The 72,089-nt window shown below is 40.3% G+C and overlaps 1 protein-coding gene across 1 annotated transcript; it reads right to left on the reverse strand.

The window, feature by feature from the left end:
* Window positions 1-19,654: 19,654 nt before the first annotated feature.
* On the reverse strand, window positions 19,655-26,142 carry STMP1 (short transmembrane mitochondrial protein 1). Its single transcript, XM_080628492.1, has 3 exons — window positions 25,988-26,142; window positions 22,453-22,506; window positions 19,655-20,113 (listed from the first exon to the last, which is right to left on the reverse strand). Exons 1-3 carry the CDS (start codon window positions 26,000-26,002, stop codon window positions 20,033-20,035), a joined length of 150 nt encoding a protein of 49 aa, XP_080484618.1. The 5' UTR covers window positions 26,003-26,142; the 3' UTR covers window positions 19,655-20,032.
* Between the last annotated feature and the right edge of the window lie 45,947 nt (window positions 26,143-72,089).

The raw sequence follows: 72,089 nt of genomic DNA on the forward strand, positions 1-72,089 counted from the left end.
ACCTGACCCAAACTAACCAAAGAGGAATTCCATACCACAGCACGTCATGCCCGGGGATGTAACTGGGAGTTACCTGGAAGGGCTGGTTCACTGCTCGGTCGGACTGGGTTTTGTATACAATACAGGTGGTATTGTACTCTCTTCCTCTGTTATTTCCCTTATTATTATTATTGGTGGTAGCAGTAGTGATTTGTGTTATACCTGAGTTACTGGACTGCTTTTATCTTAGCCTGTGGGAGTTACATTCTTTTGATTCTTCTCCCTGTCCCTCTGGGAGTGGGGGTGGGGTTGGGGGGGGACAGGGAAGAAAGGGTGGGGGGGGTAGACTGTGTGGTTCTGATTTACGGCCTGGGCTTAAACCACAACAAGGTTATATACATATTTTTTCCACTGTGATATAAAACCTAAACAATTTAACTGAAGTAAACAAAGGTTGTTTATACAAGCAATTCTTCATTCTGTAGCTGGTAGAATGATGTTTTATTCTCAGAGAAAAAGAGCATGGCACGGTAGCTATACTTAACACTGGTACATAGGTTGCTCAATTCTCTCTGGTTTGCAGAAAATGTGAATATCAGAATTTAAAACAGGCCCTTAGATTTTTTTTCATACACTGATTAGTATCTTACTACTTGGCTTGCACCTTTGAACTCAAAGATGCAGTTGGCAGAGATGGGCTCTGATCAGTGTGATGAAAGGTTGCAGAATCCCTGTTTCTACACAGAAAACCAAGTTACATTCCACTCCAGCATTTGGACTCATAGGGTAGGAAAATTACTAGTGTAATTATGCTTTCAGTCAGTGATTTACAGGAATTGGTTATTTAGGTATCTTCCAGATGGATTAAAGACTAAAGCCAGAATCATCTCTATCAGGAACATCTATTCTGAAGGCAACTTATGAATTTTTTTTATTTTTCAAGAAAATAATTTTGAATGTCTGCGATTAATGTATGATTCAGGTGAAAAAGCAAATAACCTCCATAGCCATTTTATCTCAGTACAAATTCAATAAAAATTAGTTTGGCTTGGGTCTTTCTAAAGTGAATGCTAGCATGTACCTCAGAAAAGTGTAACTAATAGAACTAAGTATCTCTTTCTTGTTCATTTGAGACAAAAATAAAAAGAGCTGTACAGGGAATTTCTCTATGGTGTTTGCCAGTAATGTATGCACTCCAATATCCACCATAAGCTCCTAATATTAAAAATTATTCTGCATCAGATACAGCAAATACTGGTTTTTACATATGAATGCCAATTTCTGCAAACACAGATATAATCTTAGGTTTATGAAATCAACTCCTTATTAATTCTGAAAATTCCCATTTATTTCTTTGCAACATTTCAATTTCACCAGCAATCTAAATGTCACTTGTAATTTGGGCAGCCAGTAGTCTGGGCCCTTCAAAGCACGTTTCCGGATGCTCAGCAAGTGTAACAAATCTCTTCAAGAAAGTACAGATAAAGAAGTCATAGCAGCTGTTGGTGCACACAGCTGCCAGCACCACAGGACAAAGCAGAACCACAAAGAAGAATCATAGTGGAAAACTTCTGCCTTCACGAAGGCAATAAATGTTTTGAGTGATAGCACAACTCCCCACGGCATCACCACTGAGAAATGTCCTGTGCTGCCAGATCAGCTACATCTTAGAAATCATTGTGAACAGTGATACTCTACATTAACTGGAGCATGCATCTTTACCTGAAGTAATAATAAAAGTTTCTGATGTAGATGATGCTACCTAATGTAAAAATATCAATCACTGGGTTCATTAAACTCTTCCCTGTCCTTCAGTAATTCCTCTTAAGTATAACCCATTTATAAAGAAGGTGGCTGGAGGTATCTGTGACAGGTATATCAGCCCTGACAAAAGCCCTGACAAAGAATTGGCCAAAGTCATCACAAAGACCTGACAAAGACAAAACAAAGACCAGACAAAACAAAGCCCTGGCAAAGGCCCTGCCAAAATCGCTGCCAAAAGAAATGAGAAAAGCCTTTGCAAAAACCCTGGAAAAATCCCTTACAAAAGCGTTGAAAAAGCCCTTTCAAAAGCCCTGACAAAACCCTTTGAAAAAGCCATGCCAAAGGCCCAGCAAAAATTCATGACAAAATCTCTGCCAAAATCCCTTGCAAAAGCCTTGGCAAAATCCCTGGCAAAATTCCTGGCAAAATCCTTGGGAAAAAAAAGCCTGGAAAAAGCCTGGGCAAAGGCCCTGTCAAAGGACCTGGGAAAAGACTTGGCAAAAGCCCTGTCATAATCTCTACCAATGACCTTGGCAAAATCCATGACAAAAGCCTTGGTAAAGGCCTGGCAAAAGCCTTGGAAAAGCCTTGACAAAGGCCCTTTCAAAAGCCTTGGCAAAATCCATGACAAAAACCCTTGAAAAAGACTTGGCAAAATCCTTGGCAAAAACAATAGCAAAAACCATGGCAAATGCCCTGAGAAAAGCCTTGGCAAAAACCCTGTCAAAAGCCTTGGCAAAAGCCTTGGCAAAAACCCTGTCAAAAGCCTTGGCAAAAGCCCTGGCAAAATTCATGACAAAAGCCTTGGAAATGCCCTGGCAAAGGCCCTGGAAAATCCATGACAAAAGCGTTGGTAAAAGCCATTGCAAAATCCCTGGTAAAAGCCGGTGAAAAAGAAAGCCGTGTCAATGTCCCTGGCAACATTCATGGCAAAATCCCTGGAAAAATTCCTGGCAAAAGCCTTGGCAAAAGCCCTGCCACAATCACTGCCAAACGCATTGCAAAAGACATGAGAAAATCCCTGGCAAAATCCATGCAAAAGCCTTGGAAAAGCCCTAGCAATGCTCCTGGAAAAAGCCCTGGCGAAATCCCCGGCAAAAGCCTTGAAGGTCTGGTAAAAGTGCTGACAACAGCCTTGGCAAAATCCGTGGCTAAAGCCCTGGCAAAATCTCTGACAAAAACCTTGGGAAAAGCTGTGGAAAAGACCAGGGAAAAATCCCTGGGAAAATCCCTGGAAAAAACATTGGTAAAATCCCTGGCAAAATCAGTGACAAAAGCCTCAGTAAAAGCCCTTGCAAAATCCCTGGCAAAAGCATTGGCAAATGCCATGGAAAAAAGCCCTGCCACAATCACTGCCAAAAGTGCTGCAAAAGACATGAGAAAATCCCTGGCAAAATCCCTGGCAAAATCAACAACAAAAGCCTTGGAAAAGCCCTTGCTATAGCCCTTGGAAAATCCCTGGCAAAATCCCTAGCAAAAACCTTGGCAAAAGCTCTGGCAAAAGCCTTGACAAAATGGGAAAACCTTGGCAAATCCATGACAAAAAACCTGAAAAAAAGCCTTGGAAAAAGCCTTGGCAAAATCACTTGCAAAAACTATGGCAAAAGCCTTTGCAAAAGTTCTGGCAAAATCCCTGGGAAAAACCTTTGCAAAATACATTGGAAGTATCTGGGATAAGCCCTGACAAAACCACTGTGAAAAGCCTTGGCAAAATCTTTGGCAAAAACCCTGGCAAAATCATTGGAAAAAAAAAAAAAAAAACAACTGGAAAAAGCCTTGGAAAAAACCCTGCAAAGGACCTGGGGAAACCCATGGCTAGAGCCCTATCTAAATCCCTACTGTAATAAACTTAAATGTTTAATTTGCTGATCAAGTAAAGTTTGTGTATTATATGGCTATAGGTTTTGTAATGTTGATACTGAGCGAATGAATTTAAGTTTTGTGTAAGTGTCAAACCACGGGGAGTGATTCCTGTCGGCAGCCAGGAACTCCTTGTGACCTCTGTGCTTTGTGTGAAACGCATAGAAATGATCATGGTGTTTGCTTATGTACAATGGTGAAGGGGAAGAAACAAAGGAGTAATCCCTCTTTGATAATTTTGAATGATAAAACAGTAGGGGTGCCTTTTTGCTTTGTGTAACTGCTTGAGTACTTTTGGGAAGGGGGGTTAGATAACCCAAGAGACACATCCTGTTACAGGACGTAGTGAAACCTATGCATTAAATAGATAGCCATCTTCCTGAGCTTCATTAAGAAAGTTTCTCAACCGGAAAAAGACCCCAGCAACCAAGAGAGGAACAATGGAAAGGAGCCACGTCGACATAAAGGAGAAGACAGGATTGACTAAAACCCAGGACTACAACAGTATAAGAAACTGGACCCCAGGGCCCCCTGTGTGCGCCTTTGGTGGAGCAGAGACTCCCCTGCGCACCCAGCGCTGCTTGCTTATTGCCTCTTACCCTTAATCAATCTGAATAAAATATTCAGAATCAGTTGTGGCTAAGACTGAATTTTTATAACACTACCAATGAACCAGGCAAAATCCATGGCAAAAGTCTTTGGAAAAGCTGTGGAAAAAGACCAGACAAAATCCATGGCAAAATCCCTTGGAAAATCCCTGGCAAAAACCATGGAAGCCTTACTAAAAGCCCAGGCAAAAGCTCTTTCAAAAGCCTTTGCAAAAGCCTTGGCAAAGGCCCTGGTAAAAACCCTGACAAAAGCCCTGGCAAAATCCATGACAAATCTCTCCCAAATCCTAAAATCTCTCCCAAAATCCCTAATAAAAACCTGTGAAAATGCCTTGTCAAAGGCCCTGGCTAAAGCCTTGGCAAAAGCCCTGGCAAAAAGCCCTGGGAATGTGCCTGGCAACATTCATGGCAAAAGATTTGGCAAGATCCCTACTAAAAGCCTTGGTAAGATCCCCAGAATATCCCTGGCAAAACCCTTGGGAAAAAGCACTGGAAAATACCATGGCAAAAGCCCAGCCAAAATCACTTACATAAGTGCTGCAAAAGACATTAGAAAATCCCTGGCAAAAGCCTTGGTAAAATCCCTGGCAAAAGCCTTAGCAAAATCCCTGGCAAAAGCCTTGCAAAAAGCTCTGGCAAAAACTCTGGAAAAGTATGGATTTTGATAGGGATTTTGTCAGTGACCAGGCCTTTCCCAGGTCTTTTCCCAAAGATTTTGCCAGGGCTTTTGCCAGAACCTTTTCCAAGGCTTTTCTGAGGGCTTTTGCCAAGGCTTTTGCCAGATTTTTCCAGGGATTTTGCCAAGGATTTTGCCAGGGATTTTGCTGGGATTTTTCTTTAGGCTTTTCCCAGGGCTTTTGCCAGAGATTTTGCCAAGGTTTATACAAGGGCTTTTGCCAAGGCTTTTGCCAGGGGTTTTCCAGGGATTTTGCCAGGATTTTCCTCATGACTTTTTACTTTTGCCAGTGATTTTTTCCAGTATTTTTTCCAAGGCTTTTGCCATGGACTTTATCAGGTCTTTTCTTGAGCTTTTTTTCATGGATTTTGCCAGGGATTTTGGCAAAGATTTTGCCAGAGACTTTGTCAGGGCTTTTCCCAGGGTTTTTGCTAGGACTTTATCCAGGGTTTTTGCAGGGGTCTACCCCACAAGGGCTATCAGGTCTACCCAGACCCATCATGCGATCATTATATGATCATTATGGGGTCTCTATGGGTCTCTATTGACTGCTGTGTGTCTCAGTGGGATTTCTGTAGGGTCTGTGGGGCTCTATGAGTTCTTCTGGATTGCTATCAAGCATCTAAAAAAAAAATAAAAAATTTTTACTAAAAGGAACTGAAAAGCAAAGAAATCTGAAGAAAAAAAAGCCCCAACAGGTTCTAGACCATCAAGAGCTACCTACCCCCCAACGGGTTCTAGACCATCGACGGGTACACACACACACACACACCCCCCATGGTTTCTAGACCATCAATGGGTACCCACTCCTCGACAGGTTCTAGACCATCGACAGCTACCCGTCCCCTCCCCCGACGGGTTCTACAACGTTCCTCCATGCCATGACTCTCCCCCATGTCACCAGGTAGACCTGACAGTCCTAGTATGGGTAGACCTGATAGCCCGGCCTTTAGCCATCGGTTTGGCCATGGGTTTGGCAGGGATTTTGCCAAGGCTTTTGTTAGGTCTTTTCTCAAGGCTTTTGTTAGGTCTTTTCTCAAGGCTTTTGCCAGGCTTTTGCCAGTGATTTTGGCTGTGCTTTTGCCAAGGCTTTTGCCATGGATTTTGCCAAGAGTTTCCCTAGCTATACAGCTAAGGCTTTTGCCAGAGCTTTTTGCAAGTCTTTTTGTTGGAAATATCATAAATCATTAGGAAAACAATTGTACATTTATCTTTAGTTACTAGAAAACAATTGTACATTTATCTTTAGTTACTTTATAACTAAGCATTATGTTAGAAACCTAACCAAGGAATGCTTTGTACAGCGACTGAAAATTATCCAAGAATAAAGTTAGAACAGAAAACTTTGTTCGAAACCTGGCTGGAACTACCGTTCTGGCCAGTTGCACTTAAGAAACTAGTTAACAATAGTTCCGCAGTTTGGACCAAGGTCAAGTCATCAGAGTGCAGGTGCAAGTGTGAAGATCATTATAATACAAAGTGGGAATAGCTCATGAATCTGTATAGGCATGTTGCATCAGCCGACTTGTAGTGTATAAATTGCTAACGTGATGTGACGGGGTTAGAACCAGATTTGGGTGAGTACCCCTGGTTCTCGGCGCCTTAATAAAGCACCTCATATAACCATTCCGGTGGTTATGTGTTTGTTCCGACGCTAACATTTTGGCGACCCAGATGGGACCTCGCGGGCATTGCTGAGGTGGCTCACATCTCGATCTTGCTCCAAGCCAGTACCGAGAGATTCTCAGGGAGCTGTCGGCCGTGACCGACCTCCGCTGCTCACGACGGACCTCTGATACAGTAAGAAAGGTGCTTTTTTTTCTAATTTGGTATGCTAAAGGTACTGGTTCTGGTCTGGTATGGTAAAGGTACTGATTCTGGTTTGGTATGGTAAAGCCTGCCTGTTAGACGTGGCGAAACTGCGCTTGGTTGGGGCTAGGGAGCTCCCAGGGGTAAGCCTAGGCGCCATCCGTTAGACAGTGGCGAAAGCCCTGCAGGTTCAGCAAATCTGGTCTGGTAATGGTTTATGCCGCAGGTATGGCTGGTCTGGATAAGTATTTGTAATCCAGTGGTGTAAAGGAAACTTGTTTTTTTTGGAATTTCTTTGTACTCACAGAATGCCGTCAATTCCCAAATCATCTCCGCTAGGCTGTCTTTTAAGCCATTGGAAGGAAGGGGGGTTTGGGCAGAGTATGCGGAAAAATAAGTTGATTGATTATTGTAATGTTTGGTGGACACAATATGAATTGGAAGATTAGGAAAAATGGCCTGAAAATGGAACTTTACAGTATAATACTATATTGCAATTGATGTTGTTCTGTAAAAGGGAAGGAAAATGGGATGAAGTGCTGTATGTAGATCTTTTCTTTACTATAAGAGATAATAAGGAATGGCAAAAATCTTGTGGAATTATGGTTGTTAAAACAAATGCAAATGAACAATGTAAGGGATGTGTTGCTGAGAAAAAGTGTATTGGGTGTCTTGCTTCAGAAAACAGTTTGCAAGACTAGAAGGATGATGAAAATCTTGATCTGGTTGTAGCCCCATTAGCCCCGCCGGTAACAGAGGAAAGGGGAGAGGAGGATGATGGTGAAAGTGATTCTGAGAGTGAGAGTGACAATGTATGCAAGGGGGATCAAAGGGTAGACCTCCCCGTTACTCCGGTCTCACATCGAACTCGTCAAAGAGAAGAACGAGGGAGAAAAATGCAGGCTCAGACGCCTGGTGCAGTGCTTGTGCCTTTAAGACAGGGAGTCAGAACAGAAGGGCCAGTATACATCAAAGTACCCTTCTCACCCGGGGATTTAGTCATCTGGAAACAATCAGCAGGGACATATAGAGAAAATCCAGATAAGGTAGCTCAGGTACTGAAAATGATTATGAAAACCCAAAACCCAGATTGGGATGATATACAGGTGCTTTTAGACACCCTTATGGATCCAACAGAAAAAGAAATGGTATTGCGGACTGCAAGAGAAAAAGTTCGAGAGGATTTAAGACAGGGGTTGGTTGAGGGAAACATAGATCAAAACTTCCTTATGGAAGATCCGATGTGGGACTAAAACACACTGAGGGGAATGAGGAATTTGCGAAGGTACCAACATTGGGTGATTGCTGGGGTGCAAAATGCCATGACTAAAACAATAAATTGGTCAAAGCTCTACAATGTGAGGTAGGAAAAGACGGAATCACAGTCTACCTTTTTAGAAAGACTTAAAGAAACTGCAAAGAAATATACAGATTTGGATGTGGAAACTGAACAGGCTAGGGCACAATTAGCTCTGATTTTTCTAGGGCAATCTCAAGATGACATTAGGAAAAAACTACAAAAGCTAGGGGGGGGGCAGATTTGCAGAACTTGGATAGACTATTAGAAGTGGCTTGGAAGGTGTATAATAATAGGGAAAAAGAAAATTCCCGGAGCAGCAGCAGAATTTATTGGCAGTAATCCAAGAAAAGGAACAGAGTTTTTCCAACCCTAGGGGGAGGGGTCGAGGGGGTATGCGAGGTCGGGGATGAGAAAGAGGATTCTATAACCCAAGAATAGGGGTGAATACAGAAAGATTAGGATATAATCAGTGTGCAAACTGCAAACAGGAAGGACACTGGAAAAATGAATGCCCACTGAAGGGAGGACAATTTGTGTCCCCAAGGAACCCTTTTGTGGGATCAGATGTAGCTAAGGCGATGGTGCTGGGAGAATATGACAATCAGAGCTGACTAGCCGGGGTGAGAAATGAGGAACCCCTTGTGAAAATACAACTGGGTGGAAAAGAAGTAAAATTTTTAGTAGATACAGGGGCTACCTACTCAGTTTTAAATGACCTATACGGGAAGTTAGGAAAGAAAACTACGACAATTGTAGGAGCCACAGGGAAGGAGGAAATACAGCCATTCCTGCAGCCCCTAGACCTGCGGTTTAGAGGGAAAGAACTGATCCACGAATTTCTATATATGCCTGAATGCCCTATTCCCCTTTTAGGACGAGATCTATTGGCTAAATTGGATGCTGTAATTATTTTTGAAAATGGTGAATTAACAATGCAAATTCCAGAATCAAAAGCAGGACGGATTTTAGTTCTCAAAGATAAGCCTGTTGCTAGAATCCCAGTGGAGGTAGAGCAGGCTGTGATACCGACAGTTTAGGAAACAGAAATTCCAGGAAAATCAAAAATGGCTCAGCCAGTAATAGTGGAACTAAAGGATGGAGCTAGACCAGTAAGAAAACCAAACGGTGAATATAGGTTAGTACAGGATTTGAGGGCTATAAATGAAATAACAAAGGATATCCACCCAGTGGCAGCAAACCCTTATACGTTGTTAACATCTGTGAAGGAAAAGTATAAATGGTTTACAGTGATTGATTTAAAAGATGCCTTCTTCTGCATTCCTCTTGACAAAAGTAGCAGGAAACTGTTTGCATTTGAATGGGAGAACCCACAGAATGGACGAAAGACTCAGCTAACATGGACCAGACTTCCACAAGGATTCAAGAACAGCCCAACTCTCTTTGGAAATCAACTGGCCAAGGAATTGGAAGTATGGACTACTCAAGGAAAGGTACAGGTACCAAGATCATAATATCTCTTATTGCAATATGTAGATGACATCCTTTTTGCGACAGAACATGAGTCATTGTGCATAAGAGTAACTATTGAGATCTTAAACCAGCTAGGCCTGAATGGCTACAAGGTCTCAAAGGAAAAGGCACAAATTGCATGCACAACTGTGTCGTATCTAGGGTGCGAAATTTCACAAGGACAGCGGAAGCTGGGAATAAATCGCATAGAGGCAATTTGTGCCATTCCAGAACCACGGAACCTACATGAACTAAGAACATTTTTGGGTGTGACAGGGTGGTGCAGACTATGGATAATGGACTATGGACCCTAAACCCCTGGGATCCCTAAACCCCTGTATGAGGCCCAAAAATCACCTGCTTTTGTTTGGGATAAACCACAGAGGGAGGCCTTTAAGAAACTGAAGGAGGCGCTAATGAGTTCGCCGGCATTGGGACTCCAGGATCTGACAAAGAACTTTCAATTATTCGTCCATGAAAGACAGAGATTAGCGCTGGGAGTGCTAACTCAGAAGCTTGGAAGTTGGAAAAGACCAGTGGGATATTTTTCAAAACAATTAGATCCCGTAAGCACAGGATGGCCTTCATGCTTGAGAGCAGTAGCTGCAACTGTTGTTCTGATACAAGAGACTAGAAAACTGACTCTGGGGAAACATATTGAAGTTTTTGTGCCACATATGGTAACAGCTGTTTTAGAACAAAAAGAGGGATATTGGTTGTCCCCTAGCAGAATGATGCAGCAATGATCAAGCAATTTTGACAGAACAAGACGATGTGAGTTTAAAGACTACTAACGTGTTGAACCCAGCAGCTTTTCTAGGAACAAACCCAGAGGAGGGAAGCCTTGAACATGACTGTATAGAGGTCATTGAGCATACATATGCAACCAGAGCAGATCTGAAAGATATACCTCTTGAACAGCCTGATTGGGAACGTTTCACAGATGGAAGCAGTTTCGTGGAAAATGGGACACTATGCAGGATATGCTGTAACAACACAGCGAGAGGTAATTGAAGCAAAAACGTTATCTCCTGGGACATTGGCTCAATTGGCAGAGCTAATAGCTCTTACAAGAGTGCTGGAACTGAGTGATGACAAAAAGGTAAATGTGTGGACAGATTCGAAATATGCATTTGGTGTTGTACAGATACACGGAGCATTATGGAAGGAACGAGGACTGTTATCCTCACAAGGGACTAATATAAAATATCAAAAAGAGATCTTGGAATTAACAGTGGCTGTGCAAAAGCCTAAACAGGTGGCCATTATGCACTGCAAAGCGCACCAAGGAGGAACTTCAAAGATATCTGAAGGAAACACATTGGCAGACTGGACGGCTCAACAGGTAGCCCAGAAGGTATGGAATACGATGGTTCTAATACCTCTTAAGGTAAGCCCGCTCCGTACTTATCTTTCGCAAAATCTGAATTATTCAAAGGAAGATGAAAAGTTAGCAGGACTCTTAAGAGCTCTGAAGAATTCTGAAGGGTGGTACACAACAACAACCGGACAAGTAATAGTGCCGCCAGCTATTATGAGAAAAATCCTACAAGCTGAACATCAAAAATGTCATTGGGGTGCAGAAGCATTGGTAACCTATTTAAAACGAGGAATAGTTTCCACACAGATGTTAACTATGGCAAAAGCGGTGGGATCAAAATGTGAAATTTGTTTGAAAAATAACCCAGTAGTAAGGAGACAAGTTGAAATGGAGAGAATCAGGATAGGGGTAGAGCCAGGAGACTATTGGCAGGTTGACTTTGTGGAATTACCAAAGATACAAGGGTACAAGTATACACTGGTAGGGGTTGACACTTTTTCTGGATGGCTGGAGGCCCTTCCCTGTCACACCAATCAGGCAAAAGAAACAGTAAAGTGGTTACTTAAAGAAATCATTCCGCGATTTGGAGTTCCTCTAGGGATATCATCAGATAGAGGCCCACACTTTGTCGCAACCATAGTACAAGAAGTTAGCAAACTGCTAGGGATATCATGGAACCTACATACTCCCTGGAGGCCCCAATCTAGTGGACAAGTAGAGAAAATTAATCAAACAATAAAAAGGCAAATCAGCAAAATATGTCAGGAAGCCAAAATAAAATGGCCACAAGCCTTACCGCTCTAGTACGAATCAGAATAAAACCCAGAAGTGGAATGTCAGTAAGCCCCTATGAGATCCTCTATGGAAAACCATATGAGGCACCAGAACCCAATCCCAACACCCACATTAAAGGGAATCAGGATGTTTATAATTATGTGTTGTCTCCTGGTAGAACTCTAGTTTGGCTTCGGAGCACCTTGGTGTGTAATAGTCTTGGAAAATCCAGTGCTCAACACACAACCAGGGGACCAAGTATATGTCCGAAACTGGAATGAAGAACCATTAAAAGAGCAGTGGGATGGACCTTATCAAGTATTGCTGACAACATTCACTGCAGTAAAGGTAGAGGGGGTAGATTCTTGGATACATTACACTCGACTGAAAAAGGTTCCAAGAGCTTGGGAAGCACAGGTATTGAGTCCTATGAAACTTAGATTAAAACGTAAACAAGATGTTTAAGGTTATTTATAAAACACTGATTGTTATCTGCTCACTAATGCTAGTGGTAGCCGCCTCCCATTGAAGAGTCAACAGAAAAGATATTTTGACACAATTTGGCGGACAGAATGCCACTCTGATTTACAAGGTCACTGATACCCGTCCGGTCAAACCTGCTATTGATCACAATAAAATTAGGAATATAGAAAAGAGGAAATTGAACAAAACTGGATTGGAACAATATTTAACAGTTTAGGCCTTCATCTAACTGGATGGGTTAATTCTCTTATGCAGACTATAATCGTGATACTGATTGTATTTCTCGCGATATACGTAATGTATCTTTGTATTCGAAGGGAAATGATATGTAATAATGCATGGACTCATCGAATTATAGGATTAGCAACAAAAGAGTATCCAGAAATACCAGCCCCACCCCCCTCTTATCAGGAATAGTTGTATAAATGAAAATACTTGTTAAAATAAAACTATATTCAAAGCGGGGAAATGTTGGAAATATCATAATTCATTAAGAAAACAATTGTACATTTATCTTTAGTTACTAGAAAACAATTGTACATTTCTCTTTAGTTACTTTATAACTAAGCATTATGTTAGAAACCTAACCAAGGAACGCTTTGTACAGCGACTGAAAATTATCCAAGAATAAAGTTAGAACAGAAAACTTTGTTCGAAACCTGGCTGGAACTACCGTTCTGGCCAGTTGCACTTAAGAAACTAGTTAACAATAGTTCCGCAGTTTGGACCAAGGTCAAGTCATCAGAGTGCAGGTGCAAGTGCGAAGATCATTATAATACAAAGTGGGAATAGACCATGAATCTGTATAGGCGTGTTGCATCAGCCGACTTGTAGTGTATAAATTGCTAACGCGATGTGACGGGGTTAGAACCAGATTTGGGTGAGTACCCCTGGTTCTCGGCGCCTTAATAAAGCACCTCATATAACCATTCCGGTGGTTATGTGTTTGTTCCGACGCTAACATTTTGATAGGGCTTTTTCAAGTCTTTTCACAGGTATTTTGCCAGGGATTTTTCTGAGGAATTTTCTTGTGAGAAGGCTTTTTCCAGGGCTTTTACCATAGCTTTTGACATGGATTATGCCAGGGATTTTGCCAGGCAATTTGCCAGGGTTCTTCCCAAGGCTTTTGTCATGGACTGTACTAAGGATTTTGCTAGGGCTTTTGACAAGGATTTTGACAAGACTTTCCAGGAATTATGCCATGGATTTTGCAAGGAACAATTGCAGGGCTTTTGCCAGTGTTTTTGCCAAGGCTTCTGCCAGGTCCTTTGGCAAGACTTTTTCTAAGGGTTTTTCCATGGTTTTTGACAGAAATTTTTCCACAATGTTTGGCACAGATTTTGTCAGGGGGGTTGCCAAGGCTTTATCCTAGGCTTTTGCCAGGGATCTTGCCAGGGCTTTTCTGAGAATTTTGCCAGGGATTTTGCCAGTGATTTTGCCAAGGCCTTTCTCAGGTATTTTCCAAAGGATTTTGCTAGGTCTTTTTCCATGGATTTTGTAAAGGATTTTGCCAGTGCTTTACCCTAGTTTTTTGCCAGGGCTTTTCCAAGACTTTTGCCTGAACTTTTGGCAGAGATTTTGGCAGGACTTTTTCAAGAACTTTTGCCAGGGATTTTGCCAAGAGTTTTTTCATGGATTTTCCTAAGGCTTTTGCCAGGGTCATTACCAAGGCTTGTGTCAGGGCTTTTCTCAAGGCTTTTGCTGCACTTTTGTCAGTGATTTTGGCAGGGCTTTTGTCACTAATTTTGCTAAGGGTTTTCCCAGTTACTCTGCTAAGGCTTTTGCCAGAGGTTTCCACAAATCTTTTGATAGGGCTTTTGCAAAGTCTTTTCCTGGGTATTTTGCCAGGGCTTTTGCCAGTGATTTTGCCAAGGCATTATCCAAGGCTTTTGCCAGGGCTTTTGCCAAAGGTTTTCCCAAGGCTTTTGCCAGGGCCTTTGCCAAGGCTTTTTGCAAGGAGTTTCCCATGGTTTTTGCCAGAAATTTTTCCAGAGCTTTTGGAATGGATTTTGCCAGGGCTTTTGACAAGGCTTTTGCCATGGCTTTTGCCAAGGCTTTTTCCAGTGCTTTTGCAAAGGCTTTTGCCAATCATACTGGCAGGGCTCTACCAAGGCTTTTGCCATGGATTTGGGCAGAGATTTTGGAATGATGTTTTCCAGACCTTTTGCCAGGGGTTTTGCCAAGGCTTTTGTCAGAGATTTTACCAGGGCTTTTGCTAAGGCTTTTGCCAGGCCTTTTGTCATGGATTTTTACATGGATTGGGCCAAGGCTTTTGACAGTGATTTTGTCAGGGCTTTTTCCAAGGCTTTTGCCACTAATTTTGCCAAGGGTTTTCCCAGTTATTCTGCCAAGGCTTTTGCCAGAGCTTTTCCAAGACTTTTGTCAGGGATTTTGACAGTGATTTTGCCAAGGCCTTTCCCAGGTATTTTCGCAAACATTTGGCCAGAGCTTTTCACAAGAGCTTTTTACAAGGCTTTTCTGAATGCTTCTGCAAGGGCTTTTGACAGGTATTTTGGTAAGGCTTCTTCCAGGGATTTTGCCAGCACTTTTGCCATGGATTTTCCCAGGGACAATTGTAGGGCTTTTGCAGGTGATTTTGCCGGCGCTTTCGCTAAGGCTTTTCCCAAGGCATTTTCCAGGTTTGTTGCCACAGCTTTATCCAGGGCTTTTGCCAAGGCTTTTGCCATGGATTTGCCGATGATTTTCCCAAGGCTATTGTGAGGGCTTTTGCAAGGGATTTTCCCACGGATATTGGTAAAGCTTTTGACAGGGATTTTGCCAAGGCTTCATCTGAGGCTTTTGCCGTGGCTTTTGACAGTGATTTTGACAAGGCATTTCCCAGGTATTTTCCAAAGGATTTTGAGAGGGCTTTTGCCAGAGCTTTTCCAAGATTTTTGACAGGGCTTTTGGCATAGTTTTTACCATGGCTTTTGCAATGGATTTTCCCCTGGATTTTATCAGGGGGTTTGTCAGGGATTTTTCCAAGGATTTTGTCAGGGCTTTTGGCATGGATTTTGCCAAAGCTTTTACCAAGACTTTTGCCAGAGACTTTGCCAGGGCTTTTCCAAGAGTTTTGTCAGGACTTTTTGCAGGGTTTTTGCCTAGTCTGTTACACGGCATTTGCCAAAGCTTTTCCAAGGCTTTTGCCTGTGATTTTGCCAAGGCTTTTGCCAGGGATTTTGCCAAGCTTCTTTTGAGGCTTTTGGCATGTATTTTTCCAGTGATTTTACCAGGTCCTTTGCCAGGGCTCTTGCAGGGGCTTTTGCCAGTGCTTTTGCCAGGGATTTTGACAGGGGTTTTCACTGTGATTTTACAAGGGTTTTTTCCAAGGCTTTTTCCAGGGCTTTTTCCAGAGATTTTGCCAAGACTTTAGACATGGATTTTGGAAGGGATCTTGCAAGGTTTTTTCTAAGGCTTTTTCCAAAGTTTTTTCCAGGGTTTTTGCCATGGATTTTGCCTGGGATTTGTCCAGGGATTTTCCAAGGCTTTTGCCACAGATTTTGAAAAGGCTTTTGCTATGTATTTTGTGAGGCAAAATTGTAGGGCTTTTGTCTGGGCTTCTGGCAGGGCTTTTGCCAAAGCTTTTTCAAGGCTTTTTCCAGTGTTTTTGCCAAGCAATTTTTCCAGAGCTTTTGCCATGTATTCTGCCAAGGCTTCTGCTAGGGATTTTGCCACAGCTATTATGAAGTCTTTTTCTACAACTATTTCAAGGCTTTTGCCAGTTATATTGGCAGGCCTTTTGCGAAGGCTCTTGCCACAGATTTTGCAAAGGCTTTTCCCAGGGATTTTGGCAGAGATTCTAGCTTGACATTTTCCAGACCTTTTGGCAGTGATTTTGCCAAGGCTTTTTGTAATGGATTTTACTAGGGCTTTAGCCAAGGCTTTTGCCAAAGAATTTCACAAGGCTTTTGGCAGTGCTTTTTACAGGGTTTCTGCCAAGTCTGCTGTCAGGGCATTTGCCAAGACTATTGCCAAGTATTTTGCCAATGATTTTTCCAAGGCTTTTCCGAGGCATTATACCAAGGCTTTTCCGGGGATTTTGTCAAGCTTTTTGCAAAGCTTTTGCCATGTATTTTTCCATTTTGCCAGGTCTTTAGCCAGAGTTCTTGTGGGGTCTTTTGTCAAGGCTTTTGCTAGGTATTTTGCCAAATATTTAGCTGGGGCTTTTATCAGGACTTTTATAAGTGCTTTTGCCAGGGGTTTTGCCAGAGCTTTTCTCAAGCGTTTTCCCATGGATTTTGCCAGGGTCTTTGCAAAGGCATTTTTCCAGTCTTTTTCCAAGGGTTTTTAAAGGATTTTTACCAGCTCTTTTTCCAAGGAATTTTCCAGGGTTTTTGCCAAGGCTTCTGCTAGAGATTTTGCCAGGGTTTTTCACAGTGATTTTCCAAGGGCTTTTGCCAGGAGTTTTGCCACGGCTTTAGCCATTGATTTTGCCAGGGATCTTGCCAAGTCTTTTGCCAGGACTTTTGACAGTAATTTTGCCAGGGCTTTCACCATGGCTTTTCAGAAATGTTTTGCCACGCTTTTGGTCATTATTTTGGCAAAGCTTTTGCTATGGAATTTGCCAAGGCTTTTACCAGTGATTTTGCCAAGGCTTATTTAAATACTTTTGATGTGGATTTTTCCAATGATTTTGACTGGTCTTTTTCCAGGATTTTTGCCACAGCTTTTCAGAAGGCTTTTGCCAGGACTTTTATCAAGCTTTTTATAATGCTTTTGACAAATCTTTTGCCAAGGATTTTATCTGGGATTTTGCTGGGGCTTTTGCTCCATTATCCTAGAGTCCAGGGATATGTACCGTAGTGCCTTGGACGGTTTATTTGTTCTAAACCATTCAAAAGCACCAACATCCCTAACAACTAATGTCATATGTTATTTTTTACGCTTAGGCAGTATATCTTAAAAATAGTGGAGAACTAATGATTCACAGTGAACATTAAGACTCAATGAGACTGGGCTCCCTTTTAACTTTGGAGGCAACAGGTGACTGTACCACCACTCCAAGGAAACCAGTCGACTCCTGACTGTAGTTGCATAGTGGATGGTGTGGCAGGTACACTTGCCTAACAAAATCCCTGACAAAAGCTCCTGTAAAAGCCTTTGCAAAAGCTCTGGCAGACAGAGTGAAGCTGGACATTTTCAAGGAGTGTCTATACCCCACAATTGCTTTGACTGCACCTTGTGAAGACAGTGGACTGACTGACTCATGTTACACTGAATATGTGTCATTGATGTTGGTGGATCTTTAATTGTATTAGAACAATAAATTTTCTTTAATTTATTGATTCCATGCCATTTAATTGTACCACTGGGTTTACTGAATTTTATGGATTTAAGCAAGTCAGTGCAAGGGCCCTGAATGTCTTTATTGCATTGGTCAGCCTCTCCTGAGACTCCCATTCACCTCTTCTTACCTTAAGTTCAGAGCCCCCCTTAAACACAGATATTGAGCTCCCACCTCCTTTGTTCATTTGGCCTCACCTTTTGCATAGTTGCTACACTGTAGTCTCATCTCCAGTCAACTCTCTTAACTCCATCTCCTTTTGCTTAACAGGCTTCTTGAGATGGATCTTAGGACTGGTTCACCTCCTTGCTGTACCCAGGGCTTATAATGGACCCCGCTACCAGCCACTGATGCTTACTGCCATGTGTAGTGGTGCCTCACTGGTGAGGACACTGGCTGCAAGGAGATCACCCTTGGATCCTGGTTTTGCAACAAGAAGTGTCTCTATAGGCACACCAACTGAAAGGGAAACCTAAGAAATGTTGAGGGAGTTGGCTGATGTTATTTTGAGGCCACTCTGTATTGTCTTTGCAAGGTTATGTTGACCCAGGGAGCCTCCAGAGGACTAAAAGCGAGCAAATGTCACTCCTGTCTTCAGGGAGGAAGACTATGGGAACTACAGGCTGGTCAGTCACAGTTCAAACCTTGGGAAGGTGATGGAACAAATCCTCCTGGAAGCTGGTTCCAAACATAATAAATACAAGAAAGTGATTGGGAGTAATCAGCATGAATTTATGAAGGGGATATGATGCCTGGTCAGCCTAGCAATTGTACAACAGAACTACTAGTTTGGTGAATGACAGGAGAACAACTGATGTTGTTTTGCAAGGCTTTTGGCAAGGCTTTTGACAAAGCCTTCCCCAGCAAATTGAGGAAGCATGGACTAGATAACTGAATGGTAAGATGGATGGAAAACTGGCTGAAATGCTGGTCTTAGAATCATAGAATAGTTAGGGTTGGAAAGCACCTTAAGATCACCTAGCTCCAACCCCCCTGCCATGGGCAGGGACACCTCACACTAAACCATGCCACCCAAGGCCTCATCCAACCTGGCCTTGAACACCGCCAAGGATGGAGCATTCACAACCTCCCTGGGAAACCCATTCCAGTGCCTCACCACCCTCTCAGTAAAGAATTTCTTCCTTCTATCCAATCTAAACTTCCCCTGTTTAAGGTTTAACCCATTACCCCTTGTCCTGTCACTACAGTCCCTAGCGGATAGTCCATCCCCAGCATCCTTGTAGGCCCCCTTCAGATACTGGAAGGCTGCTATCAGGTCTCCACGCAGCCCTCTCTTCTCCAGGCTGAACAGCCCCAACTGTCTCAGCCTCTCTTCATACAGGAGGTGCTCCAGTCCCCTGATCATCCTCGTGGCCCTCCTCTGGACTTGTTCCCACAGTTCCATGTCCTTTTTATGTTGAGGACACCAGAACTGCACACAATACTCCAAGTGAGGTCTCATAAGAGCAGAGTAGAGGGTCTTGAAGCCTTGTGGTCAGCACCACAGAGTCCAGCTGCAGCCAGTCTCCAGTGATGTACCCAGGGAAAAATACCAGGGCCAATACTGAATTAATGAACACTGGCATATTTATTAATGGCCTGCACAACGGAGCAGAGTGCACCCCTGGCAAGTTTGTATACAGTACAAAACTGCGAAGAGTGGTTGGTGCACAAGATGGCCATGTTGTCATTCAGAAGGACATTCATAGGCCAGAGAATACAAAGTCCCATGTTTGAGGAGGAATAATCCTACACACCAGTACAAGCTGGAGCTGACTAGCTGGAAAGCAACTTTGTAGAAAAGGACCTGGGGGTCCTGGTAGACAAGTTGAACGTGAGTCAGCAGTGTGCCCTTTGAGGCATAGAAGGCCAACAGCACCCTGAGCTGCATTAGGCATAGCATCCTCCACAGGTTGAGGGAGGAGGTGGTCCTTCCCTTCTTCTTGGCCCTGGTGAAACACATCTGGACTGATTCATCTAAGACTGCATATTTTAGCTGGCAATTTCAGCTATGCACATAGGCATTTTGAACATGCAGAAGTTCACAGTACCCACGTTAAGTGAGAAACTTGCTCCTGGGTATTCTTGAAGCAATGAATTTGAAACGTAGGTTAAAGTTGATGGCCTTTTAGATTTTTTTAAATCATTCATGTTGGCGCAAAGTCTACACTGCTGGATGTGATCATTTAATATTAATGGAAAAAGCAGGAGCTTCCACCCCCCCGGTTAAATTTTGACAGATGAACTTTCCCATCTCCAACAGAATGCAGATCTTAAGAACAGTGAATTACTGCTGCTCACAACGAATGACAAGAAACCCTGAAAGTTACTTCATAATGAATTTAATTTCTCTTGCAATGTTCCAAGAACTAGGGCACTACAAAGTGTGAGGTACACACAGTAACAGGACTAACAGGACTCCAGCTGGATCAGGTAAAAATGGGTTACAAAATATTAGGAAAAGCAATAACAAAAAAAACAGATAATCTTATCCAGTCACATATCACCTGGTAATCCAGATTCTGAAACCCTTGAAAATCAGTCCCAGGAAAAGTTCAAGGCTACTCTTTTCAAAATAAGGACAATCCAGTTCTAGGAGACAGGAAGTAGAGGAACCTCCCATGCCAACCCTTTACTTGATCTCCTGAAAGGTAAATTGCATCCTTGATGTGTGCACAGAAGTGACCTGGGTAATATTGCTCTGTTAGGACTTGTCACTGGGAGGTTTCTTCTTGGCTTCCACATCCTTCTTAAAATCTTCAAGCTTCTTTGCAATGTTAGGAATCTTTAAAGACAAAACAAACAACAAAATCCACACAAATTAAAAAAAAATCCCAAGCTATATGAACCTCAGCAGGAAAGACAACACCATAAAGACAGCAAGAAATTTTATTTCTAAGTTTAAATTGGTTTCTAAAAGATACTTGCTTCCAGGATCTGCTACCTTGCGCAGAGGTTGAAAACAAAGCAACATCAAGCAAACAGCAGCTGAAAATACCTCACATAAGGCTTCAGGAAATATTTTAGATTGTTAAGACTAAGATTCAGCCAGTGGTGATGGGAACAGCAGGGAGGAAAGCAAGATCACTTGTTGCGTAAAATTAGTAAGACCAGCCTGGCTTCCTCACTGAAAGGACAAACTGCCAATAATAAGCAGATTTAAACACTGATGCACAGACTTCAATAATAATTTTTAGATTGCACTATACTGGTCACAAACCAAAAGAAAAGAGATGTTCATGAGCAGCAAATACGTTCAAGAAATTTATGAAGAAATATTTCCCAATGTGCACCTCACGGGAACCAAAATTCCCCATTGGAGATTTTTATTGTATTGCAAGCTGGCAACCTTTTGCAGTTTCACACTTGTGCGAAAATTCAGTTTACCGCTTGTGAATTTCAAAACTTCAGCTTTGTCTTGCAAATAAAAGCATTTTGATAAAATAATCTAACAGTAAATTTTGACAATTTTAATAACTAAAAAACCCCAAACCAAGCAACAACTTTTAAGGGCAAGGCATAGTTTATCTCATGGTTCTATCTAAAACTGAGAATTGACAACACGGGATTTTACAAGCTGATTAAAATGAAAGTAAAGCAAAGTTCCCACTGATAGTTGGGGGAGAGGAGGAGGGAGAGCTTTTACTTCATACGTAACCTGACCAAACAGACTGCAATTCTCTCATTGGATGTTTTGAGGATGATAGTACAGGTAATATCATTAGTTTCTCTCTTGCTTTCCCTTTCAAAGTTAAGCTATTAAATTAAGAACCCCACCTGTACCACACCTGACATTTAAGCTAAACCAAGAGAGCTCCACTGCTGTCAGCAGAACCCTCCATGCACTTATAACTAAGCACATCCACATACAGCTGCAGAATTAGGACCTCAGTATGACAGGTTTATCCTAGATGTCATCTAAAACAAATCATCTTCAATACCAGCAATAAAATTACCATGTTCATCCTGCAAGTCAGTGTTACATTCTCAGGGAACCATTTCCTTCAAATCAAAGGCGTAAGTCTCGCTTGTGGCAATATTTCATTAATGATGAGAGAAAAGCATCTTGCCCTGCTTACAATACATATTGATACACCCAAATATGTTCTTATGACTACATTTTCATAACACTGTAAAACAGATATAAACCAGCCTTTTATGAGTACCCTTACTGGAGTGACTGGACAGGAAACATTACAAAAATATGTGCATGAGCAAGGAGCAAAAAAGTAAGAATTCTGCCAGCAAGATTACTTCAGTACTGAAGGTGAGATGGAAGCAAAACATGAAAACATAAATGTCAGAGATTTGAGCCTCAACAACTTTGGTTGGTTGGTTTTTTTTAATGGTTAATACAGATTGCAAAAGAAAGGAAAATAAATTATGTTAAATTTCATTAACTACTCTAGCCTGTAAACAGCTAAGTGACACTGCTGTTATAAGGAATTCTGCTGACTCTGCAGAAATTAAAAGCTTGTATTGAAGGCTCAGTTCTAAACCTTCAGCTCTAACTCTCACAGTGAAAAATCTCCACTGATGTGAGAACTGAGGATAGAAAGTTCATTTTCTTTCTTTTCTCATTGTCATTGTGAGGAAAGGAAATAAAAATTGAAGGTCAATACACTGAAGTAGGAGCAGGTGCTGAATTTAAAAAAAAAAAGCTGGCAAACTTATTTTCCTTATTGGTACAGAAGAGGGAAATTTCAGATGCTCTGAAGGATTTTTAAGTAACAAACAGGTGGACTGAGTGTATAACACTGTAAGCACACAGGCTACCAGAGTCAGGAAACCTGTATTTTAGTGCCTGTACAACTCACAAGCAGATGCTAAACTTTTTCTATTTCTCCATCTCTACCTATGTAGAGATCTGTTTACTGTACCTGTGCTCTAGGGCCCCAATACCAGTTAAGTCCTTAAGCATTCCTTTATCACAGAGATGCCAGAGGTGGGTGTTTTGGTTCAATTTACGTTCAAGTTCACCTGTAACTAAAGTCAGTACATCTGCAGTCTGTTTAAATAAAATAAACCATCTAAATAAAGACTGATTCAGCTCTGATTGAGAGAAAACAGCCTTATATTTTAGGTTTAGAATAGGTTTAACTTTGAAAATATAAGGATACTCACATCATAGTTCTGAGCCAGATACATCCCAACCACATTGCCAAGAGTAAAACCAAGCTAAAAAGGAAGAAAATGAGAGAATAACAGTTAACATCTTTCCATCAAAAGCATATTGGTTAAAATTTTAAAAATAAATAAATAGGAATATTGCAAGTCATGTAAAGACTGAAGGTCTTCAATTTCACTCCTACTGAATTTCTCACCTTTCTTCCATATGGGTGCAATTTTACCCATCCTCCTCACCAGGAAAACCTTGCCATCATTTCCAAAACACAGCACTGTTGGGTTTTCAATACACATCTCCAAGACTACTTGGATCAGGCTATGATCATCTTTGTAAAATTCTCTGCACACTCACAAAGGCAGTAACTTCTATAAAAATGGGAGAAACAGCAGCAGGGACCTACATAACACAGAGCTCTTGGTCCATGCCTGGATATACTAAAAAGATGCTCGGTGCTGGAAAGGGACATACATTTACAAAGACATAACACAGTAATATACAAAGAAAAAAAAGGTTCACAGGCTTGAACGCCAGAAGCTCTGACTGCAAAAAGACCCAATCTCACCTTAAGAGTTTTAATAGTAGAGCTTCTGCATCAATTTAAACTGATGCTACTTCTCTTCTGCAACAACTAACAACTGTGTACTTTCCAGATCCCTTCAACCCCAAGAGATTAGTTTTGAGCCAAATCCACTCTGATCAAGGGCCTTCCCTAATGGAGGAAAGCACTGCTGGTTGGAAGCAGGGCACAACCTCTTTTGACAACTGTGCCGACTTGTAGTTGCTGAAGGGTGTCTAAGAAAATGTCTATGAAAATACACCCTGGAAGGAGAGTGAGAACTAAACAAGCACAGTTCCTGGCCCAGATCCTGTTTGCCCAATAAGGAAAATCCTCAACTGTAACAGTGCTTCTGGAGTAGGAGAAATTATTCTCTTCAAAGACAGGTGATGAGATCTTAATTCAGCAGCGCCATAAGATCCTAGAATTCATTTTTATTGTTACATTTCACAAAAAGTATGTCCTATATTATGAAAGCTATTTTGGAAAGGGACACTACTAATACTGTGCCTTCATTCACTGCCAGTAGACAAATCACTGTATAATAGCTGAAGCGAGTTCTGTTTCAGAAAATTGTTATTACTCATGGTCATTGCTTCAAAATAAGACTATTTTAAGAAAAATAAAACCACTGTCCACAATAACAACTTTACCAGCACATCCTGGCTAGACATCTTTTCCCCAAAGCAGGATACAGTACAGGTCATCTTTTCAGTGATTCAGACTCTGGTGAAAACCTAGCTACAGAAAACTAAAACTGGTTGACAACTGCCAAATGACTGCAAGTTACTTCAGTATTTTCTTAAACAATTTTTGGTCTTATTCTTTGTTTATTATTATTTTTTAAGGAGCTTAACTTTAACAATTTAAGAAAAAGCAGAGTTCTTTTTGTGGGTACTGCACTGGTCATTTGCTCTTGTAGTTTCAATTACCAGTTAAATAAGTACTCTGGGAGATATTAACAAATACGGCACTGACATAAACCAGATGGAGCGTCATTCTAGCAGAGCAGAATTACCTGTGTCTGAGAACTCACTTGAAAACACAAGCCGGGTCTTTGTTTATTAGCAGGTTTCTAGGTTTTCACCCTAGAAGACTTCCAAAGAAGGGATAACTATCATACTCTGCTTATTTGGTACAGACAGTACTGAGATCAGTACTCCTTTTAAGCGTACTTCTTTACTGAAAAGTCTAGCACTGCATTCAAGAGCAATCCACCCAGTTAAATTTACTTTAATAGCTGACAATTCAATCAGAGGGAAAAACAAAATAAAACAAACAAAAAACCCCCAAACCCCTCCACTATTTAGATTTCAATTATGTGAAAAGCAGAAGATACAGACAATTAAAATGTGCATGTTAATGAAGGACCACAGTGCTGATGAGAGTTCAGGGTCTTTCCGTTTCTGCTCAGCATTTCAAGTTGCATTTTAAACAAATGTTTATTTAATGCTTAACTCTGGATAGCAAAACTCTAAGGTTTGCAAGATTATCCCTTTATCTCCCTGCTACAGCCATAACAAGAGCTCAACACCCAATCTACACCCAAAGGGAAGAGAAACTCAGAATTAGTATATATTTTTCTGACTTTCACGTGCTAATGAGGAAATCAAAATTGGTAAGGTATTCTTATTTAGGAACCATAAATAACAACAACAAAAGAAAAAATAGCAGCAAGCAGCAGAATTGATAAACACAGAAACTTGGGTTTCTCTCCATCAGAGTGGAGAGAGACTATAAACAGCTACAGGACCGACTGAGGCTTTCATACGTGTTATTATGAAGGTAAGAAATAGGCCTTATTTATTAATTTCATAAAAACATACAAGACTCTCCCAACTTACAGTAGGCTACCTGTTCTTGCACTGTATCAACACTTGGTATGAAGACAGCATGAAACTTATTATCCAGCAACTAAATTACTCTTCCCACAACAGAAGATGAGAGGATATCCCTTATTGTTTGTACTTACTGGGACATATCTGAACACAACTAAAACACTAAGCCATCCCTCACATCACCAGACTGTAAACCATGAGGTTACTTCCATGCTTTGCTACAGGAGAAATCATCAGCCTTTTGGTCAGGTAAATTATTTCAACATTTGGCTGTAAAACTACCAGCATTGATCTAGTACTTAATGAACAGTGGCCAGGCACCTAACTTGAGACACTCAGAATAGTGGAAAGACAGAAATGAATCTTAAAATGAGAAAAGTACAAAAACATTCAGCCTTTCAATTCTGGTGTTCTTAAGGGGGATTTAACAAAAGGCAGTAACGGGATACGATCTTTTGCCTTAACTTCTATATATAAAAATCTACATCTCCAGATATTAATTGCTCAGGGTGCCCAGGATGACAGGAACTGAAAACCTGCTCTCGCAGGAGGGAGGTACATATGCTAATACAAAGACATTTGAGCAGCAGGTGGCCATCACCGTGAGAAAGCAAAATCTGCTGTATTTCCAGTGCAAATTAAGGGCACGACTCGGAAGAAAACCAAACCAAGGCTGGAACTTCATTTCCACACCAGTTTAAAGCACCGTTCTGCGGGGATAAGCCCGGCGGGTACCGAAAGCAGGGCGAGGCGGCTTCAAGGACCAGGGCAGCTCTGAAGGAGCCGGAGGAGCTAACCCGCCCGAAGCCGCAGGCGCAAGGATGCTGCGCTCCCGGAGAGCCAACGCCGGGAGCAGCCCCCGCTTAGAAGCGGCCTCAGGGCCACAGTGGCGAGTCACGCCACGGGGTAGGAACGCCGAGGATCCGGGGACTGAGAGAAGAAGCCGCAGACAGCACCCCGGATAGGGGAGCGTAGCGGAGGGGAAGCCACCCGCCCTCCGCTGGATCTCCCCGGAAACGTCCGCAGGTGCGGGCGGTGACCGCACACAGACAATTTCCTCCCTCAGCCGAGGAGCGGCCCCCGCCCGCCTCGCTCCGCTCCGCCCCGCCGTGAAATGGCGGCACCGCGGAGCCTTACCAAGAACTGCAGCATGGCGCCCACCTGCCTGCGTCCCTACTCGCTGGGGAAGTCAGACGGGTGGCGACGGCTTCTCTTCCGGGTGCCGGCCCGCCCTCGCCGCCACCGCCGCGGGGAGGGCTGCGCCGAGCACCGCCCGTTCGCGCCCCTTGGGCGGCCCTAGGGCTGGGGCTCCCCGAAGGGTGACACTCTGGGAGGCGGCTCCGCGCTGGTTTCGGGGATAAGGAACCGCGCAAAGAGGGCGGCTGGCCACCTTTTAAAGCGCCGCTGCACAGGAAGGTGTCTGGTGACAGCCATGGAGCCTGCCGCTGCCGAGAGGTTGCCGAGCAGCTAAATGAGAGTCCGAGGTTTTGCACCTCAGGTGATTTCAGGCTGCAGAAAAAGATCAGGGGAACTGGGCATCTAGATGCGGGTGAAATACTGTATGTTTTGGGTGTCCCTTGCCTCAGTGCTTGGGAAATCTCAGCCTCACATGCCAGAAAAGGCCAAAGGAAAGGCTTTTGTTTGTTTTTTCTCGTTTTGTTACCTCTTCCTTACTCAGTACTCATTACATCACATGTGGGGTACCCATGGCCAGCTTTGGTTCCCCAGCGTAGGAAAGACTTGGACAGACTGCAGCTAGCTCAGCAGAGGGCCCCAGAGCTGATCAGGGCTGGAGATCACCCTGTCAGGAGACCCAGCCATGCAAGGGTCCTAACAGCAAGTCTCAGGGCTTACAAGGTCAGTCGTGCTCTTCATACTTGCACTTGATGGGAGCATGAGAGACAGAAGGAATAAGATGAAACGGGAGGGCTGGCCTGGATTTAAAGACAGGCAGTTTTGTCACTTACGGGAGGCAGGCAGGCAAGCAATTGGCACAGACTGCCCGGGGAGATTGTGCCATCTCCACCTTTGGCGGTTTGAAAGACCCATCTGTGTTAAACTTTGAGAAACCAGCCCTAAGCTCAGAGCTGATCCTTCCCTGACTAGGAGGCTGGACTAGGGGCTTCTCAAGGCCCCCTCCCACATGAATCATCCTTAGTCACTACGCTAAATTAATTGAGATTTGGTCAGTAAATATCAGTTAGGGAGATTTCTCCTGCTGATCAGAGACTTTATTGCACTGTATTAAAAATATTTTTCACATACCATTTCAGATTTTAAAAAAACCCAACCAAAACAGAGCCCACAGAAAAGCCCCAACAAATAAACAAAACCAAACAAACAAAACACCAAGAAACCCCAAACAAATAAACAAAAAAAAACCCAAAACAAAACAAAAAAAAAACCAAGAAACAAAAAAACCCCAACGCAAGCCCATCCCCCACCCCACCCCACCCCAAAAAAAAGGGGGTGAAAAACCAACCAAACAAAAACCAATCCCCCCCCAAAAAAGCCCCAAAACCCCAAACCAACAAACAGAACAAAACACAAACAAACACAAAACAAACAAAAAAACCCCAAGTCCCCTGATCACACGCCCCCCCCAAAAAAAAAAAAAAAAAAAAAAAAAAAAAAAACAAACTCAAACCAAAACAAACAAACAAACAAAACCCCTCACTTGGCTATTTTGGGACTATTAGTCAACTCCACCCTGAAACCAAGTTAACTCAAACTAAGCCTCCATTCCCAGAAAATTCAAATGTTCCGTCTAGTAGACAACACATAGCCTCCTGCCTGTCTGGAACAGGTACCTTAGTGAGAGGTGAAGATGTATCTTCTACTGATTTTAGGAAAGGAAGCACAGAAAGATAGTAAGTAACTCTTGGGCCTGGTGATACTGTAGCGAGGAGCTGGACTTAAGGGAACTTTCTCCTGAGTTTCAGGCTATCCCAAAGCAGCTGTATTGTGCTTCCTGCCCTGAGCCAGAGCTGGCATACAGAAATGGTACGCAAAGGTTTGGATGGATTGTGTCAGAAAAGCCAAAGTTGGGATTCCTTGTCTTCTGGAATGGCTCTCCCAGGAACCTTGGAAATGAGCTTTATTCTGGAAACAGGAACATATCGCCTGGTAATAACTCTTTTCCTGATGCTGAGGCCTTCTACATGTGTGCAGGAGGTAGTATTATAGACTCCATGCACAAGTCAGAAATTAGAAAGAGCAAGACTTTCAGTAATAATGTCTCCACAGTAGGAGACAGTAGGAGTACTAGGAGTAGGAGACTAGGAGGCTTTTCCTGTTGTTTGCTCATTAAAAATGCTGTTGTGCTTAAACTATGATGAGTGCAATATCTGTTAGACACTCTTGGCTCAGCAGTACTGTACACAGTTGTTTTCCTACATGCTATGAATTTCTGCTGTGACATTTAACGGGTAGCCAAAAATACTTCTTTCCTTTGAAGTAAACCCATTCCATTTGCATCAGCTGAAACCAACACTGAATCATTTTGAGTTAGAGACTGTAGAGGGTGGGTATGGTGGATGGCATATGTTATTGGAAGAAAGAACGCAGGCTGACAGCTATAAATACAGCTATCATGCTTTTATAGCTGGGAAAAACAAAAAAGAGAAAAAAGAAAAAAAAAAAAAAAGAAAAGGAAACAACCCTTCTTTTTTTGAGCTTCACCAAATATGTCTTCACCTCAGACCAGTCTCAATAAGCAGGCAGCACTTACTCCAGTCTGGGCATTGGCTGTAACTTGGTTGGAGTGCATCTATTTAATCTTGAAAAAGAGGTTGACAAGATTCCCCATCTCCCAGCACCACTATTGGTATTCTGGGCAATGTTCAGGAGGCAGAAGGGGTCCGTTGTGCTATGTGGCACCCATTTTGTTTTGCTTGCTTGGGGGTGGGTGGGCTACATGGCCTGCTTGTCGTTTGCTTTGCTTTCATCCTTCCCTCTTGTCCTTCCAGAGGGTGGTACAAGTCATAATCCTTCTCCGACCAGGGGCTTGATACTGCATGGGCTTTCTTTAAGGTAGCTCTTGCAGCTTGTCCTATAGCTACCAGCTCTTATGACGGAGATTGGTTACAGCATGTGGAAAATAAGGATGGGATGAGCAGTAGCAGCCCAAAGGGGAGTGCATTGAGCTTGTGTGATACTGAGCTGGCTGCACTCAGCTGACTACCCCAGAAAAACTGAGGCTCAGTGAGACTGACAGCTGATTTGCAGCATCTTTGATTTAACCTCTTCCACCTTGCTGTTACACACACACACATTTTAGGAAATGAAGTCTTCTGTGTGGGAAAACAACAGGTCTGAATCCAGAACTATGAATATCTGCAGTGTAAAGAAGAATGTAAAACTCATGGAGCACCAGTGAGATCTCAGGAGCTTCTGCATGCATTTAGTCAAAACCGCTGACTATCAAGTAATGAGTTCTTCAGTCACCTGCAGATAAGACATATAGATAGTCTGATAATTTTGAGCAATAACTATGTGCAAGGAAGTTGTAAAGTCTGCAGTAACACCCATACATATGATGAACAACATCTTTGACGACCAGTTGTCCCTCGTAACCAGGAATCTTGAAGAATAAGTTACTTAAAATAAAAAAAACCCAAACCAAACCAAACAACACAAAAAATACCACCCCAAAACAACAACAACAAAAAACCCAAACCAAACCAAAACAACCACAAAAAAGCCCCAACCAAAACCCCCCAACAACAATCAAACCGAACCAACTCATATTTCCAACAGAAACAGGGACAAAAAAGGTATAAAACAGTATAATTTTACATGCATTTGCTGCTGGTTAAGACTTTCTCAATGTTATCTGTATTATTTAGGTGCTCTATGAGTATAGTCAAGCCCATGAGGCATACAGAAAGCTTGTTTGTCAGGAGCTACTGGCTATTCTACATTATTCTCTATTGCTAAATCATATTTGAAAATGCATTCATATTGGTTTAATATTGGTTTTAACATGCATGTGCAAGTATATATATAACCTATGGAAACTGAGAATGCCTTTCTTAAAGGATTACATTTAATTCACCCCATTTTTTACAATGTTTGCTGACGTATGAACATACCAGGATAAGGCAGTTTTTTATGTGATTTCCTTGAGCTAGAAATTCTGTAAAATAAACACCAGATGGGGCCAGAAAACCACATATTAAAATATCTGTTTACATTTTGTAATGGTTAATCCTTAGATTTTATTTTCTGCCCATTTTCTCTTCTTTGCCTTAGTAAAATATCTTCTATATTATCTGTGAGTTTCTGAGGTGATATGATTAATTTTCCACGACTTTTTTGTCTTGCTGTGGAGACATGCACCATTTTAGTACATAATAGATACAGAGTGTATTATACACATAATACGTAGAGAAAAATATGAAATAAGAAAACAGAATTGCAGGGCAATCAGCTTATAAAAAACTCATCAGATCTTACCGCCTTTAAATATGCAAAGTATAATTGCCTACCTGAGAAAAAAACCCAACTAGTTAGCCTTTCAGTTTGCATCTCCTCATATCCTTTTCAGTGGAAGCATAGTTTACTGTTAATTTAAACTTGCTGAAAAGATCTTTTTCAAAATAACTTCCTCTCCTTCCTCTCTCCTCTTAAATGCTGTATTCCAAAAATCCTCCAGAGTTCTCAGATCAATGGCCTCATATATTCTCTACAGAAAAACAGAAGGCATCGCTGACTCACCATACAAGCCTGAAGTTGTTTAAGGAGAAGTTTTCAAATGTGGTTATTGACTAGAAAAGATAGTTGTGTTATGGTGGTTCCTACTGACCCTGTTAAGGTCTAATGTATACACAGAGCACTAATAGTTTCAAAGATAGTTTGTGACATGGCCTAGTTCTGTACAGTAAAGAGAAAGTAAAAAAAAAAAAAAAAAATAAAAAAGCCAAACTGCTTCCATTATAGAAATGTCTATATTAAAAAAAAAAAGAAATTACATTTTCCTCATAATGTATGTGAAAGTGTTAAAAGTGTTAAGTCTTCCTCATGTTAGCTGCACACTTGAGTCTGCCCAGCTCTGTGTAAATGATTTGTCTGGGGCAGAGAGAACAGCTTAGCTCTTCCTAGCACCCTCAGACAATCTGCAAGTGTTTGCTCCTCTGCTGCCCCAGTGGCAACGGGCCATCACCAACTTTTACCCTGAAGCTACAAGATCTAGAAATGTTCTTTAAACGACTCCTTCCCCAGCCAAATGAGATATTGCCCCCAGGACAAGGAATTCAAGAACACTGAAGCCTGACTCTAGCAAGAAATTACTGAGCAATTGTACCTTTCTGATGGACTATGGCCTGACAAGGGCAGTAGTATGAAAAGGACCTTAATTCTCCTGTGACTCACAGAGAGGCAGAATTTCATGGGCAGATAATACACGCATAATTCCTCTCTCTACCAGACCTGCAGAGGGTATGAGTGCCAGTCATGGAGATCTAGCTGGCAGTTTCAAGCTGTAACTGTGCATGCAGCTGTAGGAGCTCTTGGTTCAGCTCCTCTCGTTCTGGTTTAGGGGCAATCATCGCAATCACATCAGATGTCAGACACTGGGAAAATAGCCCCATCACTCATAGTATGACAGCAATCACCAGCACACCAATTTTCTGAAATCGCTTTTCAGAACAGCACTAGAGCTTTTTAAGTATCCAAGTCCTATCAAATGAGCAGGAAAATGAGCAAAGAAATAAATGTTATTTATAGCTAAGCCTGCTTGCTTTAAGCCTGCTTGCGGCTGCTAGGGCCCTGAGTGCACCACGAGGCTCTACAGTCCCTACTGCCACTCCTGGATTGTGAGACAGAGCTGGAAGAAACCTCACACGGGGCCTCTGTGGCTTAGGTCTGAGGATGTGCTGGTGCTCCAGTCCTCAGTTCTGTCCAAAGCAAAGCTGCTGCTGTCTTGGTCACTGTCACAGCCCAGCTGCCTGGTCAGCCAGATCTCTGCCCCGCTAAGGCTTGCTGGCACCTTCAGTGCCTAGTGTCCTCCCCACATGCACTGGGCAACCCACCCTGCTGCTCTTGGGACACTACTTTGTTCTCACTAGACAGAACGAAATCACTTATTCCTAAGAGGGAAAGAAAATAGAGGAGCTTGGTAGAGCAACCTTTGTGGAAGAAAATTCAGTGCCTTCAGAACAGCTATAAGAAAAATCCGTATGTGATATAATTGAAAGAATATAATTAGACTGTTTGTCAGAACACCTGAGTAATAACCTGAGATTTAAGTATAGCTCCATCTTCTGGGTGTGAGTGCAGAGAGTATTTATGGCATTGGATGAATGTTGCTGTCTCTGGTCCATACTCTTCAGTGTGATGTTCTCTGTCACAGCTGGCTCTCTGGCAGAAAAACAAGCTCAAAAGAAGCTTTGGCGGTGAACTCAAGAACTCACTATTCTCTGAAGTGCAGATGAGCTGCATGTTTTTTAAGGCAATGTTAAATAATTCTATAACAAGATGTAAATCTGTGCTCGTACTGGAAAGGGCAGTCCTTGTCCCCTCCCCCTTGGGGACAGCTGAAAAACAGGTCCTACTTAAAAAAACACAACCTTTTCCTGCTTGGGTTAGTTCTTCACATGACTAAAAATGGCCAGCAAGAAGCAGGTATCTGTAACAAGCAACTGTGCTAGGAAAGCATATACTATCATTTTAGTGGTAATGTGGGCTTGTTTAATATCACCATGAGTTCTGAACTTCTTAAGCATGCCTTCTGCTGCTAAGGTGTTGCTGGCTACTAAAACAATAAAACATCACAGTGGTATTAGCTTGTAGCTGAAGAGCTTCTTCCACATGTGGTTCAGAGTCATCCAGAGCTTCTCGAATTAAGATTATGATGTTGTACGTAAGTAAAAACCATGTAAATGAAACAGCATACTGACATTTCAGTGGTGGTCAATAGATGGTGCTCTTTTCCTGAGTAAGAATTTAAGAACTATTTTCAATTATAAAAATATTATCAGCCTCTCAATCTTTTATCCCACAAATAATATTTATTAAAAGTTAAGTTTCAAATGCTTTTTTCCTTCCAAAAGTCACTCCAGATTTTCACTGTATTTCATAATAGAGAGAGAGGCACTGGTTTAACTGACCTACTTCATTAAATTCGGTGGAATAATCTTTGCGTTTTACCAAAGAGCTCTTCAAAACAAATGAGAATTTCTGTCCATATATTAATTAGTTCTCCTCTTTCTATCATCTGGTTGGTTTTCTGCTTTTTATGAAAAACAAACCAAAACAAACCAAACCAAACCAAAGCAAAACACCCCAAACAAAACCAACTGCTCCCCTCTCCCCCCCCCCCCCCCAAAAAAAAAAAAAGAGCCTTGTCTTGTCTAGTGTTATTTTCTTAGACATTATTTCTTCAGTTTTTTAAAATAATCTGAATGTGGACATCAACTGTAGGGTCAGAATTTTCCCCACCTGTTCTCCTTATAGTAGGAACATCAGAAGAGGTTTTTTAAAATTAAAACAAAACAAAACTCTTGTCTTAGAAAGACTTCCAGGTTTGCACTGAGAGAAGTTCAAGTGACTTCGACGAGTCACAGAAGTCATGACTTTGCTGGACTGTGTCTCTAAATATTCAATTAATCTCTGATGCAAGAAAATCAACAGTTGTGCTTTCTGCTGAGCCCTGTTTATATTTCCTTTCAGCCCTCAGTGGAAATTAAAAATGTGCATACAAGATACAGTATTCAGAACCCCCACTTACCTGATTGCAATTAGGTGATATTAACTTTCTGTCTGTTTTTGATGACTGTCATACTCACTGGCAAGCAATCAGAGTTCAAATACTTCCAGTTACCAAGTTACCAAGAAATTTTGTGCTTCATTTCTCAAGTTTCTGTCACTGAAAAAGACAATCCATTCAACCAAATCTGGGAAGCACAACTTCTATGGATGCTCTTTGGCAGCCTTATCCCTGCCCGCTGCACTGGGGAGCTTCAGAGTCCCACATCTCAAGCCTTCTCCCAGCTAAGTATTTTCAAGGAGCCCAAGGAGGATTTAAAGTTTCTATTGCTAGTAAAATCCAGAAGACTTCAGATGCCTTTCTGAGGTGCTGGCCTTAAGTATAAAAATGCTTGGGTGTTTAGTACAAAAGCTAATCTCATTCTTATCACTATAGTGTCTGAGAAAGCCAGCATCTCAGGCTAGTGAAAGGAAGGAAAGTGAAACCCACTTCAGTTGAAAAGCTCAGACACTTCTTAAATCTCTGTATTAAATAATAAATATTTTTTCACCATAGATTTTAGTGTTTGATTGATAATCATTTTTATCCCATGGGATCCTCAAAAGTGTCCTAGCTATGAGGATATCTTGACCTCTTTTCCATAGCTGCCCAGTGTGTGTCAGGTCTTGTGTGACAGCTGCCCTTACAGGATATAATATCTGAAAGAATTTAATAAAAATGAAACAAAAAGTCTGGAAATCATAATATGTACAAAATTTTTCCTACAGCATTTTTTAATCATTTGAATGTTTCTTCTGTTTAGGCCAATGTGATGTTGCAGTGAGTATACAAATTGCTATGATATCAGACAGCTAAAGTCAATGATATTGTAGGATATGGGGCTCTAGCTTAAGTAAAAGTATTCTTATTTTTGCCAGATTGGTCAATGTAAGATCACTGTGCTCTATACTAAAGTCAATGATATTGTAGGATACGGGGCTCTAGCTTAAGTAAAAGTATTCTTATTTTTGCCAGATTGGTCAATGTAAGATCACTGTGCTCTATACTTGCCTGCAATATGTCATTTAGAACAGGCAATTTAGTTCTGTTCCAGTAACAGAGAGCTCTTGCTTTCATATATTCATTGAGATTTGGAGAATGAGATCCTTCACTTCAATAGCATAGTTTCCAAGATGGACTGATAGATATGTCTTTGTTATGCTTGGGAGCATTGTGGCTGTATAGGTTGTAAACTCTGTGTGTGAGGAAATGTGATAGACTTAAAGGCCTAACTCCACATTACAAAAAGCATTGGGCATTTAGGGCCAGCTTTACAGAGGGACCTATGTTACGCCTTGCCTCTGAAAGATTACTGAAGTAATGAACTGAGATGATCTAGCTGACCCTAGCTTCTCTCTGGTAGTGTTTCAAGAAACAGCAAGGCAAACTCATGCTTCCATGAACATTGATAGTCACACTCTCATATCTGTACACTATTAAAATAACATGGCACGTTCATGTATAAGTAAGTGTCATGTAAGCTTTATATAATATCACATATATTTTAACATGTTATAAAAATTTAAATGAAATTAAATAACATGCTCTGATGATTCTGAATAGGAAGAATTTTCACTCCCAAAGAAGCATTTTAAATATATTTTTTTTGTTTCACATTGAAGCATCTGTTGCTGTTGATGTTTAGTTTCTGAATGGGAGAGGAATGAGTAAGCTTAGGGATTAATTGCTACGTGTATTTGATTCTGCATTCTTGTGGGAGGCTATACAAAGGTGTCCTAAGAGTTTTGTGAAGTGCTATTGTGTCGTACAATATGTACTAGTTCTTGCAAGTCCTTATCATAATGTTCCTGACCTCTGCAAACTATTGTAGGCCAAAACTAGCCTAGAAAAACTATTTTCTGAAAATATTATTCTTATTTATCACAGGAAAAAGAAAAATAGGGAGACACAAGTGCTTCAGTTTCACCTAAAGCGCTGTATTGGTCATGGTTTTCAACATCACACACAGTTGCATGCTCTTAGTGTGATTCTGCATGGCAATTCTTACACATCGGTGCTTAAGTAGCTAAGTGGGTATTTTGGCCTGACTTTATTTGCTAATTTTGCACTGCTTGTTTCAGGATATCATGACAGGTCCTGCTGTTTTCTGGGCAGAACTTCCTTCAGTATTCTGTTTACAAATGCTTTTTTTATTTTTTATTACATGAAAGCAAGAGTTGTTCTTCAGATACAAAGATCTGTGCCTCTTAAGAGGCATCTTAATATACTGATAGTAGTTGCGAGTTCTTTTCACATTAATTCATGTCTTGCTACTCAGGTCAAAGCAAAGACATTCAGGCAACATCCATTTTAAAGTGAATACTAATAAACAATGTGATAGTTAATGAGCATGAGGATATAGACTTGAATAACAGGTATTAAAAGCATGCTCCCATTGCCTTAGTAACCATTCGTTCCCCACTGAGGATTTAACCCAATATTCAACATAAGTTTAACCCTCCACTATTCAGATATTTCTCTATTGTAGTAAACAGAAGCATCTCCTAGAGCCTGAATAAAATTACTGGAAGAAGTGGCAGCTAATTTGTAATTATAGCAGAACTTTGTCTCAGTTCACTGTTCACCTGTTAAATATCTTAAGGACATGACACCTTCCCTACCCTTTTTGTTTAAGAACCGTGCACATAACGGTCAAAAGCCTCCTTAAACATCACTTTATATCTGACGATGAGTTTCTGTGGAAACCCACAAATAAAAAAATATTGTTCTAAGGTTTGATTGTTTAGAAAAGTGGTTATCAAAAAAGAAAGATAATATATTTTCCTCTTCCTGTCCCTTGCACCAGATAGCTACTTGCACATGTAATCCACCTAATAATCACAATGGATGGCTACATATATGTCTTTTCCACTTTTTAGCATCTTATTTCAGTGTAACCTTGAACAAACACCAGCTATCTGTAGAACCTGCAGCTAACTACCGGCAAAAAAACCCAAAGACTGTCTTAGTGTTACAGTGAGAAAGTAACTCATGGATCTCTTTTCTGATATTTCCATATGATGACTGTGGAACTAGGAACACTTTTGTGGAACTAGGAACACTTTCAGTTTATGCAACAGCTCCCCCTCTCATTCTCTTCTCAGCCAGCTTTCCAGGGAAAGAAAATCCCAGCATAGAGACCAAAAGGGATCATGCCAGGGGTAGGAGGCTGGGAGACCAGGAGCCCAAGGCTGCAGTAGATACTATGCAGCACATCAGCCAGTCAGTGTAGGCACAGCCCAAGATAACTAAATGGTCCCTCTGTCGTTTCTCCATACACAGTATGCCCAGGCAATTATCCTTGCAGATCATTCCGAAAGCTAGCTCTAATTATTATGGTTCACATCTGCTGAAGTATGAAGAGAATTAAGGCAAAGTGAAAAGTAAGAAACAAAGAAAGAATCGAAGTGTTAAGCTGCAGTTGGAGCTGCTTCTGTACTTAGGGAATTTTTCACACTACACTGTCATATCTTAAACATATAAAGGGAAAAATGGAATTAAACTGTTCTCCCTTCATATCTTCTTGAACTAGGCCCTAAAAGACATAATATCAAATGAGCTCCACAGACATCAAATCTATGCTAAAAAATTGTGCTGCCATTGCTGTGGGATATGAGGAGGTGTGATCCCTGAATGACAGACCTGTGCTAGCAGAGAAACCTTGGTAAGAAGCAATCATAGACAGGAAAGACACACTTCAGTGGGTAGCAGATTGCACTGTGTGAGGTGCATTTGGTGAGCTGTATTACCAATCAGAGCAGTTTGCATTAGTATATCCCAGAGTCAGTGAAGCCTTACTAGACAGTGGCCTCTTATATAGATATTACCAGAACAGTATCTTTTTTTCCTTTCAGAACCTTGCTTTGGTGTTTCAAAAGTTTCATTTTCATTCTCTCTAAAACACTCAGAAGAGCACAGCTGTGTCTTGCCACATGGCCCTGTTAAGGCTGTTGATGTGTAGCAACATATAAAACAAGTTCATTTTGAATGGTCTATTGAGTTGATGGCCTGGACCCCAGGCAGCAATGCTTAAACACAGTCTCCAGAGAGCCTTCTTTATAGGGGGAAGGGTGCCTGCTGAGAAAAGCAGTATGTAAGCATGAAATGAAAACTCACATGACTATGCAGAAGCAGAATTGCTCAAAGGGAAGAAGCGCAGTTGAAATCCTAGTACTCCCTAATTTTTCAGTGTAATGTGTAATTATTTTGCATGCAGTATATTATTTATGATATGAATGCCTCAGGACAAGCTAAATGATTTTCAAAGTCCCATTCTACCTCAAATAAAAAGAACCATAGAAACAGCAGAAAAACAAGTGACTTATGCAAAGAAGTCTTATTTGGAGAAACTATTTTGTTGCTGTTGTTCGTAAATTATCTTTGACTTGCATTCCAATTAGGTGTTTTTATCCCATCACTATCTACATTATTCCACCTTCCAGAGGAGCTCAGAGTTTTCTGTGACCTTTCAACCTCAGCGTTTCCACCTCCTTATTCCTTGGCAAGGTTAAAGCCTAAAGCCCAGAAACCCTGAGAACAGCCTTTGCTGAAAAGTCCAGGCTGCAGACTAATCAAAATAAGTACATTCTTCCCTAGTATTTGAATATGCTTCTTCAAAGGAAGACAGTAAACTAGACACAACAGCCAAGGTGCCACTACAATGTTTTCTTTGTACAGATGACAGTAATGGCTACGATGATCTTTGTTCTTTTTGTGGTCCTTCATTTCTTTCTTCAACCAGACCTATGTAACATTGCACTTGAAGTGGAAGCATTAAAAAACATTCTGAGGAACCCACATGGTTATAGCTGTGAGTTCTGCAGCCTAACAAAGCTATTCAACACACATTTAAGTACAAGATGTGAGCTTGAGAGCTTCTTGTGGTCACTTCCCAGTAGCCTATGAGTTTACAGAGAGAGGAGCGGCAAGTTTTGAATGTTTGGCTTTAGAAGCAAAGTGCTCATGCTGTGGAGTGTCACGGATCAGGGTGCTGACGGTTTGCGCCCTTTGCTGTAGTGTCATCATCCATTTAGTCTTGCAGTGAACTGGTTCGAAAATTAAACTAGGTGAAACCAAGTCAGGCTTTCCTTCCAGGGCTAGTTTTCATTTGGTTTCCTTCCATGAGCCATTTGGTTTCATTCTGATCATAAGACCAGAAAGGTGGACTTGTGCAATTCGCAGCAAGGAGAGAGGGTGCCACACTGGAATGGCTTAAAACTATTGTGGAACTTCATGTTAGGTACAGTTAGAATCATAGAATCATAGAATAGTTAGGGTTGGAAAGGACCTTAAGATCATCTAGTTCCAACACCCCTCCCATGGGCAGGGACACCTCCCACTAAACCATGCCAACCAAGGCTTCGTCCAACCTGGCGCTGAACACCGCCAAGGATGGAGCATTCACAACCTCCCTGGGCAGCCCATTCCAGTGCCTCACCAACCTTACAGTAAAGAACTTCTTCCTTATATCCAATCTAAACTTCCCCTGTTTAAGTTTGAACCCATTACCCCTTGTCCTGTCACTAGAGTCCCTAGTGAATATTTCTCTCCAGCATCCTTGTAGGCCCCCTTCAGATACTGGAAGGCTGCTATGAGGTCTCCATGCAGCCTTCTCTTCTCCAGGCTGAACAGCCCCAACTTTCTCAGCCTGTCTTCATACGGGAGGTGCTCCAGTCCCCTGATCATCCTCATGGCCCTCCTCTGGACTTGTTCCAACAGTTCCATGTTCTTTTTATGTTGAGGACACCAGAACTGCACACAGTGTTCCAAGTGGGGCCTCACAAGAGCAGAACAGAGGCAGGATCAACCTGCTGGTCACGCTCTTTTTGATGCAGGATACAGTTGGCTTTCTGGACTGCGAGCTCACACTGAAGCTGGGTCATGTTCATTTGCTCATCGGCCAACACCCCCAAGTCCTTCTCTGCAGGGCTGCTCTGAATCTCTTCTCTGCCCAACCTGTAGCTGTGCCTGGGATTGCTCCGACTCAGGTGTAGGACCTTGCACTTGGCATGGTTAAACTTCATAAGGTTGCCATCAGCCCACCTTGCAAACGTGTCAAGGTCCCTCTGGATGGCATCCCTTCCCTTCAGCGTATCAACTGAACCACACAGCTTGGTGTCATCGGCAAACTTGTTGAGAGTGCACTCAATCCCACTGTCCATGTCACCAACAAAGATGTTGAACAAGACCTGTCCCAATACCAATCCCTGAGGGACACCGCTCGTTACTGGTCTCCAGCTGGACATTGAGCCATTGACCACAACTGTTTGCATGCAGCCATCCAGCCAGTTCTTTATCCACCGAGTGGTCCACCCATCAAATTGATGTTTCTCCAATTTAGAGACAAAGATGTCGTGTGGGACAGTGTCGAACGCTTTGCACAAATCCAGGTAGATGATGTCAACTGCTCTGCCCCTGTCCATCAGTCCCATAGCCCCATCATAGAAGGCCACCAAATTGGTCAGGCAGGATTTCCTCTTAGTGAAGCCATGCTGGTTGTCACCAAGCACCTTGTTGTTTTTCATGTGCCTTAGCATGCCTTCCAGGAGAATCTGCTCCAAGCTTTTGCCAGGCAGAGACGTGAGACTGACTGGTCTGTAATTCCCCGGGTCATCCATTTTCCCCTTCTTGAAAATGGGGGTTATATTTCTCTTTTTCCAGTCATTGGGAACTTCACCTGACTGCCATGATTTTTCAAATATGAGGGACAGTGGCTTAGCAGCTTCATTTGCCAGCTCCTTCAGAACCACCAGATGGATTTCATCAGGCCCTATGAACTTGTGCACATTCAGGTTCTTAAGATGGTCTCGAACCAGATCCTCTCCTATAGTGAGCCCAAGGTCTTCATTCTCATAGTCCCCGCGTCTGCCTTCGAAGACTTGGGTGGTGCGGTCAAAGCCTTTGCCAGTGAAGAATGAGGCAAAGAAGTCATTAAGAACCTCAGCCTTCTCCAAATCCTGGGTAGCCAGTTCTCCTGATAGCTTCCGGAGATGGCCCACATTGTCCTTAGTCTGTGTTTTATTTGCAATGTACCTATAGAATCCCTTCCTGCTATCTTTCACATCCCCAGCCAAGTTTAATTCTAACTGAGCCTTAGCTTTCCTAACCTGGCCCCTAGCTTTCCGGACAACATCCCTGTATTCTTCCCAGGCTGCCTGTCCTTGCTTCCACCATTTATAAGCCTCTTTTTTCCCTCTAAGTTTCCTGAGCAGCTCCTTATTCATCCAAGGAGGTCTCCTGGCCCTCCTGCTGCAGTTCCTTGTAGTTGGGATGCAACACTCCTGAGCTTGTAGTAGGTGATCCTTGACAGTCTTGGGCCACCCTGCCCTATAGGGCTATATCCCATGGAACCTTACTAAGCAGGTTCCTGAAGAGGCCAAAGTCCGGTCTCACCCTTTACGAAAATCCCATCTATAGCCTGTTCTTTTGATTGTTTGGTAAAATAATGGGATGGTAAAATAAGGGGAAAATTTGAAAAGAAAGTCCAGAACATTTCATGCATGTGTTCTCATCTAACTCTGCTTTTCATATCTTGCAACAAAGAGAAGTTCTGCTCTTGTTAGGTTGTTAATAGAAGAATTCCAAAACATTTTTGTGTCTAAAGACTACACAGCTGTTGGCTGTGAGGTATTATTCATATTCCTTTTTGCTTTGAGAGAGATGTATGGCAACATATAAAAAGATACCAAATAGTGATCCTGCAATAAAGCTTTTCATAGGCATGAAAATCATTAGGCCAGACAGGCAAGTAGCCGTTCAGGGCCTGATAGAGTTGAAGTGTGTAAAGCAACTGGTGAACAGGCTCTTGCACCTAGAGGGAGAGTTTCTCTTCTCTCTTCTCTTCTTCTTCTCATTGTATTTCTGAGCCTCAGAAGGAAAAACACTGACAGCATGAAAGTTAGCAATACTGGAAATGTTGTGGATAAAGCAATGCTGAAGGGTACAAATGCAGCTGACAGGAACATGTTGAAAACTCCCATTATAGATCCGTGAGTTCTTTGGGGCAATGAAACCTTTATGAGCTTTCTGTGTGAGTGCTGTGACCTGATAAGACTTCTAAATTGTCTTACAATGCCAATGGAAAGAAAAGATAAGTGCAGTGAAGAGCAGCATGCTGACTATGAGGTAAAAACACTGCCACTGACACAGCTTTTCTTTTGAAATTGAGAACCTGGCTGTTATTTTAACTAACTCATACTAGTGAGAAATAGCTATAAAAAGTTTTCAGTCCATTAATATGAAATAGTTTTCATCAGCAGATGTCAATACATTTCATGACGAAGTCAGTATGATTGGCATCATTTTGCAAATGTGCCATAGAGAAATGAGTTTGTTTCAAGGTCACTCATCTCTCTGATGTGAGTTACCTGACACAATGAATACAATCCAGGAATGTGGAGACTGAATCCAACATTTTCTGCAACATTATCTTACTTAAAATGTGTATGTAAATTTGTACATATAGATGCACAAACACACATGCACAAAAACATATACTAGCATATATTCTAGAAATATTTGGAAGTGCAGTTCCATGCAATTCTATAATAGTAACCAGCTTGCCAGGAAGGCATTGAGTTCAATTTATCAAGAAGGGTTCAGAATAATCTTATCTCTAGTCACTTTCACCTTTGTAACCCATTAAAAGATGCATCTCTGTTGTGCCTTCCAATTTTTTTTCAAGAGACGCTACTGATCTGACATTTATTGATCCAAGCTTGTCTTCCAAATTGCTAATTTGTTTATATGCTCCTAAATGGCTCTAACCGGGTTTGTGCCAGGATGTTGCTAGAATCTTAAATAGGCTTTTTTGGATAAATGAGCATGCAACTTGTATAGTTTTTATAAAAATATTTGATTACTGCTCCTCATGTTTTTACAAAATACTTCAATATTGTAAAGAACAACACCAGCCTGTGGGTACAATGACGACTTTTGTAAATGCTGTAACTTCAAGTAAGCTGAAGTTAGCCTGCTTAATATTGTCCCAAGGGAACAATGTGATCTATTCTTCTGTTCTTTAAAAAGTACATTTCTATTATCACAGATTTTGAAAATTAAAGTCATATTGGCTATGATAAAGAAATTATAACTAGTTAAATACTGAATGCAAGCTACCATGCTACTTTTTTCCTTCAAGATGATTACATTTTTCCAGTCATACGGGAATACATGCAAGTATGAAGTGGTGGATCAGAAGGTAGCAAGAATGATGCAATGGGACCAAGTGTTTTGTGCCAGCACTGCAAACTTGCTTATTGATTGGGAAAGCAACAAATAATATTTGTTTTACTTTTCCTGTTATGCTTGTCAGGTACTTCATCTGTTGTGATGCTGTTCCAAACCTCTGCTATTTTAAGAGGCAGAACTGGTTAGGAATTTGCTTCCGCTTTGTAGTACTTCCACTTGAAATCACTTTTTAATCCACTTTCTTTAGATAGTTGTTTATGATTTCAGTAGAAATGGCAGTATAATGATTCCATACTACTGGGGGAGTCAGTCTCAACATAGCTTCTCAGGAATTACTTTCTTCCCAAGAAGATCACTGTTAATATTCAAGGGAATTTTCTAGATGAAATATTACAAAAAAAATGCACTGAAATGAAATGCTCAGATGTTAAATTTGATCCTAACATCTACAGGGGATAGTGCAAAGTCAGATCATCAGAAGCACTCTTTTCTAAAGCCACCATTGGGCTATCAGAGGCAGATCAAAGACTTTCAGCCAAGTAATGTCTGTAGGCTCCTGGTGGAGGATGTGTTGGAGGTGGTATTCTTCCTTTCGCAACTAATGACTAAGTAAGCCTGGGGTAGGATATTGGTGCAGGCCTTGCAGTAAGAGGCTGAGCCCACTTGAAGCTACTCAGTTTGCTCTCCTTGGGAGTTTGCATTTCTTAGAGAAAATACCAGTTCAGTTTGTTGCAGTTTGCTTGTCTGTACTCCCAAGACAAAAACAACCTCTTCATTTCCATTCTGAAGCAGTAACTATTGCACACTTACTGTTTGTCTGGCTCCAATCCATTTCAATGGCCTTATTACTATCTAGCAGCCAACATGAAAGAGTCTGCATCTAAGTGTCATGTTTTTAACTCTGAAAAACCAGAATAAAAGATCTAGCTCCAGAGAGAGATATGAGTGTATTACCAGCAAGTTTAATGGATCGGAATTTCCTCTCTCATCCATGCCATCTTTGGATCTGATTGATCACCTCTCTTTGTAACACACTGTAATGTTATTACTTGGCATATGTTTGGATGCTTCAAAGGCAGAAAGGGGAGATACAAAAAACTTTTTAACCTTGTAACTGAAATTATTCTCTTACTAGGAGAGCAGCAAGCTAGTCAAGAAAGCACTCGAGCAGCTAAAACATCAAGGAACAGAAGTGTTCTCTTTTTCAGGCGTAGAGCTGCATTTGTGAGAACTGCAGAAGAATGATGTCTCTGTGTAGAACCTGGGCACCGTAGGAAAAGTTAATAGGTGCCTATATACTACAGCACTGGCTTTGTGAAGTTAGGTCACAAAATACAAGTTGAATCTAAGAGATATTTATGGTATTTATGAAATTGCATTTATAAAATTATTTAAATACTTTCTCTCTCACTGTAGTGTTGCACTTATTGAACATGAACTAGAAATTAATTCTGTAACTCTCTCATCATGAAGAGAAATATGTACATGTGGATTCATACCTGAAGATGCTTCTCATTTGCAAGTAACTCAGAACACCCTCAGGAGTTATAATAACGCAAAGGACATCTCAGGCTCAGAAAAACAAAGAACATAAAGGTATCACCTCCTATGTACATAGTAATATATGTTTATCAAGTCTTCGGTTGTGACAGACTGATGTTTTGCCAGATTTTACTATGGTAGAAATTTGCTAGATAATGCTTCATTTGTCGTTAATGATAATCTCAGTATTTATTGAGGCTCCTGGGTATCCAAATGAGTACACGCATGCTTGCTTACCTCCTGCCAATAATAGTTCATCTATAAGACACACACTGCCAGTAAATGTGTAAAAACAACTACAGCCAAGAGCCTTGACCACAGAAGACTTCTCCTCATCACAGCAAACTGAATGAAGCCTCTAATTTCATTTAATACAAGTCTCACCAGTGCAGGCAGACCTTAAGTTTATTCTACCAGCCTTTGTTGATCCACTCAGAACAGGAACCGTGGAGCAGTAGGCATCTTGGACTTTTCATTTAGAGTTGCTTTTCTTTCATGTTTTTCCTCTAGGTTTTCTCTTAAGACAAAGTTAAAAGGCACATTTCAATCAAGGGGGCTGATGTTGTCAAGCTCATGCACATGGGGTAAACAAAAAACCAACAAAACTTTCTACCAAAAAGTGAAAACCAAAACTGTCTACTCCGATTATGTTAATCAGAAATCTGTCTGGAGGATGGGAGTAAAGGGCTGCGTAGAATTAATGGAGGAGAAAAAACAATTTAATTATTTGTATTTGAGTCAATGCATCTGACATCTTGCACTTCAGGGCCCTGCTGTCACAAAAATACATCACCAAATACTGTTAAACTGTATAGCAGCATTTCCTCTTTCATTAGAGGCAGAAAATATGTTAAAGTAATCATCAGAATTACACAGTCATAGAAAATAGGGCTGGAAGGGACCTCAGTTAATCATCAGGATCATGTTGGCATCTCATGCCTAAAATATACCCAGCAGACATCTGGAAAACCTTGAGCAATAGACATCACACAACTTCTTTGGACTATCTAGTCACTCTCCTTAGTAGTGGTCTCTTGTGAGAAAGCACAGAGTTTTTTTTTTTTTTAAACTTAAATCCCTGTCCTGGTCTACCAAAACCCAGTCATTTACAGTGTAACTGGAAGCTGCTGTAGACTACTGGAGTTAGTCCTGTCAGTCTCCCTCTTTCCTTTATATGTAATATTAGCCCAGTCATAAATGCTTGCTGACAGCTGTTGCTAAGCATGGCCTAGAGAATAAGGTATTTTGTCAGATAGTTATCTCAGCTAGGCCTAGATTCTTCCCATTCACAACTGTGGGTGCAAAAAGGAGGAACAGAAAATGAAGCTGAGAGAGAAGCAAATATAATACCTATAAGATATCAGCATGGCTTTGTATTGGCTGCATAAGTTCTGTCAATTTTCCTATAAATTGCATGACAAGACTAATGAGAAGTGATGGCAAGTGGCATGAGGGTAAATGCAGTTGATCAAGTGTGATAGGCCATGAAGATTTCATGCACTGTTAAGCAGAAATTTGGTTAAATGCCTGTTTTCCTCTCCTTCTCAGTACAGCAGTTGCCACCATGTGCTCTTACCACCAGGACAACAGGCAAAAGTAGGACTCACCTAAGTGTACAGAGCTTCAGTTGTGCTCTGAGCAATTTGTTTTCAAACACAATCAGAAATACCTGGAATTGTGGGGTTTCAGTGGTTTTGTCTTTTTTCTTTTTTTTTGGTCAAAATTCTGTTTTCCATTACCTGCCGAGTGCCCCGTCAAGAGGCAGCACATACTTCATACTGCATTGTTTCCCCCGTTTCATCTGGAACCTGGAGCTTTATAGCTGTGAGCTGCACTAATCCACTCTCCTGCTGCTTAGTTTCACATCATCTTGAAATGATCTTTACTGAATTTGAATGTTTAGCAGCCTCTGCTATTCGAGTGTGATTTTCACGAACAATGGAATTACTTCTGTAATTCTGATCTTGGTTCTTGAAAAATGTATAAATGTGTCTACTGTGTTTTTTTAGGACAAATTTTCTTTCTCACCAAATCAGATTAAAATATGCTACTGATGAATTATGATAATGATATGGTAGATTTTAAAGCAGAAAATGAACCTATTTCTAATATAAATTTTGTAGACTTTTCAGAGAACTGATCTCTTTCCATAATGTTGAGAAAACCTACCATTTTATCTAACAGAAAATTCAGCCACAACTGGTAAAACAAGAATTTCATTTCTGCATAGTGTGCAGCAGGAAACAAGAGACTTCAAACAGTTTGTTTGCTTGACTGAGTACACAGTTTTTAAAAATGGCATTGGCATCTGTGAGCACAGAATAACATCCAGATCCAGTGCTCTTCCAAATGTAATCTTTTTCAGCAAACATGCCCCTTGATGAAGACTCACCTCATGTCAAAATCACCAGGCAAGTCACAATGCATCCCTAGCATCATGATAAGGACTCTGTTTTGTTTTCTTTGTTTACGCAAAATTTGCATGAGAGCAGAAGTGGTTTGTTTGTGAGTGCTTTCTGCTTTGCACAGTAGGTAGGTCTGCTGAGGGAGGGGGAGGGATTAAGCCTGCTGTGAGAGCTGCTCTGTACAGGATGAAAGCAATGGTTTGGCTGTGCCCTCGTGCACCACCCTCCTCACTTCTGTCCCCAGCCTTTACAGGCCAGCTGCAGCCCATTTTATTATCCAGCGAGGCTCATTGCCCAGGATGGTGATGCTAACACTATATAAATAAAGCAATAATAGGTAAAATCAGCAGGCTGAGGGATGGAGAATGTCCCCCCTCCCTTTAAAAGAGCATCCACAGCTTTCATCTCAGCGTCAGTCACCAAGAAAGCATCTCCCCTCCTGCTTCAATCTGCTTTTAAACACACTGCATCAGTCAAGAGGAGTTTGGCCTCTTTAAAGGACAGAGAACAGATAGAGGAGAGGACTGCCCATCCCCAAATCAATCTTTCTCTGTCAGACGGTACAGGATGCAATCTGAGGCAAACTGGAGAGGCAGGAGGGTGTTTTTAGACAGCAGGCTTGCTGGGGTAGTATATGTATTTATTTATCCTTTTAGGCTTTGTTTGTAAAGAACCATGCTGGCTATATCTGTAAATATTTTAAATACTTCAGTTGGTGGTAGGCGTGGGAAGGGGATCTAAACAGAGATTCTGGGCATTTTCCTTGCTGTTCCTTCTGACATGTCAGTTCAGAGCTGCTGGTAACATAGCGATAGGCTGCAGTACTTCATTATTACAATCTGCTACCTTTTTAATATAGTATCTGACATTTCAGTCAGACAGAGATCTTTGTCCTTAAGCTGGCAGGAACTTTATGTCTTGCACTCGAGAACATCTCCTTGGTGGGTATAAGGACCAGGCAGGGCACACGCTGCCTGTGGTTATCTAGATGCATCCAAGAATGACATTCAGACGAAAGGCAACAATATATAAATACAAATGGTAAATTGCAAACAAGAACCAAGCCATCCTTTGCAATCTGGCAAAAACATTTCCTGGTTATGCAGTCTACAGCAAGGGATCACAGAAGTGTGTTATTTGAGAGGAGGAAATCCAGAGTTCGTTTGAAATTCAGTAGCAGAGCTGAGGTACCCCCTCTGGCTGGTGTTTGCATTGCCTGTGCCATGACGTTGCAGCGGAGGTGCTGACACCAAAAACCATAGAGTGGTGCAGCTACAGAGACACCAGACTGCAACTGTGCTAGCCAGGCAGGTGTGTACTTTTGGGATTGCAATGCAGGGAAAAAGAGCTTTGGAAATCCTGATTTAAAGGGATTATCTCCATGCCTAAGTCTTTTCCTTAGGTATATTAGAGATTTCTGATTTCAGGCCCGTCTTCTTTGTGTTGCTTATCTTTTCTATTCCATTTTACTCTGCCTATGTGTCCAGCAATCACAAAACCTAACTAAATCACAGAAATAGGAAAATGTAATAATATCTGTTGTTTATTGGAATCTCTGCATCTCAAGGTCTCTAAATAATAGCAAGAAACAGAAATAAAATCAGACCTGGAATTTACTAATATTTACTAATATTTACTAATAATTTATTAATATTATTTACTAATATTGTTTTTCCATGTGGGTAAACAGAGGCACAAGCAGCTACTAGCAATATAAGGCTTTCCTACCTCTACTGGGCAGCAGTGTGCATCCCAGGAAGTCCATGTGTGTCCATGTGTGTTACGTGGTCAAGATGCTGTTCCACATTCATGATAGTGGTAGGATTGATCTCCAAACAAGTAACCTCATTTCTAGATCAAAAAGGTCTGGTTTTGTTGGATTTTGCCTTCCTACTATAATACCACTGACAAGCCTGGTGTTTCCTGTTACAGTTAGTTGAGATTTCAGTCTGAGGTACCAGCATGTCTGAGAAGGGAATTCTAGCCTTTTGTGTGTTCGATGCTGATCAGCAGGGCTGCTGTTTACCTCAGAAGTAGCTACACAGGAGTAATATGTGAAATCCCCATTGTTTGCAATGCCCTCTGTGTTATCCAGCTTAAAGAGCTAGATAGGCTTGTGTTAATATTTCCGCAAAAATTATATCTTAAAAGAAACAAACCTTCGATCAAAGCCTAAAATCACCTTATTAGATCTAAGATGACTTAACAGATAGAAGTACAATAAGAGGATAATTTTCAATACTCTGATTTATCTTGGTTAGAGTATTTTTCCTCAATAATTCATGTAATACAACATCCATAATCTTTCTTTTATTAAGATTAGAATATTTGGTTTAATGCTAGGTTTAAAATGCCACATAGGGAAACTCTAGGAGTTCTGTGAACTGAATTGTTGACAACACTTTACTCCTTTGTAATTCACTTAAACCACAGGCTGATTGTGAAAATAAAAGCCTGTCACCTTTAAGCTGTACTGACACATGATGTTCATAGCAATGAAAAGAGAAAGGTAAAATCTTATCAGGATGAAGCACAGGTAAAACATGACTCTGATCTGATTTGTGTGAATTATTCTACAGCAATAATTTAGAAGAAAATTTCCAAAAGTGCTCCAGTAATTAAGGAACATTTCTCTTAATTTTTAAAAACCTCCAGGACCTGTGAGAGCATTATTTTCCTTAGAAGTCTGTCAGACTTGGACTTTTAAGTCACTAAGGCCTATTGAAAAACAATTAGTAAATTTTCAAGAGACTGTTTTTCTCTCTAAAACTCTTAGTTGAAATTCAGTGGGTCTTTAATATGTTAAATTGCCTTAATACTGATACAAGTTTTACTCAGTCTTTTGAACTACTGAGTTGACATTTGTGGGAAATATGTTGGATTCTATGTTATTTAAATACTTTATTGGAACTTTGATTACTTTAAAAAACAGAACAATAGAATTGTTGTTTGCTGTTAAAAAAAGGTCTGTCACATGCAGCAAAGCTAACCTCTCTGCATATGCCTTCATTACTGCATAAGACTGTGTCTATCTTCAAATGAGTTAATACATGCAGGCAGCTTGTGCGCTGTGTGCCATGCTGCAATGCTGCGTAGCTAAGTCCTACAGGAATCAGAGGAGGGTTTGGTCAAATCTTTGTATAATACAGGGTTATTCTATTTGCCAGCATCATTGGGAACTCACATGAAGCTTTGAAATGTTCCAGGAGAGTGAGGCAGGGAGTTAATCCACTCTCCTTCCCCCATCCAGTCTCATTCTGGAGCAGAAGACAATGGAAATTTGGGTTACAGAGGCAGGATAATTGGCTAAGGACCCAATGATTTTTTCAAAACCTAAACTAAAGGTTTCATGAGGAGATTATATATTCCCAAACAAAACTGTATTGTAGTCCAACAAGATGTCTGATTAGCACTTTAGAGAGTCACTAGTTTTGAAACACAATCTAAGCAATAGCTGTGGTAATGTGAATTGACCTTATGCACTGTCCTTAGGAAACACCCACCATTCCATGTATGTAGATGTTTGTGTTGCCAGCATCCTGACTGATCACTGGAGTACATTAAAGCCAAGCAATGCTCTGAAGCTTATGGATCGATTTTAACAGAGCACAGTAATTTTGCTGTTCTGGTTGCTAAACAAGGTCATCGTGCATTACATAGGAAAGACCGAACTTGCTCACTGAGGTTCACTGTCTCTGAATGATGGAGTAGCAAGATACTAAGTGGCTGCTGACCATGAATTAAACTGATCCAACATGTCTCTTGCCCAGTGGAGAGTTAGCAAGCACTGATAGGCAGTGCTTGTCTAAGAAGGGCATCATACAGTGAGAATGTACCTGGGAATCATGCTCATACTGTTTCCAGATGTGTTGAATATGCTTCTCATAGTGATTGGAATTCACCAGTGTGTCGGTGGTCTGATGAATCTAGAAGTCAGCTAGGAAGCATGCAGGAGATATCAGGCAGCAGGCAAATGAAGAGCTATGGAATTTACAGCTGACAAGACAGCTTGATTCTGCTGTGCAAAACCAGGATCCTACCATTTGTTACATTGCATAACAGAAGTTGGTTGGCAAATATCATCAAAGGATATGAAGCAAACATCCAGTGCTTAAGAAGCTGGGTAGCTTCAGTCCTAAGGCTGTTTTCTGCAGTTTTGATTTTTGGGTATAAGATGAAATGGATTTTTCACCATTATAGAGCTAAACTGCAATACTTTGCTGAGACCACTCTAGACTTTGCATCTCATTTTGTAACAGCTCTTTCCCTGACAATAGATGCTCCCTGAGTTTGACCCGAGCTGACAATCAAACACCATGCAGCCCTCCCCGTGGTGGAATGAGGAAGAGAATTGGAAGGGTAAAAGTCAGGAAACTCATGGATCGAGATAAAGACAGTTTCATGGGTAAAACAAAAGTCACATGTGCAAACAAATCAAAGCAAGGAATTCATTCACCACTTCCCATTGACAGGCAGATGTTCAGCCATCCCCAGGAAAGCAGGGCTCCACCACATATAACAGTGACTTGGGAACACAAGCACCATCACTCCAAACATTTCCTCCCTCCTTTCTTCTTCCCCTTAGTTTATATCCTGAGCAGACACCATATGGCATGGAATATCCCGTTGGTCAGTTAGGGTCAGCTGTCCCATCTGTGTGTCCCCTCCCAGCTCCTTGTGCACTCACTTCAGCCTGCTCACTGTTGGGGTGGTATGAGAGGCAGAGAAGGCCTTGACTCTGTGTAAGCACTGCTCAGCAGTGCCTAAAGCATCTCTGCATTATCAGTGCTGCTTCCAGCACAAATCTGAAGCATTGCCCCATATGAGCTACTGTGAAGAAAATTAACTCTATCCCAGCCAAAACCATCACACTGAGGCAGTCTTGATCTAAAAATAGTGCTGTTTCTAATGGAGGAAAAGAATGAGATATGAATGAAGATTTGTTATTTTTAATGCATTATATTGATGTTTCAGCTAAAGGGATATTTCTGACAGTATTTCTCCTGCAGTTCTGTAAAAAAATACTTCTATTTTATTAGCAATGACTGAAAGGAAGAAACAGTTGCCTGTACTTTTTTCTGAGGCTACAGTTTCTCCTTCTGAAGCCCTTATAATGAATTGCCATTCTCTCGTCCTCTCCCAAACCAATTTGTTCAATTGTTAACTTTCGAAAAGAACACATTTGAAGATTTAAATTTTTAACTCACAGGCCAGGACTTTAAAGTAGGGAGGCAAAATAAATGAAAACAAGCTTGAAAGTTCCCTGGTTTATTTTCCCTTTTTTTTTTTCTTTCTCTCTTTTACAAAAATAAGAGCTAAAATAACAGAATAAGCCAATGCTCCATGGAGTTTCAAAATTCTGCAAAAAGAACCAGAAGTTTCCCATCGGGAAACTGCCTAATTGTGAAACATTATACAGCTTCTTAAAAAAACAATGTCTGCCTAACCACATGTACTGATAATTTGTATTCCACAGCGGAAAAGACCTGTGCATCTCATAATTTGTTATCTAAGAAAATACAGCCTGTCAGTTAAAGGAAAGGAAGCTGCTGTAGGTCATTTTGGGTACATTGCTGAGTCTATCATTGATTCACAGCACAGCATTGAGAAAGGAACTTGATCTCTTTGCAGTCCTGTTTATATAACTATTTAAAAGGTGTAATGAAATCTACCTCACAAGGGTTTTCTAATCCTTGTTGTTTATAAGATAACAGGACAGGGCCAGTCACTAGAGGATTTTCAAGTATCATTAGTATCCTAGGAGTAATAGAGAATTTCATGCTTAGGTGATACTCATGCAACTAACTCTGTAGGCTATTTGAAAGTGCCTAAATCTCCAGATTTCAGTCTAACAAACACTGCTGACCAGTCCCAATCCATGGTAGCACATAGAATAGATGAAAAAAGAAAAATGATGTGAAGAGATGAAGGATAAAGATATAAAGTTAAAATGAAGATGATGAAGATAAAGATGAAGATGAAGGTGAAGGTAAAGTTAAAGGTGAAGCTGAAGATGAAGATAGATAAAGACAAAACCTGCAAACTCCTTTGTTTGGGTTTTCAAGCTGTGCTGTGAGCAGTAAGGAAATGCCGTATTATCAAAATTAGAAGTGTTGAATTTGTTTTAACTCTTGACTGTCTTCCTGAGATATTCTTTAATTTGTTCCAGGATGTTGATATCAGGATTCTTGGTTGCAATGCAGTATTTTGATAGTGTAACTGAATTAATTTGTGGTGAAGAAAGATGGTATTTTTAAAATTTTCTCTCATAAATAACTGAAATTTTATTATACTGGAATGTATTCATCATTGCTGCTAACTACTCACCCAAGTAAACAAAATGGGTAGACTAAATATTGTCCTTTTAGGGTAAATTGAAGGAGCAATTCAGCATTTGGGTACCATCTCACTCTAATGGAAAGTGGCGAACAGTTCTGCCGTATGACTTTAGAGAGCACATGCCGGAGCAGCTGTCGCTAATGGTTCTGCAGAGCCCAAACTCATTCAGCCCCATCTAAATTTGCATTGGTGGCTCAACTGTTGTGGTGTTGGCCACTGTCAGAAGCACTGGGAAGCATAAGGCTGAGCAGAAGGTGAATGGTATAGATGAGTGGATTCTTGTGGGGCTGGCTGCCAGGACCGTCACCGGGGTACAGATTATAGAAGGTTGTGTGCATGTGTTTGCATGACAAAAATGAGAGCAGCAAGTGTTAGCAATACTTTGAGAAAAAGCCAAAAGCCTTTATTTCATTTTGAAAAAAACCAGAGTTTTCTTCTAAACAAAGACTTTTTTTCCTTTTTCTGGAAAATTTGGCTTAAGGCATATTATAGGTGGTAAGTAATAAACTCAGTTTTCACTAGTTTCTCTGTCTGTCATGAAGTTTAAAAGCTCTGCAACTGTATCTTTTTACAAGAGTTTCTTGCCCTTCATGGGAAGAGTTATTAAAAAAAAAAAAAATCATTAGAGAGATTAAGCTAATGTTTACATGAGTAATAGAAAAGTTGACTTATACTTTTTTATTCTTTTTCCTTTGCAATTTTGGATCTTAATGATGAATTAAGTCTTCTATATGAAATGAAGCATGTCCCAAAAGCACTCTGAAGAATAAATGCAGGATTGTAATGAAATTCTTTGCTTTCAAAACCACAAAACTTATACTCACTTCAAATTCAGATGATCTGTAAAACTCAGACCATCTCTTAAAATATTCTCACTACAAAATGGATTTCAAATAATGAAGTTAATATATGGAGAAAGCATGGTATTTGAATTATCATTGAGACTCATACTGCTTCCTTTTACAGCTCTCACTGAGAGGGTTAAGGACAGAGGATTTGTGCGGTTCTTCAGTGAAAGAAAAACAAACTTTTATACACTGTAAACCTGTAATACAGTAAAAAACAAACAAAAAGGGATCCTTGACTTGTTCAAGGAAGTTAGCCCATGTACGTGTAATGCTCCAGAATACAGGAAGATGAATGAAACCAAAAAGGCAGTCCATGTTACTGAATGTTTTAGACTTCCTCTGTATTCTTCTAGCCTCTTTTTTCCCCTTCTTATGTGCATATATTTTTTCTTGGAATATCATTTTTAGTATTTTATGCTAAAGTTTATATTCTGCAAAATAAACCTGTTTCAGTATGTTTGATTCTGTTCTATTAGTGTAATAGTTTATGTTCCCATGTTATTTAACAGTAACGTAATCTTGCAGCATCACTTGTGTTTATTCCCCTCAGACATGTAGCTGTTCTCCAGAAAGATGCAAATATAATTTCTCTTGCATTTTATTAAAAATCCTGCAGTCACTGCATTACATAGATCACGTTCGGTATTCCTTCTTATGCATCAAGCTGCTGGAAGTACCTTTCTTTATTAAAGATGTCTCTTTTTCCTTATTTTCTTTTTTCCTTCCTTCAGGGTCAACAGTGAATAATCTGTAGATGGTGGCGTTTTAGTCCTGGTACCAGAGTAGTGGTTTTAATTCTTCAGAACTCCACTATTTGTTTTGTACTTAGGGTAATCAACAACTCTGGGTTTGGATGAAAGTTGAAGAACTAAGTTCCTGCAAATAAGTTAACAAAATACCCAATATTAGACAAAATGAGTAAACATATTAAAAGGACAAAACCAGAATGCTTTAAACTAGTCACAGTCTTTGCAGCTTCATCAGGTAAGGTACTGCTGAGTACAGTCTCCTTGCTTAAATGAAATTATTGGACCCATGTAGAAAAGGAAAACAATTGTACTGCATCCCATATAGAGGCAACTGTAGGAAGGGTCTTCTTTGACTGCAAAATGAAAATGCACCACAATCCCTTCTGATGCATCCCTTCTGCTGCATCCCCTGATTCCAGCAGGTGTCCTTCAAACGGTGTGAATCTCTCAGCAGGTGCAGCTCAGCTTGAAAAACTTTTTCAGATGTTTCTTTGAATGTGAGACTTGTTATTTGAAAACAGATTGTCAGATAATGTAGAAAGAGTCAGAGCACAGCAGTGTTATCAGAATAACAGCTGGTGATCTTTCTGAATTCCCTGTCATCCTAACTGCACCTTCTTGAACACTTAACGTCATGCTCATGTCCCAAACTGGCCAATGGCATCAAATAAGGGGTAGAGATTGCACTGGTTTTTGCTGGGATAGAATTTACTTCCTTTGTAGGAGCCCATGTGATGCTGTATTTTGGATTTGTGGCCAAAACAGTGTTGATAATACACCGATGTTGTAGCTATTGCTGAGCAGTGCTTACACAGCATCAAGACCTATTCTGTTTCTCATGCTGCCTTGCCAGTGAGTGGGTTGGAGGTGGGTAACAAATGAGGAGGGGACACAGCCAGGACAACTGACCCATACTGACCAAAAGGATATTCCATGCCACATGACATCACATTCAACAATAAAGATGGCACAAAGAAGGAGGGGACATTCAAGTTATGGCATTTGTCATCCCAAGTAACTGATATGCGTGATGAAGTCCAATTTTCCTGGAAGTAACTGAACACCTGCCTTGCTTTTTTTGCATGTGTCACTTCACTTATTAAACTGTTTTTTTCTTGACCCATGAGTTTTCTTACTTTTGTTCTTCCTATTCTTTCTCTCATCCCACCAGGTGGGGGCTGTGAGCAAGTGGCTGTGTGGTGCTGAGCTGCTTACTGCTGTGAAACCACCACAGGCTTCCTTCACTATTGTGATCGGTTTCTAAGGCAATAGAGCAGTTGTATAAATGACACCCTCCCCTGGCCATTTCCCATGACGTATCCTAGATAATAGCTAGTTCATCAGCTAGTAGAATATTTGGTCATGTTAACAGCATGACCTGTGTTTTACAGTGATTACAGAACAGCCATCAGTCTCTGCGGCTGGCATTTCCAGTCTTCATTGTACATGGAAGTAGGCATATATTCATTGTATCATCTAAGTAGGCAGTTTTATATTGAGTGTTAGTCTCAGCAGGTGATCCATCAGTCTTGGAAAAGTGGCCAGGACCTCATACGCTGTGATTTGCATCAACCTGAGAGAATAAGTATATGGGGGAAAAAATTAAGGTCTTCATTGAAAGGGCTATTTGTAGGCATCTACTCTTCAAATCCTGTTGAAAAAAGGAACATGACCTGTGAATTTCTGAGAACACTGGTTTGAAGAGTTTTGTGTAATTTGGAGGGAAAAATGCATGTAGTTATTTTCTGGTTTTGAAATGGGGAAAACCTGGTGCAGTGAAATAATTGTCACCAAGTGATCTAAGATGTCAAGTGGTTTGATTTCTATCAATTTAGGCTGCTTACAGATGCAAAAGGAGTTAATTCCAAATGTGTCTCCGAAATGCAACCTGTGTAGCAGATTCAAGATCCTTACAGTGGCAACTTAATTCTGTCAATTCCATAGCTGTGGTAGCAGAAGACAAAAGAGAAATGGCACTGAGCATAACGGCACAGTTTAAAACCTGTTGTTCCTGATGCTTTTTCAGTCCCTATTGCTGTTACTAGGAATGCTGTATCAGCAGCCAGTGGAGGATGCACAAGCCTGCCTTGCTAAAGCAGAGTCGAGTCAGTGTGATACTGAGATAAACCTAGAGCCCATATTGCTGAGCAGAGATCTCCTATTCCTTTTGTCAGGACAACTGCCAGCAGTTGCAAAGAAAGCTGTGGGGTTGTTGGAAGTGCTTTTCCAAAACTTTTCCTTTGGGGAGGATCAAGATGAAAACGAAGGGGAGAAATCTGTAGGACAGAATACCTATAATGCTGGGGTACTCACTGGGAATGTAGCACATTCAGTTTCAAACCCAATAGATCTTGTGTATCTCTTGCAAATGCTCTAACTTGCTTGCTTATTTCTCTTAGAACCCTTGAAAAGATCTTGGTTTTACCCTGATACGTTGTAGGTCATCCTGCTGTAATCACTCAAAAGTGATCCTTCTTTGGTAAGAATAACCATTTTTCACCTACAGCTAAGTATAATAAGTATAAATGTATGTTATAAATTGAGTAAAGTGCTTATGATATTTTTAGGAATATGACGTGCTACGCTGGCATTTTATTAGATATTGATTACATGATGTTGAAAGGTGAGTAAAGAGTGAAATTTCATCAAGCCCTGCTGGTGGACAACAGGACTTGTTTCTCACTTGACTTTGGTTTCTGGTCTTGGCATTTGTGGATGAATACAGATAAGAAAGATAAAGGAAATTAAATTGAAAAGGTGAAGATTCAACAACAAAAAATAAACTGAAGAGACCACGACCACATTGAACAAGAGACAGACATTTTCTGCTGTGATAAGTCTGAGGAGTGAGGAGGAACCTTCCCTCCTGGATCCTATTTAGGTCTGTTCCCCCTAATTCTGCTGTGCCCAGTTGACGTTTCAGTGACTACCACTGCTTGACTAATTCATGCTTATACAAAAGTATCCAACAAAGCCTACTTTTCATGAAAAAGTAGGAAAATAAGTAACAAATGTGACTGTCACTTTAATGGAGAGTTTTATGTGCTTTCTTTAAGGATTCAGTTCTAATCCAGGAGTTTTAGAAGGTGGCATTTTAGGCAAATGTCATTCAGTATCTCATATTTCATGCAGTATTTAATATCTCTATTCAAAGGTTAAACCTACTGTTTAAAACAAATGATATTTCCCAATGTGTTGCAGTGCTGGGAATGGTGTGGATTTTTACTGAGATATGGCAGCTGCCCCCAGGAAGGCTTCTATTCTTTCGAAGAAACTCTGTCTCCCAAACATTCCTACTTTTGTTATGAAGAGATTTTTTCCAAGAGGCCAGTCTACTTCACTGTACTTCACAATGGCTGGTGTTTTAGAGAAGTATTAGAGAAGAAGTATTGTGTTCTCTCTATTGTCCAGATGAGGAATGCAGAAAAGAACAGAAAGCAGCACATGACACATAGAATGACAAGGAGGAAGGTCAGCAATGCCCTTGATAAGAAACTTGATAAAGGCAGAAAAACTCTTCCTAGGAATGTTTCAAAATGTGCCCAAGCAAGGAGGCAACCTGAGAATCAGTCAGGAGATGAAATTATCTAGGTGTAAAAGGAATAAAAAATGAAAAAAAAAAAAAAAAAAAATTGTTGTTATACCCCATTTTTCACTGTGAGAGGTTTAAAAAAGGGTTCTGCATTCAGGTACAAGTCTAAGAGCTTTCACAAGATGAAAGATCAGCAAAAAAATATTTGAACAAATTTCTACAATTAATAATAGCTGCTAAAATTATTTACAAAAACATATATCTAACTGTATCAGAAGGCAGAGCATGCTAGGCTGATTTTTAAAAGAGATTTCAGAAAAATATAGCTCTATAAATATGATTTCTGCAGTAGGAAAACTGGTAGACATGATAAAACAAGAATAGTTTCCTATGCATAAATATAAAATATTGGGGGAAAATCATAGAATCATAGAACAGTTAGGGTTGGAAAGGACCTTAAGATCATCTAGTTCCAACACCCCTCCTATGGGCAGGGACACCTCACACTAAACCATGTCACTCAAGGCCTCATCCAACCTGGCCTTGAAACCGCCAAGGATGGAGCATTCACAACCTCCCTGGGCAACCCATTCCAGTGCCTCACCACCCTCTCAGTAAAGAATTTCTTCCTTAGATCCAATCTAAACTTCCCCTGTTTAAGTTTGAACCCGTTACCCCTTGTCCTGTCACTACAGTCCCTGATGAAGAGTCCCTCCCCAGCATCCTTGTAGGCCCCCTTCAGATACTGGAAGGCTGCTATGATCAACATGTTTGTCATGCACCACGGATGTGTTAGATCTCTTGGAGCGGCCAAAATACAAGGGATAAAAAGGGCCTGGTAAATACAGCATTTTTGACTTTCAGTTTGATTATCAAGTTTCTGAATAGATACTGTATACCGTAAATGTTTTTCCGTTGATATTTTTGCTCAAGAATATTTTCTAGAGCTTGTGTTATTACACATATTCAAAAATTATCTGAAAGAAGGGGAAGTTAGTGAGGTGATAAAGTCTGCTGCTGACACTTAGTCATCATAGTAAAAATTATATCTGCCTAAAGTTTTACTGGACAGTCTATGACACTGAGTTAAAAAAACATGAAATGAAGTTCGGTGTTAACAAATGCAAGGTAATAGACACGCACAGAGAAAAACCAATGCATAAATACCCACATAAGGATAAGTTTAGGGAAAAAAAACCTGAAAAAAACACAGAATGCTTAGAAAATATCACAGTGCCATGGTGCAAAATGTTGGCATTCCATATATTGAATACTTAGTGCAGTTACTGAAGAAGGAAATAGCAGGCATAAAAAAGGTGCAGAGAGCGCATATGATGAAAAGCTAAATAAATTATGACTTTTCAGCCAGCAAAGAAAGAGCTGAAGGGAGGTGTGACACTCAGCAGAAGAGCTAGGCATGCTCTGATCTTTCCAAGCACAAACACAAGGAATACTTTTAGAACTCATTTATTTAGAACATCATAGGGAAAAAAACCCAAAGCATTCTGAATTTTGACAAATTCGTCTAATCTGGATCTCATTCCTATCCCTACCAGTCTCTGTGTCCTTCTAGTGGCTGTTTTCTGAGGGGACTAGAGAAATACTGCAATGTTTTGGGTTAGTGACTGTAGTTCAGAAAAGCCTCCTTGTGTCTCATGTAAGAAGCATAGGTGAATCTCAGTCCTGTCCTGGCAATGCAAAGGATGTACTGGAAATCTGGTAAGATCTTGTTGGAAGATGCAGACTTGTTGTTCACCACAGCAGAACACTGTAGAAAACATGCCCTGAAAAAAGCACGTAAAACCAAACTCCACTAAAGTTCTTTCCTATATTATAACACAAAGAGGATTTTTTTTTTTCCAATGTTGAATTAGAAACAGTCATACATGGTACTGATGAGAAGTTTATTGATGACAAGAACTGGGAATTGTGGGGGAATAAAAGTTCATTTCTCAGTTATACCATTCCGTATTATTTGTGAAAAAAGTTCCCTGGTTAAGAAACCAGAACACCGCTTCCAAAAAATTTCTATCAGGAAAACTTTTGTTTCACAGCCTAACACCTTTGGAGTCTTACAAAGATACCGAAGGCCTCCAATAATCCACCCCAAATCTCATTTCTCTTTGTCACCTTTGTGCCCTTAATCCTATCATGCTGCAGCTACTTGTAATTAAACCTGTCAATCAGGCAAATATCCTGACATGTTCTGAGTGACAGAAAAGGTAGCAGACATCATCCTGAGGTGTTGCTAATATGGGGACCATGGACAACAGGTTCAAGCAGTGAATTTTATGACAAGAAGAGATAAAAAAGATGCTGAACTGTTAAGGGCACTGGCTAGTTAACAGGAGCTACAAAGTGCCTTTTAAATTATTAGTTTGAATTGGTTTTGATATAGTATTACCCTTGTTGGTGCTAACTAAAATGGTTGCTAAGCATCTCAGGGGCTGCATCAGGAATAAGATTAAGTTTAAACATATGAGGTAGGAGTGATAAGGACGGGCCAAGCAGAAAAGGCTTAAAAAAGCTTACTTTGCTGCTTCCCATGTCATTTTTTCTGCAGAGAAGGAAATGACAGCCTTCACTTGTTTCATTCTGACACCTTTTCACTTGTGCTAAGTTTGCTTTCTAAAATCATGCAATAGCACCAGGAACATTTTCTTTAAATAGAGCAATTTTAAAGCTGAGCTCAGTCTTATGTACCTTGCTGAATCAGTTCTCAAGTTTTCAGCTCCTACTCTTGGCCTTCAAAAATAGGTAGAAATGCAGTACTAGTTTGATAAACTAAATAAATATCTCAGGGAAGTGTGTAGTTCTGTACTTCTAAACAGTTGAATAGATTTTAAGCCATAAGAGTTATCTATTCTGACTTACCACTTATCTGACTCACTGAATTTCATCCAGTCATTTCTGGTTTGAACCTAATAGCCCGTAAATGAACTAGAACTTTTCTCCTGGGTAGACATGCAATCAAGGAAAACATTGATTTTAAATTTATAGTGTATTGTTTTCAAAAAGTGTTTTCTCAGAATATCTCTATTTAAAAATCTGACAGCAAAGCATCTTAAAGCAGTCTCTGGATGTCACACTGTCTGAAGAAAGAAATTTCTACAAAATACTCATCTGACAATAAGGAGTGATGCAGAATATTATGTTAGTGAAAAAAACACCCAACTTTATATTCAGTTCTTACTCCAAAATCCCTAGAATCTTTCTAAGGGAAGCAAACTTATCTTATTCCAGATCTACTTTAAATCCCCAAATTACACAATTGTGTCTTAATTGCAGGTGATACGAGAATGCAGTTGTGTTGATACCTTTAGCATCTTGAAACTAACAGTTTGAACTGTATTTCTTGGCATGCAAGGGACAGCTAGAGTTATTTCAGAGGAAAAATTGAAAGATCCAAACCCAAGAAAGGAACTAGAATGGAACTCTATTCTCAAAGCCTTCTTAAAGGCTCTTGCTTCAGAAATATTTGTGTTAAAGTATGTAATACCTTCAGTGTGAGAGTCATGCAAAAAAGGAAGTCTTTGTAGGACCAAATATTTTTTTGTCATTGAAAAGCCTATTGCACAAGTCAGGGCGAATTCATAAAGATTTTGTAAAACTTTTCTGTTACTGGGATGCCATCTGTGAGGTTTGGCTACCCTAACTGATAACAGAACTAATGTACTGAAATTACTTCTGGGCAACAGCCAAATGTAAAGAGAGCCCTTTAAATCTTGGCACATCCTACGCACAGACAGGTGAGATAGTGAAAAACAGCCTGCTATCCTCTCTTCATATGGGCGTGAGATTCTCCTAAGTGAGGTGATTCTCCCATGCAGTCTCTCACTGTTTCTGGACCTATATTATACTCATTACATGTTCAAAGTGATCATGTCAGACCCCAGCATGCACTTTACAGCATGCCTTTTGCTAAGAGTTGAATGAAATCACAATAGAGTTAAACTGCTAAGCATCTTTTTATCATGGAGATCACAAAAGTGCATTTTCTGTTCTGGCCAGCTCTAACACATGCAGAGGTTTCATGACAGCTTGAAAGCAGAATTTGAAAGGCTACTGGGCATGGAAGTGACATGAAAGAGGAAAAAGAGGTGCTGAGATGGGGTGTGAAGCCCGTTATCACAGGTAGGGATGTTTAACAATGCCTGGAGTATCAGAGGTGCTAAAATCAAAGATGTAAGTGTATTGTTTACAGTGTGAAAGCCCAAACATAGGAGAGCACAGTGTATTTCAAAACTGTTTAAAGGAAGCCTGTGTGGTGTCGGCTTCTCTGCTGAGGCTCTAGAGGAATCTTAGCAAAGGTCTCTGTTTCATGCCAGAAATGTTAAGAAGCTTCTCCTGATGGCTTGACTCTACAGGAGAGCAATCTTTGTTAGTGTAGCTCCCAGTGTTGTGCAGCTGCTTCCTGATAGTCTGGCTAGAAATGTCAGACCACATAAAGACCTGAGAATTAAACAGCAGTAGACAAGTTTTCTTTCATCTGGCTTTTCAATAAAGGCATTATTATATTTTAATATTTCCGTTCATACTACCTGCACTCACAGTAAACAGTATGCAATTTTATCCCAAAGCACATCCTTTCTGTCATGTTTTCTACCACATTAAACTGAAGGACACACAATATGCTTTACATTTTATACCTGAAGTTTCATTTTGTATTGTCTTCCACAACTCAGTCTAAGAACTTTCAAAGGTTCATCCAAATAAAGATGACTTTATTTTTCTTTGTCTTCTACCTTTATTTCCCTTCACCATCTTTCTCCTTTCTAAACCAAAAATATAAATAAACCAGATGCTTTTACAGTGAAAAGAGTCTGAATGTTAAATAAGTTCCTCGGAGTTTAGCTGCCTTCTTTCTGAAGGGTTTCTGATGGTTAAATAAGATTTGGCTTTATTCTTCTCACGATTCCTTTCAGTACATAAAGATAAAATTATGCTGAAACTGATTTTATTTTCTTTTTTTGTGGTTTTTTTTCAAAGATAATCAGCCAGACTTATTAATTCACGTATTTTTCCCAGCTGGCTGGAAGAATACCTAGTAGGTATCATTTCATTTATATTTCCCCTGTTTCCCCATATAGTCTGCACTCCCATGTTAGAATCTTTTTTCGTATATGTGAACTTAACATAAAATTAAATGGTTTAGACCCAGATAAGGACAATGAATAATGTGTCAGAAACGCAGAATATTGCAAATACATTGGAAGAAGAGTTAATTAATTTTTTTTTTTTTTGCCTACTGTAGGAAATTATGCAGAATAAAAGACTATAGTGAAGACTTTTAGTTGACAGGCTTGGGTTATTTGTTTTGTTTTGGTTTGGTTTGGGTTTTTTTCTTTGTTGTTTTCTAGTCCCATCTAACCGGTCAGAGGCTAGTATAGAAAACAGAAGCTGATAGTGATTTTCCAAGCTCTGGTTATGTGAATGGCTAAGCCCACCCCATTGAAAAGGAAAAGCAAACTGAATATTACAAAGTTCTTTTCCCTAGATCATTTTGTTCAGGCAGCTTTTACTAACAAACAACTACACTTATCAAGGTACTAGTCAAAGCATTCATGTACTCGCAACCCCTAACAAGAAGTCCTATGAGTGTTTGTAGGCCAGGCAGTGGTCAAGGAGCGTGCAAAGGTCAAGGTCAGCCTTTTCCACTGTGCTGTGGAGAAGCCGATCCTCAATATTGCTATTTTGGTATATTGATACTTCCTGTTTTCTTCTGTTAGGGTTTTAGGCACCAAGTTTCCATATTGGTGTTTTTCCTCATAGATCCTCAAGCTGCTATGGGTTTGCAGTTTTAGCTTCTTTATTTTGCAAGACTCTGTGCAGTTGCTCACATCTCTTTCTCACAATAAGACAATTTGCTCTGCCGCTTATTCTGAGGTTTTGATGCTAAGCCTTATGACAGAGAGAGCTGCATCCCTCAGCAGAAGAATACAAGAGGGTCACAGTTAACAAGGTCTTTGTATTGTACCTTTATATACATCTAAACAGAGATGAGCACAGTGGTTGATCCTACTCTGAGCTATGGTTTCAAGGCACTCGCGGATGGTTCATACACGGTTAAAACTATGAGCCAGCTTGAATCCTGCTTCCTCATCAGGTTCAATTTTGTCTTTACCTTTGGAGCACATGCTTTTTCCATTCAAACAGTGGGAGTACAAGTGATAACTCTATGCACACCCTCATTTTCCTTTTGTTGGCTCAGGGGTTTAGCTTTCTGCCCTACAGGGAATTTTGGATAACTCAATGTCAAGAAAGCTCTCAGCAGGATCAAGGCCATGCATGAAAAACTATGTTTGCCACAATTAATGCTTTAAAACAAAGCACAAACCCACCAGACAGTAGGTGGTATTTCAGGATAATATCTGATGCCAGAATGTTTCCACAGAAAAAGAAGCTGAACCACAATTCCTCTGTTCTGCGGACATCATTAGAATTTTTTTGCTTCACAATGGTTGGCTCTCTTCATCTCTTTTTAATTATATTGAAACTGTGGATGTGAATCAAAGGACAAAAAAACCAAACCAAAACAAAAAAAAGCAAGGAGGAAGGAATACTGTACAGAAGAAAAAAATCTCAGTGTCTTTTAAACAGATAAAGGGCTTTGAAGTGCTGAATAGAGCAAAAAGGACCCCTATGTCATAAATTATGTTGGCCAATGATTTGGAAGAGAGAGCATGCTTAATCCTGTGAGAGTGCAATACCTTGTATGATGTACAAGTGCCTCACAGACAGAAATTATTACCACCATTTATAATATAAATGAACATATCTATGTAACAGGGTTCATTACTAGATAATACTTTATCTGGACTGAAATATTAAATTGTACAACAATAGCTGCACAATAGTTCCCTTGACAATAGTGCTGCACAGCTGTTAAACTGAAACTAGTCTCCACAAGGACATTTAGAGTCCTCCAAAATGCAACATATCTTGTGCTCCTGCATGAAGCCATGGCACATACAAACCTGCTGGTCTGTAGAGTTCACTGTTTATTATTTGTGTATGTGAGAAATTATTTTTTTCTCATTCAAATTGTTGTTTTTCTTACAAGCGGTTCCACTAGAAATCCGTTTTGCTTCAAAAATCCTAGGCTTTTTGAGCAATACAGCAGCTGGAGGATTCACAAACACTCTTAGAGGGATGATGAACTAATATTGGATTTACCTATTAAAGACAAGAGCGTCTGAGAAGCCACTATCTATGGTCACTTCAGACTCTCCTGAGAGCACCTTGAAGGAGCTTTGTGAAGCTGTGCTGACTCTTTCTCACACTAAGCCCATAAACCATATTCTATTGGCTGAAGCTTTTCCAATTTGTGAATGTCTTTGGCTGTATTAAGAGGAATTTGAGAAGAGCTTATGGAGAATTAGAAATCCTTATTCAGAACCCAGTAGCTTAGCTGCTGGTTATTATTCTGTGCTGCTGTTTTTTCTAATGTCAATTTTGTTTATTTTCATTTCAGAAAAATAATCTCCATAACACACTGGGAGCTAGAATAATATATGGAACTGTTTGGAGTCTTCTGGCTCAATAAATATAATTTCTATCCAGCCCATCTATTCTGCTAGAATTTATTTTACAAGTATTTTTTTTTCTTTTTTTGCCAGAGAAACGGAAAATTAGGTAGAGGTGAATATTGTTTTCTACTGAAGAGAAGCTTTATTTTCCTCTACCAGATTTAAGAATTCTTGCTACCTAGTATTTCCTGAGATTGGAAATTTGCCATGCCATTGCTTTTGGTATTCTAAGTATTGCTCAATTTTATTTAGGAACTGGAGGATGACCTCAATCGAGCCTCTAAAATGCCAGTAGGCTCAGCTGAAATCACTCTTTAGTCTATAACCCTCTTCTTTTCACCACACTGAGTGCTAGGATTTGCACCTTTCCAAAGGCAGATTTGTTTGTGGTATTAGTTCAGTGAGTTATTCTAAAATAAATATTATGCAAAAGAAGTTATTAAAATAAAATTCTATACCAAAGGCATATATTTTAAATAACGTAATTTTCCAATACTACATCCCAAATTCTGCCTGGTTAAATTAATGCATGGAATTCATCAGCTGTGTGACTTTAAATTCATCCTCTACAGTCAATGCAAAGAGAGAGGTACCTGCAAAAAGTTGGTACAGTTCATTGAGACCCTAAAGTTCTGCACAGCTTTGAAGGGAACTTTTACTGAGCTGAATCTTTGCTTAAATGTCTAAGATTACATGAGGCTAAAACAATTCTATGTTGGTCATATAGACTGTCCTGTCTAACACCATGCAAACAGATTTTCTAGTTTCAAAATGACTGAAAATTGGGTAAGGAGAGGTGAACTTAGCTTCACTAAAACTTCAGCTGCCAGTGCAGCACAGACATAGCGGAAAGAGTAGTCAATTGTCAGAGTAGTGCTCCTGGTACCCAGCTGCCAGTTGGACTTTGAACCTCTGACTATTAGCCCTTCCTGCCAACAATCCAGTAATTTTCCATTTACCTTATACTCCATCCATCTAAAACATATCCCTTCAACTTATCAACATGGAATATCACGCTGAGAATCTTGCTGGAGTCAAGGTAACCATCTTCTGCTCTGTTTCCTTGTTCATAGAGCAAATCATCTTCTCATGGAAAATAAATCAAGTTGGTCTGTTGTGGTTGCTATTGCTAAATCCATCCTGTCTGTTCCCAGTCACTCTCTTGCCCTTCATATGCATGCAAATGGCTTCCACCAGGATTTACTCCAATGTCTTCCCGAAACCTGAAGTTAGAATCATCAGCCTGTTCCCTAGATTCTTATTTTTCCTCTTGCATGTTTTCCTTCCTCAGATTGAGGAGAGATGCCTCATTCAATTACACTCTTTTTCTTTCCACCCCCTTAGAGTTGAATCAAACTCATTCTTAATTCAGCAGACTTGTAGCTTATGGTGAGAAAAATGTTTATTCATGTGGACCTGTGTTCATAGCAGTGTATCTGTGACATCCTGGTGACAGAGAAGGCTAAAGTGATTAATAACAGAGGGTTGGTTTGGGATTTGGCATCTGTTTGTGTGTAATAATTCTAGTGAACCTTATTGCAGGTACTATTTTAGAGTCTCAGCTGGGTTCTGTAGCTGTGGGATTTTTTTCTATTATGACATACATTTTGATGGATATGAGAAACCTCTGGTTCAGATACAGTAAGATCCATCCTTTCTCACATGCTTATAAGAAAACTACCTTAAATTTCCATAGGTGTCTTTATACAAAATTATTTCAGTGGTACTCTCTGAGTTTCTAACCATTAGGTATTTCAGTGAGCACAGTTGGTCCTATTAAAGATGTTTGCACACACGGGTGATAATTTCATTCTGTGAAATATGTTGTTACAGAAGAAATCAATTAAGAAGACTGTGTCTCCTGGAAACTCAGTTAAGACTATTCAGTTTTATCCTACTAATCTCAGAAAGGAATTTATTTTTACTGCCAATGGTAGGACCTGGACATAACATTTAAATCTCGTATTAAGAAGAGGTTGAATCTTCCTATTTCCTTAGGTATACCTGATATATTGTGTTTTATCACATCCCAGCTGGTAGTTTGTGAGATAAACAGTCATTCAGTTAAGGATTCAAAGATTATTTCTCAGAAGCCAGAAATACTGATTCTGTGCTTTAAAAATATAAACTTTGCTTGTTTTAGGGCTACATGGGGTTTTTTGATGATGATGTTGATGATGATTATTTTAGCTGTTATAGCTTGCCCATAAAGATCTGAGTTGTTTATAAACAAAGTGGAAAAGTTTGCTTGGCATCCCAAGTGTCCTGAATCCTAAAATCAATTTTAACTTAAATTATATTAAAATTATTTTTAAGTTATGTAATGTCTATAATGTAAATCATACAGTTCATGGTGTCAAGAAAATTTTCTTCCACTAAGGAAGGCCTTCAAGGAAAAAAAAGATGCCAATTGAGAAAATAATTCAAAAAAGTTCAGAAATTTAAGCCTGGGCTCACCCAACTTAAGTGTGTTAGTTGAAGTGTCTAAATTTAGAGCTTAAGTTCTCTGTAATCCCTGTAAAATCAGTAAAATGATAGAGACATTTCCAGATAATCCATTAGATTTGGACTGGTATTGAAAGCTGGCTTCATTACTGTTGAGAGAGCTTAGCATTATTAAGTTCTCAATATAAGTTTCTCAGGTAAATGCAATTAAGGCAGAGGAATTTGGCCTAATTATAATTATACTTGTAGGAGTAAAACTGTAAGGAATTGAGAATTGCCTCTCACACAATTGAGTTCATATAATGGAAAGAATCTAGGGGATGCTGTATACAACATTGTACATTTGTCACCTCTAGAATAAAATACACTGGACTGTATATCATCAGCTGCAAAGGCAAACTGTGATGTATAGTTCTGTCTAAATCCCCAGTCTGGAAAGGACTGCAAGGTATTTGCAGTAGAGAGAACTTTAGTATTAAGTATCCATGGAAAACAGCCATTTATAATTTAAATGAAAGACGAACAGTTTCTAGAGAGTATGAAGATATAAGTTGTCTTGTCATAGCCCTTCTATCCTATAGGTCAACTGTTTTAAAAATGAAGAATAGATATGCAAATCATTAGTTCTCCAGACATCATCCATATAGTATGTAAGTAGCTTTCTCCTCTTCTTTGCAAATGTTAAAATGCTTTGGAAAATGTGAAATTAAAAAAAAGCCAGCACTAATTTGCTTTCGTAATAACAGTTCCTCACATGGATGATACACCCATAGCGATGTTAAATTATTCTGAATGAAAATGCAATCCTTGCTATTAGAAATGTAAGAGAGATGAGAAAGAAGCAGCCTATGGTATAGTAGGAGGCATACTGTGGGAAAGTATGACAGATTCCATGTCTCAGTGTCACTGTTAGGATCACTCACACATGTAAATATGATAAATTTGGCCTGAATTTATTTTGAATTATAAAGTGAAAAAATGTTAATAGTGTCTGATTTGCCGAAGCCTGGCTGTCTTGTGTTTCAAGCTCAGAGTAGCTGAAAAATGCATGGAAATGCCATTGATGCAATTCTAATGGAGTTATTTCTGGAGCTGCTTCTGATTAGGCTGATATTGCTGTCTCTTCCCATTCTAGAAACATGCAAATTAGTCCAAAACTACTGTGTCTTATGCAAATTTACATGTCCTATTAAGTCACAGTTTAAATAAAAAGCTTCAGTGATGCTTACGAGATTCTATGTGTTGTTCAAATTGTAACTGCCCCCAAAAGAATCTAGGTTCATAGGAATATCTGGATTCAAAGAGTAGTGTCTATAAAAGTCCTGGAGACTACGTCAGCCCTGATTATTCCTTCAGATGAAAACACAAATATATTAAAACATTGCCCAAATTTGAAAGAGCTCCATTTACTGATTGCTGTAAGAGCAGAGTTTAGCCCTTCATTCATGCATTTAACTGCACAGTAGTATTACCCAGTCATATCAGTGCTCTGTTTTACAAATGCAAGGGAAGGGAAGCCCATTGCTCCAAAGTACTTAGAATGTACTCATGTGATGTAATACGTGGATGGCATAGCAGCTAGGAAGATAAAAAAAGTGATGATAATAATGGGGTTTTTATGTAGTTCGCATTATTTTTACATGACATACTGTCTCTGCTGGTGAGCTATGACACAGCTGTAAGCTTTTCTGGATTTAAACATACAAATTACATTAAACTCCTCATTCATAAATATGAGCTAAGAGAAGAAGTAGCTTATGTTTCCATGTAAGCCTGCCACACTTGCTGAGGCTGCCATAGGGCATTAGAGCAGAATGCAGTTATGGGGATAGTGATGAAGCTTTTAGCTTTGATTGTTAAACATCCAGGACTTCATTACTGATTGCAGTCCTTCATTCAGGGACAGAACATGCAAAGGCCATGAAATAGAAAACCAGCAGAAAACTCTGCAAGGAGAAGTATGTCCCTGAAGCAAATGTTTTATCCCCAGATAACAACAGAAATAGTTCCACAGAAAGAATTGTATTAGTATATATCTTCAGCCAGTTCCTCACTTTGATTCTGCCCATCCTTGGACTGTTCCACAAGGTAAAAAGTGAGCATGTGTGACAAGCAAACAGATGAGACATCTGGGTTAAGAACAGAGCCAGGAACCTATCCGAGTGTACTTCCTGCAACCAACTATCTCCCATTTAAATTGTAATTAATTAAACACAATTGTGTTTTCTAATGTTCATGAAGATACTAAAATCCCTTAGCTTTGGTTGCTGCTTTTATAGCACCACAGAATCACTGCCTTGGAAACTGTAGGGCATTACCATAAGCACAGTCAACGAAAAAAGCATCTTTAGGCTCAAACATCAGCACTCAGAAGGAGGATTCAGGTCCAAATCCCAGGGTAGCTAGGAAAGAAGAATGTCCCCAGTGGAGGGATGATTATTTTGAAACCAGGCAAAGGTTTCAAAAGCACGGCGTAAGTTTGTGAGCGGTACAGTTATGAAGAGCAGTCACAAAGTGCTGCATCCTTCATGTTTCTCCTGCCTCTCTCTGTTCTGCTGGCCTTTAAGATCTGGGCTACATGTTTTTGCTGTGCTTTGGGATTTTTGATCATCCACTATGTGAGTTTAATGTCATCTTTAGTTTAATCTAGTTGGTATCAGCAGTACCAAAGAAAAGATTATGGGCACTATATTTTATATGACTTATGAAGAATATTTCTCTCATGCAATTATTATATATTCTTTAGAATGCTAGCATTCACTTTTACCATTAGAGGGCTGTATTGTTTGTTACTTTTTCATCTGTTGCCTATTGTATACTTTTTTGTTTATGCCAAAAGCTACCTGTAATGACATAATCATGACACAGGCAAGCCTCTTGTCTTTCACCCAACAAGTGCTATGTATCTTGTTTGCTACCAATGTCAGGACTACAATAGGAAGAGGTAAAGCAGTAAGTATTCCATAGAATTCCTTGGTTAACCTTAGAGATTATTTCTGCTGCCGATGATGACCCAAGAGATGGTTGGCCTACTTTCTCAAGGTGAAACAGATAGAGCAGAGTCTTACAGCGCAATCTAAGAGGGAGATCTCAGGGAGAAAATCTGTCCCCACTGAAGGCAGGGAGGAAATATGCCACTGAATTGGGATCAGGATTTCTTTTGTTTCTCTGCTAATGCATTAAAAGTCGACAAGGAAGCCTCTTACCACCAACTGAAGAGGATAAGACGAACCTTTACATTAACCACATCTATCTGTAGCTTCCCAATTTAAGGTATATTACAGCTTCCTCTTACACATTTAGGGTACTGACATTCAGTGTCAGATACAGGCACGGTTTGAATAGGGAAAGGGAGGAAAGAGGGAGATTGCAACAGCTCATAGTTTCTATCAAGAACAAATCATACTTTCTGCTAGGAACTCTTAGGTACACAAAGAGGCTTGCAATGAAATAAGGAAGAAAGATAGATATTTTTTATAAATTAGATTTTTTTAAATGCAAACCAGAAGTGGTCTGGCTAAGTAATTCCATCAAGGTTTCTTATGGCAGTGGCTGTACTGTATTTTCTGATCATTGGAAAGTACAAATGCTTAAACACTGTCTGATAGTGGAAAACTTATTGCACAGTGGAGTTAGCAGAGTTGCTCAGTAGTTAGAAACTTCGTATATGCATATACAAATCAAGATGAAACAGATAGCACTTTCCAAAGTTATCCAACTCTGTACAACACCTGGTAATATCAAAAGACAAAATTATTTGATATTTGCCATTCTAGTGAGCTCATTGGGCTTTGTCAACTGACTTATCTCATGCATCCAGATTAGAAAATGTCAAACCATTGACTGACTGTTCTTCTGAGCAGTCAGTATCAAAACATCACTCCACTGCATTGCTGGGCTCAAGGGAACATTTTC

This window comes from Psittacula echo, assembly GCF_963264785.1.
Source record: "Psittacula echo genome assembly, chromosome: 1".
Lineage (NCBI taxonomy): Eukaryota > Metazoa > Chordata > Aves > Psittaciformes > Psittacidae > Psittacula > Psittacula echo.

What these genes read in the sequence shown, in the direction of transcription:
- STMP1 (XM_080628492.1), bottom strand. An exon ending in ATCTGGCTCAGAACTATGAT is followed by an intron (nt 20,114 to 22,452) that starts GTGAGTATCCTT and finishes TTGTCTTTAAAG; the next exon opens with ATTCCTAACATTGCAAAGAA.